This window comes from Ornithorhynchus anatinus, chromosome 4 (genome assembly GCF_004115215.2).
Source record: "Ornithorhynchus anatinus isolate Pmale09 chromosome 4, mOrnAna1.pri.v4, whole genome shotgun sequence".
In the NCBI taxonomy this organism is placed as follows: Eukaryota; Metazoa; Chordata; class Mammalia; order Monotremata; family Ornithorhynchidae; genus Ornithorhynchus; species Ornithorhynchus anatinus.
In genome coordinates, this window is record NC_041731.1 from 18,953,696 (window position 1) to 19,025,784 (window position 72,089).

The following is a 72,089-nucleotide window of genomic DNA, read 5'->3' on the forward strand; positions in this document are numbered from 1 at the left end:
TGTAGCTCTCTCCTGCTCTTGCTCAGGCGAGATAGGGTGCTGGGTTATTTGAGGAAGAGGCTTGTTGGAGATCTAAAATCACCCATACATGGGGCACGGCGATGGCCGAACCTACCTCCTTAGGATGGCTTGACCACAGAGAAAGAGGTAAAGCATCAAGAACAGGACTCCAATCTGAATGTACCTTCTCCTCAATAGGTAGCCCAGAGAAAAGTGATATTTCTTGGAAAGGGAAGTGGAGATCCATAAAAATCCCTTCTGGGGTGCACTGTAGCAAGCAACTGAGTTTCCCCAGCAGGTAGAGTCCTACTGAACTAAAGATGAAGGGGTTGTTGGGTTACCAGCTCTCCTAGCCCTATATTGATTCAGTAACACCGGCAGTTACAGGAACATTAGCTGCTCCAGGAGTTGTGAGAGTGCTCCCTGAAAATGGGCAACTGGGAGAGGCAACCGGCTCAGGTATCGAGTAAGAAGGGAAGCGTCTTTCTCACTATGTTGCATTGAACTGCTTGTCCCCAAGAAGTAAGTATTACTGGTATTTGGATGAAGATAGAAAGTCCCTCGTCCTGCCCCCCGTACCCTCATTCCTGCTGCTACTCTCCCAGGAAAATGTGAAGGGGATCTTTCTAGATTTTGTTGGGTTAAAGGGACATTTCTTCTTCCAATGACCCTCTTGGCCGCAGTAAAAACAAGGCCCTTTAGAGCCTTTTCCCTGAGGCAGGGGCAGAAGGCACACCTCATGAGGCCATGTGCTGGGTCTGTTCAGAGCCTGACTTTCTCCTCGCCAATGGGCCTGAACCTGTAGGGTCAACGACTTAGCTTCTTACTTTTCTTTCTTTTGTTCCTGGTTGGAGGACACAGTGTTAGGCTACTTCTACTAATTTCTCAAGGAATTCTGCCTGCCAGCATACGTAGTTTATTATCATAGATTAACTTTAGCTGGACTTGGAGATTCTGAGTTGGGCACACAGCCTTAGGGACTGGTACACCTGAATGCTGTTCAGAAATTTTGCCTAATCTTTCCATATGTGCCCCAGGACTTTCTTCTTTCCCTTGCTTACAGTTACTAAATTCTGACAAGTCAATTTTAGGCTGACGGGCCAAGATGATTGTACCTAACAGCTCTTCACGATTGCATTCAAGGTCTCTATGATCTGCCCTATGTCCTGTGGACCAGTTTGAACCCTCGAATAAATCTTTTCGAATGTCAGGAGAAATTATGAGTGGCCAGTGCCACTCTGAGTGGGAGTGAGTGATTTGGGGCCAGGTGGATGCATACTCTCCCCCTCATATATACATGTATAGGTGACCCAATCAATGACTGGGTCCACTATTAAGAGTTCACGAGGGACTTTACAAAAACCAAGGAATAGTGCTAGCCCAAGGACAAGAGGCCCTGCTGGATATCAACACCCCAGTAGTTCTGCAGTTTCTTCCAAGGGTCACTGTTATTCATAAGTTCATCTGACCTCAGGGTCCTCTTCTGATAGCTCGGGAACCTGCTTAAGGGGAGAGGCGTAGATCCAGGTCTGCTGTTCCTTACACTTTTCCACAGTTCCTGTACATAGCAGCACTGATAAGGTTCCTTCCACTGTGGCTCAAGGGCATTCTTCTATGAGAAGGACTTAACAGGTTCTTAACAAGGACATCCCTGGTTTGAGTCTGTGGATCTGGTTTGGGTCTGACTTTGGCAGTGCTTGTTGTCCCTGTGAATGTAAAGCTTTAAGGAAGTCATTTAACAACTTACAATAGTCCAATAAGACGTCATTGGTAAGCATTATATTCCATCTTTCCCAGTTCACAGGAGAGGCATATAGGCCTCCCCATCAGAACATCATGTGGGCTCAAACCTGTCTTTCCACTAACCATGTTTTGCAGACCTAACAGGGCCAAGAGAAGGCATTGTGGCCATTTCGATCCAGTTTCAGAGCATAATTTTACTCATCTGTTTTTCAGCGTCTCCTTGTACTGTTCTACCAGTCCTGCAGACTGTGGGTCATAAGGTCAATGGACATAAGTTTAACGCCTAGTTCTATACAGATATCTCCAGCTTTTAGTCCAGTAAAATGAGTCCCCTGGTCACTATTGATACCGGCAGGCTAGCCAAATTGGGGAATAGGTTCCACTGCTCGGGTGGCTGCAGCAACCGCACAGAGACATGGCAGGAAGGCTGCTGTCAGTGGGCCAAAGATGGCGCTATAATAACCAAGGGGTCGTGGAAATCTACCTCCATGATTCTGGGTAAGCCCAGCCCTTTATTCTGCACAAAACTGGGAGACTGGCCTAGAAAAATCAGGTGATCCTTAAACAGGGGCGACAGACAGGGCCTACCTCGAATCTGTAAAAGAGACTTCAGCCTTGGCCGCCAACGAAATCGGCTCCTGGGGGCCTGTAACGAGGGCCTGCAGTGGCCTGGTCCTTTCAGAATAGAATGGGATCCACTGGCAGGAGTAACCCATCATCTCAAGAAAAGAACGAGCTCATGCTGGGCTTGAAGGGTGAAGCACCTTGCAAACAGCTAAGATATGATCAGGGAGCCACCGAGTTAACGACTATGAGGTCCTGTAGATCTCTAAGTCAAAGAGGACCCTCATTTGAATTACATATGGTGACTCATGGACATATTGCCAGGATTCCATGTTTACCCGGTCTGAGGACCAGACACCCTCATGGGAGGGAGAGGACGGTGAAGGGATGGATGGGGGAAGTGGAGGAGGAGGAATAAGGAGGCAACAGAGGCAGAAAGATGGTGACTAGATCATGTTCCTCGTTCTCATCCTCATCATACTCAGGTTTGAGGGTTGACAGTACAGGCGAGCAGTTGGGGTGAGGCAACAGTCAGGTGGTAAAGAGACTATTAAACCCTTTTCTTCAGCTACTTTTAATTGTTCTTTAAATGTTGAATTTGAATCTAATTCAAATTCTCTAGGTCCAAGAGGATCCTCCTTCCAGAAACTGTTTCTCTGGATCATCCCATGTATACCAATGTCAAGCATCTAGATAATGGTATACATAAACTGAGCTAATGAGCCCTTATGGGGCGTCTCCTCAGAGCTTCCTGCCCTCATCACATACAAACACACAAAATTCATTCATTCATTCATTCAATAGTATTTATTGAGCGCTTACTAAATGCACTCACAAGATAAGATGAGGTTAAAAAGGGAAAGGGTTAGAGACCAGGGCTATCGAGGGATTTTAGCAGTTGATCATAGGGGCTAGCAGGGAGTTTTTCTCTGGGTAAGCCAGATGAAAGGTCCCCAGTGAGTCTTCTGACAGCTAACAGACAGGCTCTCGGCATCCTGACCACTACTATAGCTCCTGACATGGTGCAGTGATTAGTATTCAGATACCTGGGGCAAATTTCCACACTTAGACACTTTAGTGAAGTTGGGACAAGTGGCCCAGCATATTCCCCTTCTTCCACTCTCATGCTTGGCCAGAAATCTTTCACACTCACATATATAATGATGATGGTATGCTGAAGTGGGGTCGGGTTAGGAGTCCAGCATGTTCCTTAACTTCTCTAATTTACTCGGTTCTTGAGGGGCCGTCCCCCATATGGTTCTTGAAGGGTCCTCACTCAGATCAATTCTTGAGAGATCCATCCCCGTATTGGTTCTTATGGGGTCTGCCCCCAAGAATAAATATGGTTCTTATGGGGTCCTCCCCAAAGAAAATATTCAGTTCACCCTTTCCTTGTTTGGCTGGACTAAATGAGATCCACAGTGTCCAGAGAGATCCTTAGCCTGGGATCTGGTGGACCAGGGTGGTTCTCCACCAAGGAATTTTAAAAGGCTCCCTGACACAGGTGTGCACTGCACAGCAGGGAGTCCTCGGTCTAGGGCTGTGGGGCAGAGGAAGGGAGATGATGATGATGATGTTGGTATTTGTTAAGCGCTTACTATGTGCCAAGCACTGTTCTAAACGCTGGGGTAGACACAGGGGAATCAGGTTGTCCCACGTGGGGCTCACAGTCTTCATCCCCATTTTACAGATGAGGTAACTGAGGCACCGAGAAGTTAAGTGACTTGCCCAAAGTCACACAGCTGATAAGTGGCCGAGCTGGGATTCGAACCCATGATCTCTGACTCCAAAGCCCGTGCTCCTTCCGCCGAGCCACGCTGCTTCTGGAAGGAAGGAAGGAAGGAACGAAGGAAGGAAGGAAGGAAGGAAGGAAGGAAGGAAGGAAGGAAGGAAGGAAGGAAGGAAGGAAGGAAGGAAGGAAGGAAGGAAGGAGGAAGGAAGAGTGCAAATCCAAGGGCAAGGGCAATCAGTAGTATTTATTGAGCAGTTACTCTATGCAGAACACTGTATTAAGCTTTGGGAAAAGTCCAGTATAACAATATAGCAGACACATTCACTGGCCATGACAAGCTTACAGTCTACAGGGGGAGGCAGACATCAATATGAATAAATGAAGTAGAGACTTGGACATAAGTGCTGTGGGGCTGGGGGTGGGGGGTGGTGAATAAAGGGAGCATGTCAGGGTTTGCAGGAGGGAATGGGAGAAGATGATAAAGCTTTGTCAGAGAAGGTCTATTGGAGGAGATATGCCTTCAGTAAGTCTATGAAGGTGGAGAGAGCACTGATCTATTGGAAATAAAGAGGAAGGGAATTGCCAGACCAGAGGCAGAACGTGGGTAAGAGGTTCGGGCAAGATAGATAAGATCGAGGGGCAATTAGTAGGTTGGAATTAGAGGAGCATGGATTGCGGCCTGGGCTGTAGTAGGAGAGTAGGGAGGTGAGGTAGGAGGAAGGGCTTTAAAGCTGATGGTAAGGGGTTTCTGTCTGATGCGGAGGGGTACAGTCAACCACTGGAGGGTCTTGGGGAGTGGGGAGACATGGACTGAATGGTTTGTAGAGACATGATTCTGGCAGGAGAGTGAAGTCTGGACTGCAGTTGAGAGAGACAGGTGGCAGGAAGTTCAGCAAGGAGGTTGATGCAGAAGTCAAGGAAGGACAGGGTATGTGCTTGAATGGGAGTAGTTTGGATGGAGAGGAAAGTGCAGATTTTTAGTGATGGTGTGAAAGTTGACCTGACCGGATTTAGTGACAGATTGTATATATAGGTTTACTGAGAGAGATGAGTTGAGGATATTGCCAAGGTTATGGGCTCGTGAGACGGGAAGGATGGTGATGCTGTCTACAGTGACAGGAAAATCTGCTGGAGGACAGCGTTTGGAAGGGAAGATGAGGAATTCTGGTTTGGACATGTTCATTATGAGGAGTCAGCAGGAAATCCAGGTAGTGATGCCCTGAAGGCAGGAGGAAATGAGAGACAGCAGAAAGGGAGGAACATCAGGACTGGAGAGGGAGATTTGGGAATCATCCCTGTGGACAAAGGTATTGAAGCCATGAGAGTGAAAATGTTCTCCAAGGGAGTAGGTGAAGATGGAGGATAGACGGGGACCCAGAACTGAGCCTTAAGGGATCCCCCTTGTAAGTGGGTGGGAGGCAGAGAGGGAGCCTGTGAAAGAGACTAGGAATGATCAGACAGATAGGAGAAGAACCAGAAGAGCACATGAAACCAAGGTTCGATAGTATTACCAGGAGAAGGAGGCGATCCTCAGTGTCAAAAGGGGCTGAGAGGTCGAGGAGGATTTGGAAGGAGTAAAGGCCAATGGATTTGGCAAGGAGATCCTTGGTGACCAGGTGCAGCAGCGTGGCAGAGTGGAAAGAGCACGGGCTTGTGAGTCAGAGATCATGGGTTCGAATCCTGGCTCTGCCACTTGTCAGCTGTGTGACTGTGGGCGAGTCACTTCACTTCTCTGTGCCTCAGTTCCCTCATCTGTAAAATGGGGAGGAAGACTGTGAGCCCCACGTGGGACAACCTGATTCCCCTGTGTCTACCCAGCGCTTAGAACAGTGCTCGGCACAGAGTAAGCGCTTAACAAATACCAACATTATTATTATCTCCCTAAAATCTCCCCTGCTCATCTCCAGACCCTTGCATCTTTTGCCCCTTCATCCACTCTCCCACATTTCCCAGCAGGATCCCAAAACGAAATCTCCCGTCTCCTCTCAAAATCCACCCCCTCCACCGGTGCTTCCTCCCCATCCCTTCGCAGCTTGTCAAAACACTTGGCCCCTCCCTTCTTCCCTCCTTGACCACCATCTTCAGCTGTTTGCTTTCCAATGGTTTTTTCGACCCCAGTGCTTTCAAAGATGCCCAAGTCTCCTCATCCTAAAAAAGCCAGTCCTTTGACCCTATGGCTTCCTCTAGTTATCGCTGTATCTCCCTCCTACCATTCCTTTCCAAACTCCTTGAGCGAGTTGTCCACAACTGCTCTCTCAACGTCCTCTCCTCCAGTTCTCCCCGTGACCCCCTACTATCTGTCTTCCTCCCCCTTCACTCCACTGAACCTGCTCACTCTGAAGTCACCAACAATTTCCTCCTTGCCAAATCCAATAGCCTCTAGTCTATACTGAGTCTCCTTGATCTCTGCCTTCGACACTGTGGACCTCCCCCTTCTCCTGGAAACATCATGAAATCGATAATCCCCACACAGACTCTGGGCAGGAGATGCCCACAACCCCTCCCTTGGACACACTAGCCCGTGCCCGGTGGGCCCGATTGACTCTGGCCACATATCTGAGCCCAAGGTCAGATGATGTCCCGCCCACTCGTGGCAAATCCCTCCCCTTTCATAATATCTCCCCTCACACCCGCCTCCTTCCTCAACAATGGTGTCCATGGTGACGAAGCCCCCTCCCTCAGCCCCCCAGTTCCGCTGGGCCCTGTCAGTCTGAGAGAGCTGAACCAGAAACTGTGGCTACTAGGCTCTATCGATTTGATTCAGTGGAACCTATGAGAATTGACCTAGGGTTAATCACAGAGTCCGTGATTCACCCTGACCCTGCTGAGGAGCGTTTGTGGGCTTGGGTGCCTGGGTGTAACCTGGTGGGGGGAGTCTGGAAATGGAGACCACGTGGCTGGGGTGGGGTCCCCAGGCTGGCGTGTTGGTGGAGGGTCTTGCTCCACACTCTCCAAAGGCTGCCCAGTGTTCCCTGTGAAGGAACGACTGGTCAGGGGAGGATGTCAATGGAGCGTTTGCTGTGGGCAGAGCACTGTACTGCGCACTGGCAAGGCACTCCTGGGTGTGAATCAGGGCCGCTCTTCGTCCCTCAGGTCTCCCGGTTTAACAGTGTCATTTGCAGGGAGGGGCCCGGTTACACGCATCAGAAGCGACGAAACGACACAGTGTCGGCCCCGGAGGCGACCAATGCAACATGGGGAAGGAGTAAAGTGGCTGAGAGGGAGGGGCCACAACCTGTTCCCTTTGAAGGCAGGTTTTCCCACCGTTCGCTCGCTTTCTTTCCAGAGCCACCATGGTGGAGCGGGCCTGGCAGGTCTGCACCAGCCGAGATTCTACATTTGCCGATGGGGAAGGTGGTGAGTCCAAGTGCGAGAGGGATTGTACCCAGTGTGCTTCTAGGGCATCCATCTATCTTGGTGTTCAGTAAAGTGATTGACACACAGTAACCACAGAGAAGTGTGGTTGCCTGATGGATAGAAGGTAGGCCTGGGAGTCAGAAGAACATGAGTTCTCATCCTGGCTTTTCCACCTGTCTGCTGGATGACCTTGACAAAGTCAATTTACTTCTCTGTGCCTCAGTTTCCTCTTCTATAAAATGGGGATCAAGTCAGTGAGCTCTGTGTGACATATGGACTGTGTCTAACCTCATTGGCTTGTATCTGCCCGAGCTTTTAGTACAGTGCTTGGTACATATTAAGTACTTAACAAATACCATAAGAAAAACAAATCAAAACAGGAGGAAGGCAGGGAAAACCAAGTGAGGGAGGGGGCCCAGCTTGCCGATCCTCCCCTTTAACTGATCAACCAGTAAACACTTTACTGAGTATTTACTGTGTGCATACCATTGTACTACGCACTTCCATCCTGTCCCTCCAGGCGCCCTCAGCTGCCAGGCATCCTGGGGAGAGTCAGCCTGAGGGAGGGGGAGGCTCTGCCCAAAGGATGATGAAGGGAGAGTCAGTCAGGGGGCAAGTCAGGTGGGGGAGGGTCAGATATGGGGCTGCTCTATGGGAACAGTCATTCATTCTTTCAATCCTTCATTCATTCAATTGCATTTACTGAGCGCTTACTGTGTGCAGAACACTGTACTAAGCGCTTGGAAACTACAATTCGGCAAGATAGAGACAATCCCTACCCAGCAACAGACAGGGGAGAGTCAGCCAAGAGGAGAATCAATCGAGGGGAGAGCCCGCCACCTAAAACTCAACATGTCCAAAACTGAGCTCCTTATCTTCCCTCCCAAACCCTGTCCTCTCCCTGACTTCGCTATCACTGTGGATGGTACGACCATCTTTCCCGTCTCTCAATCCCGCAACCTCGGGGTCATCTTTGATTCGGCTCTGTCGTTCACCCCACACATCCGATCCGTCACCCAAACCTGCCAGTCTCACCTTTATAATACCGCCAAGATCCGCCCTTTCCTCTCCACCCAAACGGCCATCTTACCGTTACAGGCTCTCGTGTTATCCCGGCTGGATTAACAATGTTGGCATTTGTTAAGCGCTTACTATGTGCAGAGCACATTTCTAAGCGGTGGGGTAGATAAAGCGTAATCAGGTGGTCCCACGTGAGGCTCACATTCAATCCCGATTTTACAGATGAGGTAACTAAGGCACAGAGAAGTTAAGTGACTGGCCCCACAGTCACACAGCTGACAAGTGGCAGAGCTGGAAGTCGAACCCGTGACCTCTGACTCCGAAGCCCAGGCTCTTTCCACTGAGCCAAGCTGCTGGATTCTTGTGTCCACCTTCTCTCTGATCTCCTTTCCTCCCGTCTCTCCCGCTCCGGTCTATTCTTCATTCCGCTGCCTGGTTCATCTTCCTGCAGAAACGCTCTGGGCCTGTCACTCCCCTTCTTAAAAATCTCCAGTGATTGCCCATCAACTTCCGCACAAAACAAAAACTTCTCACTCTAGGCTACAAGGCTCTCCATCACCTTGCCCCCTCCTCTCTCTCTTTCTACTGCCCAGCCCGCACGCTCCACTTCACTGCCACCCACCTCCTCACCGTGTCCCCTTCTCGCCTATCCCGCCGTCGATCCCTGGGCCACCTCCTCCCGCGGCCCTGGAATGCCCTCCCTCCTCACCACTGCCAAACGAATTCTCTTCACCTCTTTAAATCCCTACTGAGAGCTCAGGTCCTTCAAGAGGCCTTCCCAGACTGAGCATCCCCTTTTCCCTCTTCTCCCTCTGCTGCCCCTCTACCCCCCCTTCACCTCACCTCATCTTAGCCCCCTTTCCCCGCCCTTTCCCTCTGCTCCTCTCCCTCTCCCTTCCCCTCCCTTCAGCACTGTGCTGCCATACCCAGCTGCTTTTGGGGGGCTCAAATGCTCATGGCTGCAAGGAGCAATTAGGGGTCATGGCTGCTGGGAGCTTTTAGGATTCTCAACTCTAGGGAGCATTTATTGTTTGAGTCAGCGGGGACCATTTCGGTTTGGAGCTGCAGGGAACATTTTGGGTTGACAGCTGTGTGGAGCATTTAGGGGTTCGGGATTATTAGACAGGCAACCGGTCAGTCCTCCTGAGACAGAGTGCTGGGGTGGGGGCAGAGGGGTGCAGGAGGACTCCACAGGTGGGGGCAATTGGAGCCAGGGTTATGAGACCAGCAGGTTCATGGTGGGCAGGGGTTGGTAACATGACCCCGGAGTGGGAGTCTGGGCCCCTCAATAGGAGTACCATCTGAGTCCAGGGAGATGTGGGCATGCCTTGCAAATGTTGAAGGACTGGAGTTATGCGGACCTGGCCACCAGACATTAAAGGAGTGGGGAGATGCAGATGTGACTGGTGCATGATGTAGGATGGGGGCGAATGGTCCATGATCAGCAGATGGTTTATATTGGGGACAATGCGGAAGTGGCCAGCAGAGCTTGATGGATAGTGGCCATGTGGACTTGAACAGCAGGCATTACAGGAAGGGGGGGTGGGCCATTCGTGGCCACAAACTTTAAAGGAATTGGGTGATGCAGTCTTGGCCTACAGAACTCCAAGGAAAGGGTCAATACAATTGTGGCTGGTGGACACGTAAGAAGGACAATGCTGTCGACGTGGCTGGCATACATTAAAGGGGGGAGGTGATGCAGAAGTGGCTGGAAGATGTGGAAAGAAGGGGAGATAGAAACGTAGCCAGCAGGCCTTAAAAGAGGGGGCAATGTACACGTGCCCAGCAGGTATTGAAGTACGGAGCTGATCCAGTCGTGGTCAGCAGAACCTAAAGGACAGGGGCAATCAAGTCATGGCCTCAGACGGTAAAGGAATGGCGTGATGCATATGTGGCTGACAAATGATAAAGGACTAGGGCAATTTGGGTGTTGCCGGCAGACGTTTAAGGACATGACCGGTGGATGCTGAAGAACAGGGGCTATCTGGGCATGACCAGCCAACATGAGAGGATAATAATAATAATGATAATAATAATGTTGGTATTTATTAAGCGCTTACTATGTGCCGAGCACTGTTCTAAGCACTTGGGTAGACACGGGGGAATCAGGTTGTCCCACGTGGGGCTCACGGTCTTAATCCCAATTTTACAGATGAGGTAACTGAGGCACAGAGAGGTTAAGTGACTTACTTGCCCACAGTCACACAGCTGACAAGTGGCAGAGTGAGATTCGAATTCATGGCCTCTGACTCCAAAGCCCGTGCTCTTTCCACTGAGCCACGCTGCTTCTATATGCATGCATACGATGCATGCATTGGATGCATGCGATGATTTTCTTGCCCTCTTCAAAGCCCTACTGAAAGCTCACCTCCTCCAAGAGGCCTTCCCAGACTGAGCTTCCCCTTTTCCCTCTGCTGCCCCACTACCCCCGCTTCACCTCCCCTCAGCTAAGCCCCCTTTCCCCCCCCTTTCCCTCTGCTCCACCCTCTCTCCCTTCCCCTCCCCTCAGCACTGTGCTGCCATTCCCAGCTTCTTTTGGGGGTCAAATGCTCGTGGCTGCCGGGAGCAATTAGGGTTCATGGATGCTGGGAGCTTTTAGGGTTCTCAACTCTAGGGAGCATTTAGGGTTTGAGTCAGCGGGAAACATTTATGTTTTGGAGCTGCAGGGAACATTTTGGGTTGACAGCTGTGTGGAGCATTTAGGGGTTCAGGATTATAAAACAGGCAACTGGTCAGTCCTCCTGAAACAGAGTGTTAGGGTGGGGGCAGAGGGGTGCAGGAAGACTCTCCAGGAAGGGGCAATTGGAGCCAGGTTTATGAGACCAGCAGGTTCGGGGTGGGCGGGGGTTGGTGACATGACCCTGGGGTGGGGGTCAGCCTGGGGCCATCAATGGGAGTACCATCTGAGTCCAGGGGAGATGTGGGCATGCCTTCAAATGTTGAAGGACTGCAGTGATGCGAACCTGGCCACCAGACATTAAAGGAGTGGGGAGATGCAGATGTGGCTGGTGCATGATGTAGGATGGGGGCGAATGGGGCATGGTCAGCAGATGGTTTATGTTGGGGACAATGCGCAAGTGGCCAGCAGAGCTTGATGGATAGTGGCCATGTGGACTTGACCAGCAGGCATTACAGGAAGGGGGGGTGGTCCATTCGTGGCCACAGACTTCAAAGGAATGGGGTGATGCAGTCTTGGCCCACAGAAGTCAAAGGAAAGGGCCAATACAAGTGTGGCTGGTGGACATGTAAGAATTACAACGCTGCTGACGTGGCTGGCATACATTAAAGGGGGGAGGTGATGCAGAAGTGGCTGGTAGATGTGGAAGGAAGGGGAGATAGAGACGTAGCCAGTAGGTCTTAAAAGAGGGGGCAATGCACACGTGCCCAGCAGGTATTGAAGTACGGAGCCGATTCAGTCATGGTCAGCAGAAATTAAAGGACAGGGGCAATCAGGTCATGGCCTCAGATGGTAAAGAAATGGCGTGATGCAGATGTGGCTGAGAAATGATGAACTGGGGCAATTTGGGTGTTGCCGGCAGATGTTTAAGGACACGACTGGGGGACGCTGAAGGACAGGGACTATCTGGCCATGACCAGCCAACTTGAGAGGATGCATGCGATGACAACATGGTCAGCAGATATTAAAGGACCGAAGTGATGTGGACATTTCTGACTGATATTAAAACCTGGGGAAGATGTGGATGTGCCTGCCTGATGTTCAGAACTGGGGGTGATGCGGACATTTCTTGCTTGTGTTAATGGTCGGAGCCAATGTAGACTTCGCTGGCTTTACGTTTGAGGATGAGGGCGATGTGGATTTGGCCAGGGGATATACATGAACAGCGGCAATGTGGACATCGCCAGCTGACATTAAGGGATGAGGATGAATCTAGAAGTGGCCATCTGACATTACCGGACTGGAGAGATCAGGGCTTGGCCAGCTGATGTAAAAGGAGTGCATCTATCTGGACGTGACCTGCTGGTGTTGGACAGCAGTGTTGTGGACGTGACTTGTGGGGGAGTGTTCCAGATAGGGTTAGGAGAAGCCAGATTCCCTGGGCTATGGTAGACCAGAGCTTCCAGTTGCGGTTGGGAGTTGGGGAAGGCAGGGGCCTGGGGTTCCAGCTGGGCATCGCTGGGGCCGCGAGAGGGGCAGGCGTCGTGTTCACTCCCCACCCTGGGGAGCGTGGAAGCCATATTGGAAGATGTCCAGGGGAGAGTGGTAGGAGAGAAATTTGAGGCAGCGAGTGTAGACGACTTGCTCCAGGAGTTTGGAAAGGAGGAGTGGGAGGGAGATGGGGCGATACCTGGAGGGCCTGTGGGATTAAGGGAGGGATTTTCTGGGTGGGAGAGACGTGGGCATGTTTGAAGGCAGTGGGGAAGAAACCATTGGAGAGTGAGTGGTGGAAAATGGTAGTTAAGGAGAGGAGAGAAGTGGTGAGAGTTTTTATAAATTGCTAAGGAAGAGGGTCCAATGTGCATGTGGAGTGGGTGGCAGTTGAGAGGAGGCAGGTCTCCTCTGAAGATACTGCTGGGAAGGACGGGAAAGTTGAAAAGGGGGCTGAGAGGAGAGTGGATGGAGGAGGGGAAGGGGTGATTTGGGGGAGCTCAGACCTGATAGTGTTACTTTTCTTAATGAAGTAGATGGCCAGGTCGTTGGGAGCGAGGGAAATGTGTGTGTATTGGGGGGAGGGGCGGCGGGGAGGGGCGGGCAGGGGGCCTGAGAAGCAGTTATATATTATATAATGTTAATAAGCAGGTGATGCCCAGAGTAGAAGTTGACTTGTCCACGGGTCAATCAAATCAAAAAGGCTAGTGGCAAGAACAGTCCAGAGGCCCTTGGCCCAAATTTCTGAGGCTGTGGAGGAGGTTCTGTGGATGGCTAATTTGGAGAAGGGTGGAGCTGTAATGGGGGACATGGGAGAGGAAACGCCTGGGAAGAGTAAGCAACCGAACAACATGTTTGGCCTGAGCAGGTACGAATGCAGGTAGTAGCTAATAGTAACACAGTGATAACGAGGGCACTGTTACCCGGGGAGGGGGGCGGGGGCAATCAGTGTCATCCAGTCGTAACACAGGGAAGGAAGGAGTGGGAGCTCCCCAAGGAAGATCACTTCTGGGCTGGGGAGAGGAATTAGGAACTCATTGCCCCATGCTCTGGGTAGGGGGCGGGGGGGCGGTTGGGGGAAACGGGCCTGGGAACACAGTGTTCCATGGGCCTGGTTGGCTACCTGGATACTTGGAGGGCTGGTTCTGGTGAACATGGCCGGGGGGGGGGGGTTAGTCCAGGGGAGTTGAATGGTCTGCAGAGAGATGGGGGCTAATTCTGGGAGATATACGAAGTACTGAGGGGCTTTGGGGCCAGTGATGGGGGGGGGGGTCCTCGGTGTCGGTGTCGTCAGGCGGGGGTGCAGCTGCCGGGAGGGGAGATGACCATGAGCCTGGAGGCAGGTCATTGGAGTCTGATAGCGGGCTTCTCGGGAAAAGAGACGTCGGCGCTTCCGTGGCGGCATCCGGAGGGGAAAGATCGTACTGGGAAAAGGGGGACCGGTTGTCCGAGGGCACGGCTCCTTGGGAAAAGAAGTCTCGGGGCTTCCACGCTAGCGTTCGGGGAGGAAATAAAAATAATAATAATGGTGGTATTTGTTAAACGCTTACTATGTGCAAAGCACTGTTCTAAGCGCTGGGGGATACAAGGTGATCAGGTTGTTCCAGGTGGGGCTCATAGTTTTATTCCCCATTTTACAGATGAGGGAAGTGAGGCACAGAGAAGTTAAGTGATTTGCTCAAAGTCACACAGCTGGCAAGCCGCGGAGCCGGAAGTAAAACCCATGACCTCAGACGCCCAAGGCCGGGCTCTTTCATCTGAGCCACGGAAACATCCTGCCAGATGGGATTATCCCCCTCCCGGCACCGTTATGATGTCGTCCCTATGTCCCTGCAGTTGCCCATGGTGACTACCATGTCGTCATCCCCAGGAGACATACTTTGCTCGTTTCCGTTTGCAGATTTCATATCTGCTGTCCTACCTTGGCTTTCTTTGATGACTTTTCCCAGTGTTTCAGATCTCCGTCCCAAGCATCGGGGAAGCTGAGTTGGCGAATCCGAAGGTCTAGAGAGGATGGAGAAGAGAGAGCAGAGAAGACCGTATCATCAAGCTGCTCCTAGACAAGCCGTTGGCTCACTTCAAGGCCGATGGACACTGACACAATAACACAAGTACTCGTTGCCTCCCCGGACTTGACACCCACTCAGGTGAGTGCCCAGCTTGGGATCCGGGGGTTCTATGTGGAGGGCAGAGACTGCCACCTTCAGGTAGCACTGGTCCAGACTGTCTATAGTCTGGGAAGGGGCAGAGCCCCGAAGATGGCCAAAGACACGCTCATCTGTATTCTTGTCCATTTCAGGCCGGCAGCTGGTATCATCTCCAATGCACCCAATACTGAAAGTGTCCCTGGAATGGCCAATGAGGAGAGACAGGAAACTTCACGGTAAGTATACGTGGCCCCACTCATTGCTGGTGGCCATCGGGGTTGGGAATCAAGAAACAAACTTCGCTGGTACGATTAAGGGTTGGGTTCTGACATGATATGGGTAACCCGAGCCCAATTCCTTCTCATTCTCTCTCGCTTTGACAATATCTCTCTATCAATCTTTCTCTCCTTCTCTCTCTCTTTCTCTCCACCCGCTCTGTGTTTCAGGGTGAATGGATCCCAGAAATATTCCTGCCAGAATCCTGCATGTCGTCTCTACAGGCCAGGACAGAGGATCATGCATTTACTCTGAGGATGACATGGGAGGATCACTGGGTGTTGAATGCTGCTGCAATCGTCTCTGTTTAGGGCACCGGCTTCCTCTTTTATTCTCTGAAATGGTGGTTGTTTGGTTCTTAACGGCAGAAATGTCTTTGAGTGGTGGAGTGTGGCAGAGAGGGAGGCTGGAAAGTCGAAAGGGGAGAGGGTTTTTTTCTGGTTTTCCAAATCAATGAACTCATCCTATCATTCATTCTATCACTCTGGGGATCCTGTGTGATGTTTCTAGGTAAATGAACACTTCTTCCTTGCCTATGCGAGAACTGTTACCACTTAATAAATCTCATCTGGGCGGGGGCCCGCCAGGTGTGGAGTGCAGCCCCTACTGGCCCAGTGGGAGAATCTCCTCTTCAGATTCCTGTATTGCCCCCACACACTCGTTTTGTTGAGTTCGCAGCATCTGACGGGCCGAACCGGTGAAAGAGATCATGTAAAACACAAGCCGGGATATTTGCCACCGATATTTGAGAAATGGTAGAAATGGGGGTAGGCTCAGATTTGTATCTAGTCCTCCAGGAAGGCCTTTAACTCGTGAATGTGAGAATCAGTCATGGCATATGAACTCACCTCCCCGCCTCTTCGTCCATTAATCATTTTTTTTCCATCGGTATTGAGGGCTAAATTCTCAGAGGTGAAATAATCCTCTTTCATCCCAGTCAGGAACATGACACCTTACCTGATCTAATTGGGCAGGCTATTCAGGGGCCAAATCCATTGATTTGGAGCCTTCAACCAATGGCGAAGTTCTAGTTACTCTGTCAAATGAGCGATAAGACTGCAAAGGGAGGGGGAGGGAAATTTTCAGTGCTTTGAAAGAAACCAACAAAACTGTCAAGAGAGGCAGGCTCAAAATTACCAGATCTACCATCGCTGCTTAAGAACCCTATTCTTAAGCGAACACTATCCTCTCATGGAACGTTTCACGGTAGACCATGTAAACATCATCTTTCCTGTCTCACAAGTTTGTAACCTTAGCTTTTCAGTGACCCCTATCTCTTATTCAACCCCCATATTCAATCTATTACTAAAGCCTCCCATTCAACCTTCACAACATTGTTAAAACCCGTGCTTTCCCGTCCATCCAAACTGCTACTCTGTCAATCCAAGCACTTTTCCTATCCGTCTTGGATTATTCTGTCAACCTCCTTGCGGAACTCCCTGCCATTTCTCTCTTCACATTCCAATCCATACTTCATTCTGCTGATTTTTCTCCTGAATGTTCAGTCCATATTTTAACTTTCCTGTTCTGTGACCTTGTACAAGGCTCTTTGGCATCTGTGCCTTAACTGCCGCACCTGTAAAATTATGGAAGAACTACCTCTTTTCTCTCTTCCACAGTCTGCGAGCCCCGATGTGAGAGACAGGCTGCCTCTGCTCTGACTGTACAGTCCCCATACCAGCGATTAGCTGAGTAGTCACTGAACCAAAACCACCGCGATAATGCGGGTAAGACGTAGCCCGGTCCAGGCACCGAACTAGCCAATCAGAACCTGTCGCGGGAAGTGGGAAGGTAGCGTGGAGGTTCGGGGCACAAAGGCTTGTTCTTAACGGGGTTCACCTCCGCCTACCGAACTACCACTCCCATCGTGCCCCGCCGCGGGGCCTGCGGCCATTGGGTCGAACAGAGAAGGCTTTGGATGCAGTTGCTCAGGCCGTTTTCCCATTCATCATGAGAGTAATTATGGTTTTTGTTAAGTACCACCTACCACATCCCATGAAGTGGCAAGTAGACATCATGGAGACCTCAAACTCTCTTAAAATCAGGCACCTCTAATCCCATTCCCTCCCAGGAGAGTTTACCACACAACTAACGGTTAAGGCACTGGTAGGCTCCACGTACTGTGTTTGGGCCACTTACTGGGGTGGGGATATAACACTTCCTTTCATTTACAGGATCCCACTCCGTGCTGTCCCATGGGAATCCCCTCGGCTCTCCCCAAGATGTTCCCAAAGGAGCAAACCCTCATTAGAGAAGCAGCATGGCGTGGTGGATACAGAGCATAACTGGGAGTCAGAAGGTCATGGGTTCTAATCCAGAAACGCCACTTGTGTGCTGTATGACTTTGGGCAAGTCACTTCACTTCTCTGTGCCTTAGTTACCTCATCTATAAAATGGGGATTAAGACTGAGCCCCATGTGGGACAGGGACTGTATCCAACCTAATACCCCAGCGCTTAAAACAATGTCTGGCACAGAGAAGGCACTTAACAAATACCATCTTTATTATTATTATTATTAGAACCTGCCCTATCTGTCGTGTTCCACTGAAGTGCGGCCAATGCACCACCACAGCCAATCAGGCCCTGTCGTGAGGGAAGGGATGGTGGCATGGCGGCTTCGGGCACAAAGACTTCTGGGGGCTGTAGTCTGACTCTCGCTCTTGAGGACGTTCACCTCCTCCTAGCTAACGGAACTAACATTCTGTCGTGCTCGACGAACAAACAAACAAAAACCCCAAGTGTCGCAAGAGAAGCAGTTTTGCTTTAAACATGTCTAGTTGGAGGGTTCGACATGTCTATTTGGCGGGGTTTAATGTAAATAGTACACATAGTGCCTGCACCAAGGAACTGAACAGTGTAGATGGGAGGAATGGGCAAAAAAATATATGCCCGGTAGGAAGACGTCTTAGAGGTTGACAAAGAACAATATTCCTGAAGTGTCACTTGAGCGTTGATGTAAGACTCCAGAGTTGCCACAACAGGACAGCTGCCTGATTCTTATGGCCACAGCCAGCTTTTCTGGATTCCTACAGCATCTCAGCCTTCCAATCAACCTCACACAACACCTCGAAAAGCAGTGAAGAGAGTGGGAAGGGCGCAGGGCTAGGAGATTGGATATATGGATTCAGCACTTTTGTGCTCTGTAACCTTGGGCAAGGCACTTTGGTATCTGCGTGCTTCTGCTGTCGCAACTGTAACCTGTAAAACTGGGAATAAACTACCTGTTCTCCACCGTCCACACTCTAGGAGCCTTGATGTAGGGCATAGGCCCCCTTTTCTCTGATCGTCGAGTCCCCCCACCAGCGATTGGCTAACGGTGATCGCTGAACCAACAGTACTGTGATAATGCGGGTAGGACATAGTCCAGCCCAGGCATCGACCCAGACAATCACTGTCACAGAGGGAGGGAGGATAGTATGATGGCTCGGGCCGGAAAGACTGCTTAGTCTTTGTATGACGCTGAGTATGATGCTTGCTCTTGAAAGCGTTCAACTCTGCCTATCCCGTCCTGCCCCGCGCTGAGGAAGGCAGTTTTTCAGGCCGTTATACCATTAACAATGATAACAATTATGGTATTCGTTAAATTCATGTTACCACTCCCCGCGAGGTGTCGCATAGCGAACACAGAAACCCCAAACACGCTCAAAATCTGGTATCTTGATTCCCATTCCCTCCCTGAAGAGTTTACCACATAACCAACAATCAATGCAATGAGCGGCTCCATATACATACATGGTTTAACAAGCCATTTTACCTTGAGATGGTGGGTGCTCATCTCAGGGCCTTAGTTACCTCATCTATAAAATGGGGATTAAGACTGTTAACCCCATGTGGGACAGGGACTGTGTCCACCCTGATTACCTGATACCCCAGCGCCTAGAACAATTGCTGACACAGACAAGGCAATTAACAAATACCATCTTTATGCTTATATCATATTATTATCATATATATGATATTATATTATTATTATTCTTAGATCCCGCCCTACCTGTCATGTTCCACTGAAGTGCAGCCAATGCACCGCCACAGCCAATCAGGCGCTGTCATGAGGAAAGGGATGGTGGCATGGCGGCTTTGGGCAAAAAGACTTCTGGGGGCTGTAGTCTGTAGTCTGGTGGGTACTCCAGGTTCTTCTTGGGCCATCATGTTTTTCCACCCCTCAAGAAACTTCATTACCTGTCCATCCACCTTTGCATCAAACCAAAACTTCTCACTTTGAAGCCCTCAATCCCCTTGCCCTCTCCTACCTCATCCCACCACTCTCCTACTACAACAAAGTCATCACAATTCTATCCTCTAAATGCCAACTTTCTCATTCTACCAGTCTTTTCTATCTTACCTTCAAACTCTCACCCACATCCAGCCTCTTACCTGGAACCCCCTGCCTTTCCATAACCAACAGACTAATACTCTCCCCACCTTCAAAGCTTTATTGAAGGCACATTTCCTCCAAAGGTCTTTCCCTGACTAAGCCCTCCTTTCCTCTTCCCCCCTTCTCTTCTGTGTCACCCTGACTTTCTTCCTTCCTTTATTCATGCCCATCCCAGCTCTGCAGCATTTATGTACACATCTGTAATTTATTTATTAGATTAATAACTGTCTCCCCCTCTAGACTATAAACTCATTGTGGGCAGGGATTGTGTCTGTTTATTGTTGTATCGTACTCTCCCCAGTGCTTATTGCAGTGCTCTTCACACAATGAGCACTTAATAAATATGTTTAAATGAATGAATGAATGAATGAATGAATGAATGAAAGAACCTACCCCAACCCCTCACTGTAACCTTAACCTTAGCCTTAATCCTAACTCTAATTTTAAGCCCCTAAACCTAACCCTAACCTTAGCTTTAAGCCTACCTCTAACCCTAAACCTTACCCTAACCCTAACCGTATGCCCAAATCTAACTCTAGCTATAGTTGTAACCCTAGCTCTAGGCCTAGTCCTTGCTCCACCCACAACCCTAGCTCTCACACTAACCTAGTCCTCAACCTAGACATAATCCTAACTGAAACACTAACCCCAGCCCAGCCCAGCCTTAACCCTAGCCCTAGTCCTAAGCCTAACCTAACAATAAACTAGGGCTACTTAATTCAATTAATAAAATATAGGGTTATAAAAATGTAATATATAATAGAGTTATAAAATAACACTAACCCTAGCCCTAACCTCAAATAAAACCCTAACCTTAACCCTAATTCCAACCCTAACAGTAACACCTGACCTAGACTTAGCCCCAGTCCTAACCCTACATATAACCCTAAGGTTAGACCAAACCCTAACTCTAGTTTATGCTAAATGTAACCTTAACCCTAACCCTAAATTTAACCCCAACCCTAGCCGTATCAACCTTAGCCATTATCCTAGATCTAACCCTAACCCTAACCTTAACTCTAACTGTAATTTTAACTCTTCCCCTAACCCTAACTCTAGTCCTAATGTTGTCCCTAAACCTAACCATATACCTTTTCCACAGGAGTCTCAGGCCTTAAACTAACCTTATCCATAACCCTAAAGCCAACCTCAACCCTAACTTTAGCCCTAAATTTAGGCCTAGCCCTAGTCCCAATCTCCGCCATGACCATAACCATAACCCTGACCTTAACTCTAACCCTAACCATAACCCTAAACCTAAACTTATCCATAGCCATATGACTGACCTTAACCCTAAACCTAAACCTAAATCAAATCTTAACCTAACCTCAACTTAACTCTAACTCTAAACCCTATCTCTAACAGTAAAACTAACACTAAGCCTAGCCCTAACCATAACCCGTAGCCTAAATATAAAGCTGACCCTAAATCTAAACCTTGCCCTAACCTGAGCCCAAATCCTAACCCTAGCCCTAACCCTGACCTTAGCCCTATCTCTAACTCTAACCTTAATCCTGAAACCTAACCTGAATCTTAATCTTAGGATTCCTTACCCTATCCTTTGCCCTTGCTGTAACCCCAGCACTCAAAGTAATCCTAATCTTAATCCTTGCCCTAAACCTTACCTAAGCCTTAACCCTAGGTTTAGCCCTAACCTGACCCTAAATGTAACCCTAACCTTAGCTATAATTTTAATCCTAGCCCTTACTGTAAGCCTAGCCTTAGGACTAGACATTGCAATAACCCTAACCATAGCCCTAGCCAAAACCTTAATCCTAACCCCTGAATCTAGGCCCTAGCTCTAGCCATAGTCCTAGACCTAAACCTAAGCCTAAAACTAATCCTTAGGCTAACTCTAACCATTAACCTAAACATCATTTATTCATAGTATTTATTGAGCACTTACTATGTGCAGAGCACTCTACTAAGCGCTTGGAATATACAATTCAGCAACAGATAGAGACAGTCCCTGCCCAGTGATGGGTTTGCAGTCTAATCGGGGGAGGTAGACGGATAAAAACAAGACAACATTAAAATCACAATAAATAAAATCCACCCAACCCTAACTTTAATTATAACCCTAATCCTAACCCTATCCCTAACCATTACACTAACTCTAGCCCTAACCCAAACCCTAACCTAGGATTAGCCCTGACTCTAATTCAAGCCTTAGCCATAACAATAACCCTAATCCTAAACCTAATGTAACCCTAATCCTAATCCTACACCTAGGCTTAGCCTTAGTCCTCACCCTAACTCTTTTCTTTACCTAAAAGTTAGCCTTATGCCTAACCCTAAACTTAGTGCTAGGACTGGCCCTAACCCTAAACCCGATCCTAACCCTAACCCTGTCTCTAAGCCTGTCTATGACCCTGACCAGAACCCTAGATCTAACCAGAGCCACAACCCTATCCTTAGGTCCAACTCTAGCTGTAGTCTTAGCCCTAGACCTAACTGGAACCCTGTACCAAATCCTATCCCTTACCCTAACCTAACCCTAATACTAACCCAGTCAGAAATGTAATCCTAAACCAAACTCCACCTTAACCATAATCCAAACTCTAACTCTAGCCTGAACCCTAGCACTACTGCTAATTCTAATTAAAAGCCTAACTCTGGGCCTTACCCTAATTGAGCCCAGGGACTAGCCCCAGCCCTAACCCTAACCCTACTCCCAAGCCTAGCCCTAGCCCTAGCCCTAACTCTAACCCTAACTATAGTCCTAACCCTAGCTTTAGCACTAAGCTTAGCTCCAGGCTGTTGTGAGCCCAGAACAAGCTGCCTTGTCGGTGACTGTTTGTCATCTGGCTAACAAGAAGAAGCATGCAGAGGAGTGAAAAGCCCACTCGAAAACAGCACAGAGGCACACAGGAGTCACACATAAGCTTTCAGAGAAGCAGCAGGCATTCAGAGTAAAGCACCCGGAGCAGAAACACGAAGAGAGAAGCAAGTATTAAAGCAGGAGGAGCAGCAGGAGAGCAGAGCTCTTGGAAGCAGAAAGAAGAAGCATCAACAGAACTGCAGACTGGTTTTGTACACTTGGTGGAGTGGAGTGAGTGAGTGTATGTATATGTGTCACTCCCTTGCCCATTGGTAAAATTAAGTAAAAACTTTCCACAGTAACCTTGGTGATCAGTGGTGTGGTTCGACTCTACTATGTTTCACGAAGGCTCCCCTGGTCCAGGAACTTTAACCTGAACCCCAATGATAACCCTTTCCCCTAACAATAACCTTAACCCTATCCCTAGCCCTAAACTTAACTCTATGTCTCACCCTAAACCTAACCCTACTGAGAATCCGAACATTAACTTTAGCTGTAGTTTGAGCCTTAAATCTCACCCTTACTTTAACCCTAATCCTAACCCTAACCGTAAACCTAAACCTAACCCAGCCCTGACCATAATTCTAACCCTATATCTAAACATAATCCTAACCATAGCCCCAGTCATGGCCATAGCTGAATCACTGATCCTACTCCTAGCCCTAGAGCTAAGCCTAATGCCATCCTTAACCTAACTCTAACCTAACTCTAAGCCCAATGCTAAATCTAGCCCTTTCCATCAGCCTAGCTTTAACACTAACACTACATTAGTCCTTGGCATATCTGTATCATTAACAATGACACTAAGCCAAAACCTAACTCTAACTGTAAACCTAGCCCTAATGGTAGCCCGAAATCTACACTTAAACCTAACCATAACCCTAAACCTAGTATTAGTATTAATCCTAACCCTAACACTAATCATACTCAAACTCAAAGCACAACCATAAAACTAGTATTAACCCTTACCCTAGTCATTCATTCAATCATATTTACTGAGATCTTACCGTGTGCAGAACACTGCACTAATTGCTTGGGAAGTACAATTTGGCAAAAGATAGAGACAATCCCTACCCATCAACGGGTTCACCGTCCAGAAGGGGGAGACAGACAACAAAACAAAACAAGTAGACAGGCATCGCAACCATCAAAATAGATAAATAGAACCACAGGTAAACACACATCATTAATGAAATAGAGCAATAAATATGCACAAATATAAACCTAACCCTAACTCCAAACTTATTGGGAATTGCAAATCTAGCCCTAGCAGTAGACTTAAACCTACCCTTAACTCATCCCTACTCCAACACTACCATTAGCCCTAAACCTAACCCTAAACCAAGCATTAACCCTAACCCTAGACTTAGCTGTAGCCTAAACTATAACCTTTACCCTAAACCTAATGTAACCCTGACCCTAACCCTGCACTAGGTATAGCTCAAACATAAACCCTAACACTAGCCCTAGTCCTAGACCTAACCCTAGGCATAATGCTGTACCTAACCCTAACCCTACTCTAGCCCTAGCCATTCCCCTAACCTTAACCCTAATCTTAATCCTAATTTATCTCTAACGCTAACCCTAACCTTCAACCCAACACTAACACTCCCTCTAGCCCTAGCTCTAGCCCTAATCCTAAACCTAAACCGAACCCTAGTGCTACCCCTAAACCTAACCTACCCCTAAACCTAACCTTAATCCTAACCCTAATCATAATCCTAAATCTAATTCCAACCCTACCCATAGTTCTAACACTACATAGGGCTAATGGGACTAACTCCAACCCTACCCATAGTTTTAACATACTTCTAATCATAAACCTGACTGTAGCCCAAACCCTTGCCAATCTCTTTATTCTCGTATCCACCCCAGTGCATAGTATAGTGCTTGGCACATAGCAAGTTTTTAACAAATACCATTATTAGTAGTGGTATTATGATCCCAACCCTAATCCTAATTTTAACCTTAACACTAACCCTTACTTAAACCCAGTGCTAACCTTAACTGTAACCCTAACAGTAACCCCAAATCCAACCCAAAATCTAGCCCTTGCTGTAAACCTAACTCTAAACCTAGTGACAACCCTAACCTTTGCCCAGTCCCAAACCCTAACCATAAAATTATAACTAGCACTAAAACTAACCCTAACCCTAGCCCCAATCCTAACGCTAGCCATAATCTCAAACCTATCGATAGCCCTAGTGATAACAGTAGCCCTAACCCTAACCCTAAGCCTAACCTTAACTCTTAAATTTAACCTTAACCCTAAACCTATCCTAATCCTAACTTTAAACTTACCCCAAAACCTAACACTAACCCTAACCTGTAACCTAACCCTAACCCTAATCTTAACTGTAGCCTTAACCCTAAATTTAGGTGTTGGTTTAGCTCTAATCCCAGTCATAATCCTAACCCTATCACGAACCCTAACCCTAAATCTTCACCCCAACCCTACCTTAGGCATACCTACCTAAACCTACAATTACCCTAAAGATAACCACAATGCTATCCTTTACCTCTACTGGAGCCCTACCCGTAACCCCAACCCTAAACCCTAACCTTAACCCTTACCTTAATTTTAACCTGACCTTAACCCTATCCTAATCCAAAGATCTAATCCTAACCCTGGCCTACGTCTAGCCCTAACTCAGATCATAACCCTATCCCTAAACCTAACACTAACCCCAAATCTAGCGCTAACCCTCGACCTCATCGTAAACCTAACCCTAACCTTATCCCTAACCCTAACCTAATTGTAACCCTAAGCCTAGCCTTAAGCCTACCACTAAATCTAATCCTAACCCTAACCGTAAAACTTGCATTAAACTCTGCCCTAGCCAAAAACCATTAGCCTAACCCTTAAAAAACCCTAACCTAATAGTTGAACTCCTGCTAACTCTAACCCAAACACTAATCCTATCGGGAACCCCAAACCTAACTTTAACCTTATCGCTAACTCTAACCCTACCTCTAACCATACTAGTGGCCCTAGTGCAAATCTTAACCCTAAACCTAAACCTACCACCAACCATAGCTATAACACTAACTCTAGCATTTACCCTAACCTGAAACATAGCCTTAACCCTGGCTAACCTTAACCCTAATCCTAACATTAACACTAATTCTGAATCTAACCCTAAGCTAGTCTGAACCTTAAACCTAGCCCTATGCCTACGCCTGCCCCTAACACTAGCCATAGTTCTGATGCTAATCTTACGACTTACTCTATTCTTAGCCCTAACCCTAGCCATAACTCTAACACTAACCCTTCTCCTAATGTAATGGCTATTTTTTCACACCAAGGGTCAGAAATGTGTGCGGAGATTTTCGGCAACGCGTTTTTTGGTAGGACTTCAGTCTCTGGCGCGAAATCTCTGAGGGTGTCTTGGTGAGCCGGGAGCAGCGAGGATCGGGTCCTAACACTAACCCCCTTCTCCTAATGTAATCCTAATTTTAACCTTAGGCCTAGCCCTAGTCTTAGCCCTAAATTTATTAATAGCCCTAGTCTGAACCTTAACTCTAGGCTTTATGCTACTACCAAACCTAATCCTGACCCCCTAACTCTACCCCTAACCATAGCTGCAGCCCAAACCCTTACCATAAACCTAACCTTACTCTAAATCTAGCCCTGACACTATCCTTAACCCTAAACCTAACCCTATTATTCTAACCCTAACCCTAGCCCTAGCAGTAGTCCCGGAGCTAGCCCTAACCTAAACAGTAACCATAAACCTAAATCTATCCATAGCTTTCCTCAAATATACCAGACAATTACTCTCCCTTGCCTCACTTCAAAGCCTTATTCAGTCACATCTCCTCTAAGAGGCTTTCCCAGGCTAAGCTTCACTTTCCATCATCTCCCACTCCTTCTGTGTCTTGACTTGCTCCTTAAGCTCTTCCACACCTCACAGCCCCCAACACTTACTTGTATATCTTTCATTTTATATATTTCTATTGATGTCTGTCTTCCCCCACTTTAGACTGTGAGGTCTCTGTAGGAAGGTTGTCACTGTTCATTGTTTTATATTGTACTATCCCAAGCTCTTTGTACATTGCTCTACACACAGGATGAGCTTAATAAATATGACTGAATGAATGAATGAACCCTAACCTTAAACCTAGCCCTAACCCTAAACTTAATCATAAACCTAACCTTAACCGTAACTTAACCATAACACTAACTCCAATTCCTAACCCTAACCTTAGCCCTAGACCTAACCCTAAATCAAACTCTTAACTTAAGCCTAACCCTAACCCTAAATCTGGCCCTAACCCTAACCCTTACCCGAACCCTAAATCTAACACTAGCACTTACCCTAGGTCTAACCTTAAACCTAACCATGACCCTAACTCTTCCACGAATCCTAAATCTCTCCTCCCACCCCGGGCTTTGGGCCATTCTGCTCCCCAACCGCCCTCTCCCTGGCCATTTTGGTAAGCCCTCACTCCCTCTTCCCCTGTGAGGTGATTGATTTCCCCCACCCCGGGCGACAATGTCCTTGTTATCACTGTGTTACCTTACCTTAGCCGCCACCTACGCCCCCAACCCACCCCGGACATCCTCAGGGGTCCTGCCTCCACCTCAGAGACATTTGGACATAAGCCCCAGGACTCTCCTTGCCGCTAGCCTTTTGACTTTGATTTTGATCAGGTCGATCCTTAGTCATGTCAACACCCGACCCTGGTCATCACCCGCTTCTGAATAATATTTTATTGTATCATGTTACTATACCACTGCTTTCGCATGTTAGCGTCAATTGTTCTCAGTGCTGCCACTTACCCCTCTGGCCTCACCATGTCCCTCCACCACCCCTCCTCCCATCTGCCTCTCCCAATCCTCTCTTTCACCTTCCCCCCTCCCGCTCAGCTCTTTCTCGCTCTCTCCTCTGCCTCCTCCCCCCTCCCCTGCACCACCCTACAACCCCACTTTACCAGCGCCACCCCTCTTCCTCCTATCCCTACGCTCCTCCCCACCAAACCCCCTCCTCCCACCCTCCCCCCTTCCCTCTTGCGCACGTACGCCCCAACCCAGTCCTCCTGTCCCACCGCCACCCCTCTTCCCCCTCTCCCCGTTTAGGGCCCCGCCACCTCGTTCCCATCCAAACCCTCCACTCCCCCCGCTTCCCCGCCCCCCTGAACCCACAGCTACTTTCAAGTGTGGCCTCTGGAATCCCCGCTCCATTACAGGTAAACTACCTTTCATCCTTGACCTTTTCCTTTCTCGTTCTCTCCTCCTCCTCGCCCTTACGGAAACCTGGCTCACTCCTGGAGACACGGTGTCCACCGCTGCTCGCTCCAGCGGAGGCCTCTCCTTCTCCCACTCCCCCAGACTGGGACGCCGGGCCCCTCGGAGAGGACCAGGACGAGAGTCACAAAGAAAAGAAGGCGGGGAAAACCAACTCCCTCCAGACTCGTGACCTGCTCGAGGCGCGGGCTTATCCCCCGGAGGCGTCCTATCGGCAGCGACGACGCTGACCATACGGGGAGCGGCCGCATGTACGAAGTGCTCTCTCTGGGACAAAATAATCGTAACGGTCGTCCTGTCCGTCGAGCGCTCACCCGTGCCCGGCAGCGTAGTAAAGAACGGGGCAGGTAAGGAATAATCGGGTCGGACCCGGCTCCCGTCCCGTATGGGGCTCGCGGTTTCGACCCCTGTTTGACAGACAGGGTCCCGGAGGAGTGAGGCGGCTCGCCCGGGGTCACGGCGGATGAGAGGCGGGCAGGGGCTTCTGAAGATGCCTGGGTTTCAGAGCGGGTCCACCCCCGTACTTCTCTGAGTGTCAAAAGGGCACATTAATCGGGGAGAGCCTCGCGGAGGAGGAATGATTTCGGCGAGCCTCTGAAACCCGCCGACCTCTCCGTCAGTTATTCGCTCGAATGTCACCGGAAACAAAATCCCATCCGGATTCTGGCTGCCTCGAGAGTTTCAGAGAAACAAACTGGCCTCCAATTAAGAGCCCGAGGTGGGATGGAGACTGTTTCCGACCTGATGGACATGAATCTGCCTCAGTGCTTGGCACACACACAGTAAGCGCTTAATGAGTTCAGTGAGTATTATTATTAGTCATTCGAAATAGGAGAAAGGCAGGAAATATTGGGTCCCTTTCCCGGCATGTCTCGCAGATACTTTCCGTCGCTGAAAGCGGGGCGACGGTCTGACGTGGAAGTCGGATCGAGAGTCGTGGGATGCCGATGAGGCCGATCACGATTGAAGATCGATGGCGAGAGTCTACGTGGGCCGTCCTGGCGGTCTAGACCCTGAGCTGTGGACTCTCTGACCCAAGTCAAGAAAGATTATGCGGAATTACGGAGAGAAGGATGTACTCCTTAGGAAGGCTTTTCGGCGTGACAGACGGGGGCGGAGAGGGAAGCCCTTTTATATGGGGATCGGCCAAGAGGCTGAGGACAGAGTCACGGTCAGTGCGGAGTAACCGGTGAGACCGGCTTGACATCGCGCCGACTTCTGTCTGCTGGAGAGCTCTGCCATCGGCGTGGAGAGCAACAGCGTGGCCTAATGGAAAGCACATGGGCCTGGGATTCGGAAGGACCTGGGTTCTAATTCCGGCTCCGCTACCCGTCAGCTGGGTGACTCTAGGCGAGTCGCTTAGAACGGTGCTCGGCACATAGTAAGCGCTTACCAGATACCAACATTATTATTATTAGTAGTAGTATTATTATTATTAACAAACTTCTCTGGGCCTCAGTTCCCTCCTTTGGAAAATGGGGCTGAAGGCTGTGAGCCCCATGGGGGACAGGGACTGTGTCCAACCTGATTAGCTTGCATCTCCCCCCAGTGATTAGAACAGTCTCTGGACCTAAGTGCCCCGCTGGGTGTGACCTTGGGCGAGTCACTTCCCCGTACCTCAGTTCCCCCATATGAAGAACGGAGATCCTGTACCTGTGCTCGGGGACCGTGTCCGACTCGATTAGCCGGTATCGACCCCGCCGCTCTACGTTCCTCTAGACTGTGAGCTCATTGTGGGCAAGGGATGCGTAGGTTTACTGTGACACTGCACTCCCTCTGTGGCAGGCTGGCACCTTCTGAGCCCGGCATCCTGCTCCCTCCCACCCGGAAGGCTGGCACCCTCCAGAGAGGACGGTCCGGGACCACCCATCCCACCCGGCGTCCCCCGAGCTCGGTGGACCGGTTTCTTCCACCCTGGCCGGCCTGCACCCTCTGAACACGGCGGGCCCGCTCCTCCCACTCAGGCTGGGACGCGGGGCCCCTTGGAAAGGACCGGGCTAAGAGTCACCCCATCGTTCGGCCTCGGGGTGAGACGTCTGTCAGAGTCGCCGCGACTGACCTAGAGACGAAGCTATATACGTATACGTGTATATGTAAGTGCGTGGGACCATACGGGTATGTACATATGTACGTATGGATGCATAAAAACATGCCTGAAACGGGCACCTCGCTAGGGTCAAGAGGCCACGATAGGGTGAAGCTTCTCTGTCCGGCCCCAATCGGTCGAGTCACGCGACGACCCCTGCCCTCCCTCAAACAAACACACACATTACACACACACACACACACAAACGCACACATACGCCCTTCCCTATTTTAGGCCTGCTCGGCACCGGGACAGAGTCGAGTGGAGGCCAAAATTCCCCCCTTGTGGCTGCGATCTCTCTCCTCTCTCCGAAGCGTCCGTGGTGGCCGGGTTCGCAGCTGCAAGCCGCCCCCTCGGTTGGCGCGGACAAATAAAACCGAAACGATGGCCGGTCAGGCTCCCGTCCTCCTTCCCTCGCGCCTGTGGTCGACTCGCCGCCCCACCAAAACGGCCGCCTCCTCCCCGATCTGTCCGACGGCCCAGACCCCGCTTTTCGAGGCCGAGCTGCGAACCCAGGGGAGCGAAGGATGGGAGGAATCCTCATTCCGGTCACCCTGAACCTTCCCGGGGAGAGCGAGGAGAGGAGAGGGAGGGGACTCCGCTTCCCAACGTCCTCGGGTAGAGCGCCCGCTCCCGCGGAGGGGTGGGACCCGGCGGCAGACCGGCGAATGGCGTTCGGACCTCCGGGGTTTCGAGGGCCAGAGCCCGAGACGTACCGGCCTCCGTGGGGACGGTTAGCAGCCGGTCATCTGCACTCTCTTGCCGGTCTCACCCCGTACCCGTCGACCCGCCCTGTCGAGTCAGACGGCAGGGAGAGCGGGAGTGGAGCCCGTGGCCCCGGAACAGAATGTGAGACCTGCCCCGGTGGGGTTCGTCACCGGTGACTGCGACCCCTGAGAGTGGCTATGGAAGAGGGAAGAAAGTGGGAGAAGTTCCGCCTTGTAGAGACCTCTCGGCCTATGGTAAAAATAACAGAAACTCAACGGCGACCAAAAAACACCCCGTCGTCTTCCCTAATAATAATAATAATGTTGGTATTTGTTAAGCGCTTACTATGTGCCGAGCACTGTTCTAAGCGCTGGGGTAGACACAGGGGAATCAGGTTGTCCCACGTGGGGCTCACAGTCTAAATCCCCATTTTACAGATGAGGTAACTGAGGCACCGAGAAGTTAAGTGACTTGCCCAAAGTCACACAGCTGACAAGTGGTAGAGCCGGGGTTCGAACCCATGACCTCTGACTCCAAAGCCCGTGCTCTTTCCAGTGAGCCACGCTGCTTCTCTAGTAATAACGACGATGACGACAGCATCTGTCAAGTGCCAGGCACCGTCCTCAGCGTGGGAGTAAAAAGGAGAGAATCGGGTCGAACACGGTCCACTTCCAACATGGGGCTCAGATGAGGGAACGGAGGCACAGAGAAGTGAAGTGACTTCCTCGAGGTCAAACGGCAGACAGGGAGTCCTGACCCTGTTATTATTACATGCGCATGCAGGTGGACACACAAGCATCTCGGCATCGGCCAGTCAATCCTATTTATTGAGTGCTTCCTGCAATTGCCAGTTCCCATCTTGGATAGCTTCATGTGTGGTCAGGATATTGTACACGGTGTTGGTGAATTGACTCAATAGGGATTTTTCTTCCCTTTCCCCCCCATAACGGCCTCTCTCTTGGACCCGGCAATTTTCCCCTGCTGCTCATTGTCAATTTTCTACACTGACGCCGTAACCTAGTGATGTTTAGAAAACAGATGATTTTCCTTTTAAAACTGCATCCAGATCTGACTCTCCTTGCCTCCCGTTTGCTCGCTTTTTCGGGCTGTCAGTCGACTTCTGCCCCAGCCTGAGTCGTGGGAAGGGGATGGGTCTGTTGGTTATTGTAGTGGCTTCTCCCGAGCGATCAGTACAGTGCTCTGCGCACAGAGAGTGCACGATAAATACAACCGAGTGAAGTCCCAGAACCTTTCCTCTCCACCCAAACGGCTACCTTACTGCTACAGGTTCTCGTTATATCCCGGCTAGACTACTGCGTCAGCCTTCTCTCTGATCTCCCTTCCTCCTCTCTCGCCCTGCTCCAGTCTATTCTTCACTCCGCTGCCCGGCTCATCTTCCTGCAGAAACGATCTGGGCATGCCACTCCCCTTCTTAAACAACTCCAGTGGTTGCCTATCAACCTCCGCTCCAAACAAAAACGCCTCACTCTAGGCTTCAAGGCTCTCCATCACCTTGCCCCTTCCTACCTCTCCTCCCTTCTCTCTTTCTACCACCCACCCCGCACGCTCCGCTCCTCTGGCGCCCACCTCCTCGCCGTCCCTCGGTCTCGCCTATCCCGCCGTCGACCCCTGGGCCACGTCCTCCCGCGGTCCTGGAACGCCCTCCCTCCTCACCTCCGCCAAACTGATTCTCTTCCCCTCTTCAAAACCCTACTTAAAACTCACCTCCTCCAAGAGACATTCCCAGACTGAGCTCCTCTTCTCCCTCTACTCCCTCTGCCACTCCCCCCTTTACCTCTCCGCAGCTAAACCCTCTTTTTCCCCTTTTCCCTCTGCTCCTCCACCTCTCCCTTCCCATCCCCACAGCACTGTACTCGTCCGCTCAACTGTATATATTTCCGTTACCCTATTTATTTTGTTAATGAATTGTACATCGCCTTGATTCTATTTAGTTGCCATTGTTTTTACGAGATGTTCTTCCCCTTGACTCTATTTATTGCCATTGTTCTTGTCTGTCCATCTCCCCCGATTAGACTGTAAGCCCGTCAAACGGCAGGGACTGTCTCTATCTGTTGCCGACTTGTTCATCCCAAGCATTTAGTACAGTGCTCTGCACATAGTAAGCGCTCAATAAATACTATTGAATGAATGAATGAATGAATTTCCCACACAGACCCCGAATTTCTGCTAGCCGGAGAGCTGGACGACACACCGCTGGACAATAGATCACTTCAGTTCCTGACTTCTGGGTTTACCGATCACAAAATCCATGAAAACCAAAAACCAAAAATACTACTTGTCGACTGTTTTAATCCCTGGAATGTTCTTCAGGAGAAGCAGCACGGCGGAGCGGATAGAGCCGAGGCCCGAGAGTCAGGAGGTCACGTGTGCCCCGCTGCCGGTCTGTTGTGTGGCCCAGGGCAAGTCGCTTTCACTTCCCCATTCTTCAGTTCCCCCATCTGAAGAACGGAGATCCCATACCTGTGCTCGGGGACCGCATCCCACTTGATTAGCCGATATCTACCTCACCGCTCTACGTTCCTCTAGCTCGTCATGGGCAAGAGATGCATCGGTTTCCTGTGACTCTGTACCCTCCCCGAGGCTCGACACGGTGCTCCGCACACAGTGAGCGCTCAAAGGATACGACCGACCAATTGACTGCAGTCCCTGCCGCAGAGTAAGAGCTTTTACCGATATTTCCATGACAAAAACAAAAACCAAAAAGCCCCACAGTCTCCGGCAGTGCCGTGACCAACCTGGGAGTGAAAACACACCCCCCGAAAACCGTCCCGTGCCCTCCCCGTCCCGTCTCTGGATCCCGGGGCCCTCCCGTGCCGTGCGGCGGGACCCGGGGGACGAGCGGAGGCCGCAAGGGGGAAGCAGATGAGTGGGGAGGGAATTAAGGGTCGGCCTTGCATTTGGAAGCGTCCCTGGGTTCGCTGCCGGGGTCGCCCCAGTCGTCGGCTTCGGGTGTCGTCTTGTAGTGCCGCCAGGCCGACTTATTAAACACTAGCAGCCTCTCAAACGATTCACTTGAAAGGGCCTGTGGGGAACCACAGAGAGAAACAGATATGAAAGGGAGGGCGGGGAGAATGAAAACAGGGAAAGGAAAGAGAGGAGAGATAAGAGAGAGAGAGAGACGAGAGAGGGAGAGGAGGGAGAGAAGAGGTAGAGAAAATGGGAGAGAAGAGAGAGGAGGAAGAGGAGAAGGAGGAGAGGAGAGGAAGAGAAAACAAGGGAGGGAAAGAAGGGAGAGGAGGCAGAGGGGAGAGGGAGAGAGGAGAGAAGGAAGAGAGAGAGAGAGAAGAGGGAGAGAAAATGGGACAGGAGGGAGAGGAGAGAGAGGAGAAAGAGGAGAGAGAAAGAGAGAAGAGGGAGAGAAAGGAGAGAGAGAAGAGAGGAGAGAAGATAGGAGAGGAGGGAGAGGAGAGAAAGAGAGGAGAGAGGAGAGAGGGAGAGAAGGGAGAGAGAGAAAGGAGAGAAGAGATAGAGAAAATGGGAGAGAAGGAGGAGGAGGAAGAAGACGGAGAGGTGAGAAAAAGAGAGCACGGAGAAAGATGAGAGGAGAGCGAGAGAGAGAAAGGAGAGAAGAGAGGAGAGGGAGAGAGAGAAGAGATAGAGAAAATAGGAGAGAAGGGAGAGGAGGGAGAGGAGAGAGAAAGAGGAGAGAGAGAAGAGGGAGAGAAAAGGAGGGAGAGAAGGGAGGGGAGAGGAACGAAAGAGGAGAGAAAGAGGAGAGAAAATGGGAGGGAGAGAAGGGAAGGGAGGGGAGAAGGGTGAGGAGGAAGACGAGGGAGAGGAAAGAAAGAGAGAAGAGAGGACAGAGAGAGAGAAGAGGAGAGAAAGATATGAGAGGAGAGAGAGAGAGGAGAGGGGAGGAGAGAAAGCGAGGAGAGAAAAGAGGACAGAGAGAGGGGAGAGGAGAGAAAGTGAGGAGAGAAAACAGGACAGAGAGAGAGTAGAGGAGAGAAAGAGAGGAGAGAAGAGAGAGAGAGGACAGGGAGAGCAAATAAAGAAGAGAGGAGAGAGAGTTTCAGAAGGAGGAAAGGAGACTGGCGTGGGCAGCCTCTGAAGAGAAAGTTGTCCCGCACACTCCCCTCTTCCTTCAATCGTCCGGGAGTCCCCGCTCTCTGGAGCCGTGCTCTATGCCGCCGGCCTTAGGGCCCCCCGTCGTCGTGCAGATTCACAACGCGATCGTTTCCTCGTGATAAAATACACTCCTTTCACCTCCCCAGACCAGACCCCTGGCCTGGCATTAGGGCCGGAGCTTTTTTAGCATACGGCTGACCCTCCTCTGACGTAGAACAAAGGGACCCCTCCTCTCTAACGGCTCCGGAACCCTCATCACGTCTATGGGAGGCCTATGGCCGGCGGACAGTCTGACCAGCGGCGCTTTATGACATCGCCCCTGAGCGGCCTCGCCCGAGCCTTCCTTCCGCGACACGCTACGTCTGACCGAGGGCCCTGGAGGTGCAAGTCTGGAGGAGAACGGTTTTGAGGAGAACGGTCTTACTGACCCGCGATACTCGACCGCCCCTGTGATGACGCTTTCTGACGGTATAAAACGTGAAAGCTTAAAACCGCGACGCAGAAGAGATCGGCAAAAAGCAGGTCCAGGAAAATTAAAATCTTGTCGGGTTGTGTGCGTGTGTTATCCATCTAGATATGTGTGTATTCATAATAATTATTATTAAGATTGTTGTACTTACTAAGCACTTACTGTTCTAAGTGCTGGGAGAGATACAAGTAAATCAGGCTGGGCCCGATCCCTGTCCCACATTGGCCTCCTACTCTTAATCTGCCTTTATTACACATGAGGAAACGGAGGCACGGAGAGGTGAACTGACTCGCTCCAGGTCATACGGCGGACAGGGAGTCCTTCTGACTCCCTGTCATTATTATGTGCTCACGCAGGTGGTCACACAAGCATCCCGGGGTCGGCCACTCAATCCTATTTATTGAGCGCTTCCCATGTGCGAAGCACTGTACTAGGCCCTTGGGAGAGTACATTAGACCAACAGAACAGACACATTCCCTGCCCACAGCCAGTTTAGAGTCTACTGTCTAGATGCGTACGCAGGTGCAGAGGTGTATAAGCCTGTACCCGAATATGCTCGTGTGTGTGTGTGTGTGTGTGTTCATAAATGTGCTCACGTGTAGTTGGGATGAGAGAGATGCTACATGGGGTGTGGGGGGGCCACGCCCCGCGTCACTCCTTCATCTAGCGAACGGACCGTCGGGACATCGAATTGATTCTCCTCAACAAGGCCGGATGTGTTTTCAGAGGGACTCCCTATCAGCTCCAGCGCCGCGGACACGGCGGACCGTTCCAAGATTGCGGAAAAACATCTTTACCGCCATCCAGCTTTCCTCTCATCGCCTCTTTCCAACCGAGCAAAACTCTCCCTCCAGGAATGCATGAACCTGGGCAACTGGGAACCAATCCGTACTAGGGCAACGGATCAGGATGACCACCTGGGCGCCAAAGGAAGGCTCACAGAGGAAACACGGAGAAAACTGAGATTATCCAAAGAGACGGCAGAACTGTGCCATGTCCACGTAATAAACCTGACACGATCCAGATTACTGTAACTGATCCAAAATGCAATTGCCAGATCCCATCTTCGATAGCTTCACTGTGTGGTCGGGATATTCTAACACGGTGTTGGTGAATCGACCCAATAGGGATTCTTCTTCCCTTCCACCCCGTCCCCGAAAGTCCTCCCTCTTGGACCTGGCAATTTTCCTGCTGCTGCTCAGTTGTCGATCTTCTACACTGACACCGTAGCCTAGTGATGTTTAGAAAACAGATGATTCTCCTTTTAAAACCGCATCCAAACCTGACTCTCTTTACCTCCCGTTGGCTCGCTTTTTCAGGCTTTCAGTTGAGTTCTGCCCCAACCTAAGTCGTGGGCAGGTGATAGGTCTGTTGGTTATTGTTCTGGATTCTCCCATGCGGTTAGTACAGTGCTCTGCGCACAGAGAGTCTACGATAAATACAACTGAGTGAAGCCTCAGAATTTCCCACACAGACCCTGAATTTCTGCTAGCCGGAGAGCTGGACGACACACCGCTGGACAACAGATCACTTCAGTTCCTGACCTCTGGGTTTACCGATCTCAAAATCCATGTAAACACGAAAACCCAAAACACTGCCTGCAGATTGTTTTAATCCCGGGACCGTTCTTCAGGAGAAGCAGCATGGCGGAGCGGAGAGAGCTGGGGCCCGGGAGTCAGGAGGTCCCGGGTGCTCCGCCGCCGGTCTGTCATGTGGCTCCGGGCAAGTCGCTTTCACTTCTCCGTGCCCCAGTTCCCTCATCTGGAAAACGGGGATCGAGACTCTGAGCCCCGTGTGGGACACACTGTCAGGGCTTTAAGAAATACCATTTGAATCAAATAATAGAGAGCGAGCCGCCCGATCTCAGGGATTCGAATGATCCCACGCTGCCAGAGGGAGCTTAATACAAAATCTGTCGACGGGTCGGCTGCGTCGCGGGAAGCCCCCACTTCCCCGGGAAGAATCCAAAGAATCCTGGGCCCCGCTTCACTCGGGAGGACCCGTCGCCGTCGTCCACCGACCCGGAGAGGACGGACCAACCGAGGCCCTTTCCGGGGCGGGACCAGAATCCAAGTTAGTACAATCAATCATCATAACCTGACTGGATTATTGCATCAGCATCCTTTCTGATCTCCCAATCTCCTGTCTCTCTCCACTTCAGTCTTTACTTCACTCTTCACGTTGTGGCCATGCCACCCTCCTCCTCAAAAATCTCCAGTGGTTGCCTATCAACTTTCTCATCAAGCAAAAACTCCTCACTATTGACTTCAAAGGTCTCCATCACCTTGCCCCCTCTTACCCCACCTCCTGTCTCTCCTTCTAGAGCCCAGCTCGCACACTTTGCTCCCCTGTCGTGCACCTCACGGTCCAACACAGACCCTTCTGAACTCAGAGAGAGATGCACAGCATAGCCATGGTTAATGAACTGTACAGAGATGGCAAGCTCTCCAGAAGAAACGAACAAGACAGCCTCAACTGCCAGTTACGGACAAAGCCCCAGAATCTTTTCCCTGTCTCCAGTACCACATCCCCCTCTGACAAAGGCAGCGGTGCCTCTGACCCCTCTCTTTTGGATCATCTATGGGACTGGGGTTGCTGGTCCCCGTCTTATGGATCTAGTTGATCCTCTCTGCCCCACCTCCCCGCCTCACATTCTCACAGCGGCTTCCTGGTTCAATATTCATTCATTAGGATTTATTGAGCCCATACTGTTGCAGACCACTGTACTAGACGCTTGGTTCTCTAGCTGATCCTCCTGCTCTTGCAGCCCTTCTTACTGGTACTTTTTTCCGGGTGCCTTTGCTGGTGGATAGATGCATAATTCGGCTCTGCCCAACTCTGCTTCATACCGGAGAGCTAGCTGCCCTATCTAGGGTGCAAACAAGAACCTCATAATGAGTCCACCATTCCCCTCTTTTTCCATATGGGCATAACCATGAGCGAGCCAGACAAGGAAAGGCAATTCAGCGTGGGGAGCAACATGAAGGTGGTTGGAGCTCACCCATACTTCTGAAGGACTTTGTTAACAGTTAAGTGTTAACCAGAATTTTACCTCCCTCAGAGGGGCCGCTTTCTGAAATGAAATGAAATAGTGGAGTGAGGACCAGGGAGCAGAGGAGAGAGACACCAAGTGGCGGCATCGGGAAATTGTGAGGACTGTAGAGCCGCAACTCGCGAATCGCCATCTGTGCGGCCTTGCACGCGAGGTCGTGAGAGGAGGAATGCATCACACATTTCACACCAGCAAGAGACACAGGTAGCAAGATGGTCTTTAAAAGGGATGCAACAAGGAGCCCATTTCGTTTAGGAGTTCCCGCAGCCAAAAAGAAATCTTGTTGTTACCAGAGGGAACCAAAATCATGCCCAACCCCAGAGGCATGCCGGGAGTCAGTATAGATTGTTGTGATTTACCCGGAGGCCAGAAAGCAGACACAAGTAAGAGCAAGTAACTCAGCCTATTGTGCTGAATAATGGGAAGGTAGGGCCTGGGATTCCAGAATAGCAGGCTCAGAGCAGACCATATAGCCTGATTTGAGCTGCCCTCAGTCACCCCGAAGGCAGAAGCCATCAATGAACAACAGGTCAGGGTTTTGCACAGGCTGGTGTTGTAAAACTATGTGCTATCTTATTAGGTGATAATAGCAGCCTTGCAGTCATTGTGCTTTCCCTGGTCCTCGAAGGTAATAATAATAATAATGTTGGTATTTGTTAAGCGCTTACTATGTGCAGAGCACTGTTCTAAGCGCTGGGGTAGACACAGGGGAATCAGGTTGTCCCACGTAGGGCTCACAGTCTTAATCCCCATTTTACAGATGAGGGAACTGAGGCACAGAGAAGTTAAGTGACTTGCCCACAGTCACACAGCTGACAAGTGGCAGAGCTGGGATTTGAACTCATGAGCCCTGTAGCAGGACTTAAAGTTACGCAGTGTGTGAGGAGTAGCCAGACCTGATCCAAAATAATTCCTCAAAGCCTGGAAGAATATCGAGGGGGATTTTGAATACCCCTAAAGGAGGTGAGTCCAGGTGGTCCCGATATGTAAATTATTTCAGGATGCTAAGTTCACATTAGGCAGACCAGAGCAGGGCTCGGTTGTTACATATGTTTCCTATCTGTGTGTATACCCACTTAGATATCTGCAGGAACCAAGGGAACAAGTAACCAGGGGTTGCCTTAGCTTGTGGCTCAGGGAAAATAGATGTCCACGTAGCATGTGGTGTTACTTATTAGAGTAGCAGCCTGGAAAGTATTGGCCTTCTAGAATCTGAGTACACAGTGTAAGACAATCCTTATGCTTATGAATGGCTGACAAGGTTCCTCACCTTAATTTTGATTTAGTTAACACTTTTAGCCATTTTGAGAGCTGGGGTTTTAGCCAAATCTAAAGTCCCTTTGTCAAATAAGGAGATGTCCCACTCCTTTGTCCTTTCCCCAAGAAATGTGTACAATCGGTGCACGGCAAACAGTTGAAACATTTCCTGATCGTTTTTATAGGAAAGCGTGATCCAGGCAGCAGAGTGAAGTTTGGACGGCAGAGGGGAGAGAGAGAAACATAGGAGGTCAGCAAGGAGGCTGAGGCAATAATCCAGGCAGGATAGAATCACCTTGCCCCCTCCTACCTCACCTCCCGTCTCTCCTTCTACAGCCCAGCCCGCACACTCTGCTCCTCTGTCGTGAACCTCATGATCCCCCATTCATGCCTATCTCGCCGTCGACCCCTGGCCCACGTCCTTCCACTGGCCTGGAATGCCCTCCTTCCTCCCATCAGCCAAACTAGCTCACTTCCTCCCTTCCTTCCTTCCTTCATTCATTCAATCGTATTTATTGAGCACTTACTGTCTTCAGAGCACTGTACTACGTGCTTGGAAAGTACAATTCGGCACTGAAAGGTCACCTCCTCCAGGAGGACTCCTCCGCCCCTCCCCATCGCCTCTACTCCCTCCCTCTGTTCTACCCCCTCCCCACCCCCACAACCCTTGCATCTATATATGTACGTATTCATTATTCTATTTATTTTATTAATGATGTGTACATAACTATAATTCTATGTATTTATTTTGATGCTATTAATGCCTGTCTCCTTGTTTTGTGTTGTTGCCTGTCTCCCCGCCTTCCAGACTGTGAGCCCGTTGTTGGGTAGGGATTGTCTCTATCTCTTGCTGAATTGTACATTTCAATGGTTTAGTACAGTGCTCTGCACACAGTAAGCGTTTACTAAATACGATTGAATGAGTAAATGAATAATACTGATGAAATTCTTCAGAGGAAGGCGGTCATCATAAGCTGATGATGATATACAAGTTAGATTTTACACCTCAGAAATCCGGAAAATTACAGGAGTCTTTGAGAGAAAACCAACCTATCCCTGCTCTTTTTGGCTCCTTTATTGTGCTTCTGTGTCTCTGCAGAATACCATTCACATTCAAAGCCTTACTGCTGTCACATCTCCTCCAATAGTCCTTCCCCGATTAATCCCTCTTTTCCCCTATTCCTTCTCCCTTCTGTGTCATCTAAGCATGCACATCTGGACCCTTTCAACGCTTGATAGTCAACCCACCCTCTGCTCCACAATACTTGCATCCATCAGTCGGACTCTTCTCTGTCATTCAATGCACATATTCAATCGATCACTAAATCTCGTCGGTTCGACCTTCACAACATCACTAAAATCTGCTCTTTCCTCTCCATCCAAGCTAAAATCACGTTAATCCAAGCATTTATCCACTCCCGCCTTGATTCCTCTATCACTCTCTGCTGACCTCCCAGCTTCACGTTTCTTCCCACGCCAGTCCATACTTCACTTTGCTCAACGCATCATTTTTTACAGAAGGGTTTGGGCCACGTTTTCTCATTCCTTCAAGACCCTCCAGTGGTTGTCCACCCACCTCCGCCTCAAACAGAAACTCCTTACCATCAGCTTCAAAGCACGCAATCACCTTACCCCCCTCGCCTCACCTCTTTGCTCTCATACTTCAACCCAGCGCAAACACTCAACTTCTCTAATGTTAACCTTCTCACTGTACCTCGATCTCGTCTATCCCACTGCCAAACTGTCGCCCACATCTTGCCTCTGGCCAGGAACACCATCTGTCTTCATATCTGACAGCCAATTACTCTCCCCTCCTTCAGTGCCTTATTGAAGGCATATCTCCTTCAAAAGGACTTCCCTGTCTAAGCCCTCCTTTCCTCTTCTCCCACTGCCTTCTTCATCATCTTGACTCCCTTCATTCATCCCCACCTCCCAGCCCCACAGCACCTATGTCCATATCTGTAATTTCTCAACTAGATGACAATCGCGTTGTGAGAGGGGTATGTGTCCGTTACATTGTTCTATTGTACTCTCCGAAACACTTAGTACAGTGCTCTGCACACAGTAAGTGCTCAGTAAATAACATTGACAGAATAATAGTAATAAGAGTAGTAGTAAGAGTAGTAGCAGTAGGAGTAGCATTAAGCGCTTACTATGTGCCAAACAGTGTTCTAAGCGTTGGACACTAGTAGCAGTAGCAGTAGTAAGAGTAGTAGTAGTAATACCAATATCAATAATAGTAGCAGTAGTAGCCATAGTAGTAGTGGTAGTATATATTTCTACATATTTATTATGCTATTTTATTAATGATGTGTATATACCTATAATTCTATTCATCTGTTTTTAATGTTACTGATGCCTGTCTACTTTTGTTTTGTTGTCTGCCCCTTCTAGATTGTGAGCGCGTTGTTGGGTGGGGATTGTCTCTATCTGTTGCCAAACTGTACTTTCCAAGCCCATAGTACAGTTCTCTGCGCACAGTAAACACTCAATAAATAAGAAAGGAAGAAAGGAAGAAAGGAAGAAAGGAAGAAAGGAAGAAAGGAAGAAAGGAAGAAAGGAAGAAAGAAAGAAAGAAAGAAAGAAAGAAAGAAAGAAAGAAAGAAAGAAGGAAGGAAGGAAGGAAGGAAGGAAGGAAGGAAGGAAGGAAGGAAGGAAGGAAGGAAGGAAGGAAGGAAGGAAGGAAGGAAAGAAAGAAAGAAAGAAAGAAAGAAAGAAAGAAAGAAAGAAAGAAAGAAAGAAAGAAAGAAAGAAAGAAAGAAAGAAAGAAAGAAAGATAGTGGATTCCTCCCAAATGTGAAGTACTCATGGGTAGGAGCTAGGTGCTTCACCACGGGTGTGTAACACATAAATGGATTCCTCCCACGTAGGAAGTGCTCGCGGGTGGCAGCTAGGGGCTTGGGTGCGTAAAGCATAAGTGGATTCCTCCGAGTGGGAAGTCCCCATTACACAGAAGGGGGTGTCAAGAGATCAGAGTTGTAGTCCAGACTCTGTCACTTGCCCACTCAGTGACATTGAATACGCTCCTTACCTCCCCCTCTCCCCCTTATGGCTCAGTCCGCCTGAGTCACCCGAGGTCTCTCTCCTCTTCAGTCGCTGCCCATCGGAGGTGGGCCGAAGACCCCGCGGGCAGCAGAGCCAGCAGACCCATCCCCGGCGGGACAGATGCTCCCCACCTCCCCTTCCCAGCCGGAAGCAACGATCGAGAAATAGGGGCCCGGACCTCCGGGGAGGGCCGATTGGGACAGGGAGAGTGGGGCGGGGCGACGGGGGAAGGGCCGGGCACGGGGAAGGAGGAAGGGCAAGACAGGGTGTCTGCTGGGGGCGGTGGGGCATAAGGGAAGGCCGAGCGGCCTCTGGTCCAGCTGGAGGCAGGGGGGAGAAAGCAGAGACACTGCCCGAGTCAGGTTGGAGAGGGGGGTGGCAGGAAGAGGGGACTCGGGAGCCCCCGACCCTCCTTCTCTGACCTTCTGGCTGCTACAGACTTGAACACCTGGTCTACATCATCACGACCCAGGAATTACAGGACATTCTCCGCATCGAGGAGGAGTAGGAGGAGGACCCCGAGAAGGAGGAGGAAGAGAAGGTGGAGAAGAAGGAGGAGGAGAAGAAGAAGGTGTTGGAGGAAAAAGTGGAGGAGGAAAGGAAGATGAAATGTGCAAAGGAGAGGACGGACAAGAGGCAGTGGAGGACGAGCACGAGGAGGAGGAGGTGGAGGAGAACGAGAAGGAAATGAAAATGAAATCGGAAAAGGAGAAAACGGAGGAGGAAGTGGAGGAGGGCGAGAAGGAGCGGGAAAAGAAGATGAAATTGGAATAGGAGAAGATGGAAGTGGAAGGGGATGTGGAGGAGTGGAAGGTAGAGGTGGAGGAGGAGTGGAAGTTGAAGGAGGAGGAGGAGGAGGAGATGAAATTGGAAAAGGAGAAGGAGGAAGTGGGGGAGGGTGAGAAACAGGAGAAAGAAGAGGATCAACACGGGGGTCCCAGGATGTTCCTTCGCCAGAGCCCAACGCAGGTGGAGATGTTCTGCGGGCTGGGGGCCCCGTTTCCAAAGCCCAGAAAAGTTTGTCCTGAGGCGGGAGAAGGTGCCAGACACAAGGGGAGGAGAGGGTTAGTGGGCTGGATGGCCCGGGCCCAGAAATGGGCTCGGAATTCCCTGAGGGGGAAGACCAAGGTACACCCCCAGGGCAGGGAGTGAGCACAACATAGGCCTCTCCCCTGGTTCTGGCGATGCCCAGCTGGAATCCCGCCCCCGCCCTTGCCCACCCACCATAGGAAATCCGGCCCTTCTCTCTGCCCAGGAATCTGGCCTGTGAATCTGGCAAAAATGCCTCTCTCATGTAACCTTCCTGAGTCAGGTCTGCATCTCTCCTGTCCTTTCAAATCAGCGGGCCCCTTTCAGATCCAGATCTCCTTCCAATATTGTACTAGACATCCGGTCTCCGTTTTATCTCTTTCCTGTGGGAGATGGATCATTTAAGTTTGGGAACCGATGTGTCAATTATGTTACCTTAGATGGACCACTCCTAAGAGCTGGGTTCTGACTGGAGGCTGGAGTACGGCAACCAAGGGGATTGGGTGGGATTTTGCGCTGGAAGAGTTGCGGTCGAGTGGAACGCAGAAATGCTCATAAATAAAGATACCAGGTTCAGACGGCTCGGGGCTGTTCATCACTCGTACCCTGCTGGGGTGAATGGGTGGGCAGCCACTTTCTGCCCTTTCCTGCTCTCTCGGCTCTTTCTCTCTAATCTGTTCATTTCTACACCAAGGTCACGGAACCCTCTCATTCAAAAATTGCGAGATCAGAGTCGTTTCTCGGATAAATTCTCTAACGGTGTTCCACAGCCATATCTGAATCACTCTCACTCTTTAACGGTTGCTGGCCATGTCCTCATCGCCCCGTGTTTCAACATCTACCAGCCACGTCCCACTGGCACCTTATGAGAACCCCTCCTGTGCCTCTCCCCCATCACACTCGCTCAGGGGGCTTGACCCGTTGCCTGCATCGTAAGCCTAAATGCTCCTAGCAGCTGCAAACCCTAATAATCGTGCATCAGGAAACCTGAAATGCTCTCTGCAGCCATGAACCCTAATTGCTTCCTGGAGCCACGAGCCCCTGAAGCCCCAAATGCAGCAATGGTGTGGGGTAGCTCGCTGCCTGCTCATCTGTCCTGGGGAAGATGGGATCAGGTCCCCGGCTCCCGACCAGCACTCCAGACCCTGGGCACCAGCTCCCCAGTCAGAACTCTGCTACCCTGACTCCACTTGCACCCTTCCCTGGGAGAGCCCGGTTCGCCAACTTCCAAATCCCAGGACCGGTCTCTATTTCCACTAGGCCCTGCTCTAAACACTGTTCAGAAACCTAAAAGCTCAGCCCTGGAAATGACAAGTTTCATAAAATGTTTTTAAATGGAGCGCTCATCTCCTCACAAAACCCAACATAAGTGAATGAATGAATGAATGAATGAATCCATGTTGTGAAAAAAACTGTATTGTACACATTCTAAAAACAAACATTTTAAATTTGAGGAAAAAAATAGCGAAAATACTTTTCTAATTATAATAGAGTGATTATTGTAACAGTCGCTAAGCACTTATTATGTGCCAAGCACTGTACTAGGTTCAGGGGTTAATAGAAGATTATCAGGTTCCACATGAGGCTCACAGTCTGTGTAGGATGGAGAACAGGGTTTGAATCACCATTCTGCAGATGGGGGAAGTAAGGTGCAGAGAAGTGAAGTGACTTGCCCAAGATGATACAGCAGAGAAGTGGTGGTGACAGGATTCAAATCCAGTTCCCGTGACTCCCAGGCCTGGGTCTATCTACTAGGCCACATTGCTTCCATCAGAAGCCAATCTAATGGAATCCTTCAAAGGGCAAAATTCACCACGTTCATGAATGCTCTACCTTGGGAAATAAAGACTATGGTGGGCAGTGAGGATAGTAATGAGAATAATGTAAATTATACTTTTTAAGCACTTACTATGTGCCAGGCAGTGTATTAAGTGCTGGGTTGGGTACAGTCAAATCGGACTGGACACAGTCCCTATCCTGCATGGGGTTCACAGGCTTAATCCCCATTTTAAAGATGAGGTAACTGAGGAACAGAGAAATGAAGTGACTTGCCCATGTCACACAGCAGCCAGGTGGAAGACTGTGAGCCTCAGACTTCCATCTCCCTCACCCCACTGAAACCGCCCTCTCAAACGTTACCAGTGACCTCCTTCTTGCCAAATCCAACGGCTCCTACTCCATCCAAATCCTCTTCGACCTCTCAGCTGCCTTTGACACTGCAGACCATCCCCTTCTCTTCAACACATTATCCAAACTTGGCTTCACCGACTCCATCCTCTCCTCTTCTCCTCATCTCTCTGGCCTTTCATTCTCAATTTCCTTTACAGGCTTCTCCTTCCCCTCCCAGCCCCTAACTGTAGGCTTCCTCAAGGGTCAGTTCTTGGCCACCTTCTGTTCTCCATCGCCACTCACTCCCTTGGTGAACTCATTTGGTCCCACGGCTACTACTATCATCTCTTTGTGGAAGATACCTAAATCTCTATTTCTTCTCTTGTTCTTTCTCCCTCCCTCCAGCCTCCCATCGTCTCCTACCTTTACAACATCTTCACCTGGATGTCCTCCCGACACCTAAAACTCAACAGGTCAGGTCCAAAACTGAGCTCCGATCTTCCCACCCCAAACCTGTCCTCTCCCTGACTTTCCCGTCTCTGCTCACTGTGCTTCGTTCTCCCCTAACCCGCCATCAGGCCCTGGCCCACATCCTACCTGTGGCTTGGCATGCCCTCCCTACTCAAATCTGCCAAAGAATCACCCATTCACCTTCAAAGCCCTACTGAAGGCTCACCTCTCCAGGAGGCCTTCCCAAACTACGCCCCCTTTCCTTCTGCTCCCACTCCCCTCCCCATCGTTCTGATTCACTCCCTTTGTCCTCTCCATGCCCCACAGCACTTGTGTATATATGTACATATTTATCATACTACTTATTTATATTAATGATGTGTATATATCTATAATTCCAATGTTTACATTGATGCTACTGATGTCTGTCTCCCCGCTTCTAAACTGTGAGCCCGTTGTGGGCAGGGATTGTATCTGCTGCTGAATTATACTTTCCAAGTGCTTAGGGTACAGTGCTCTGCACATAATGAGCACTCAATAAATACCATTAAATAAATATAGGAACTGATGATTTTCTGTCTACCTCAGAGCCTAGTATAGTCCTTGGCACGTGTCGAGTCCAAAAAAATTGAAGTCGCAGGAACACAGCATAAAGTTTTTTAATTGCAGTACGTTATGCAGATCTGTATGAGCGAGGATTGACATAGTTCGCTGCCGTAATAGCGGGCCCAAACTCATCTCCCTGAAAGGTAAAAGAGGTAGCTAGAGTCGGTGGTGCACGTGTTGCACGTGGTGTTCCTTCACTCCAACAACAGAATCCAGTTAAATGGGATTCCGATTTTTTTAACTGACAAGAGGATGTGGCTGAATATGACAATGAAGGAAGGGTGCGGCTGAATCTTGATTTAGGAAAACAGGGTAGATTAGTGCAAAATGGAGTCTGAAAACAAAAGTAAGGCAGGTTAAGACTAAGTTTCCACTTTCCCCTATTTGATGCCTTACTGGCATCACCATAGAATATTGTGTAGTCAATTTCCTTCCAGTTGTATCGGGATTGTGACCTTACTTAGGCAGCTTATCTCCTCATGACCTCGACCCCACCGGATTCCTACCTTCACATAATAATTGAAGCGACAGGTCTCTGGTTTCAACATGAGGCAGGCTTTAGGGATCTATCTGCAGGAGTCTTAGGATCTCTATCTCTGGCTGTCACTTTGTTCTTCTCTTTCTCGAGGACTTGCAGAAACTATCCCTTCCGGTCTACCCGCATTAGCAGGCTTCTGCACACCTTTACAGCAATACTTTAAAGTGCAAACAACAGAAAAAATAACGCAGGTCATCAGGATCATGAGGATTCCCAGACCTAGAGACTGGAGTATGGTCTTAGCCCTGTCCTTCACACTGGGGAACCAAGACGTGATAATAGACCACAGCTCTCCCCTATCTTGGGAGATTTCAAGTACTTCCCGTGGCCTCCGTAAGACAGAGAGAACTGTAAAACTGAGAGAAATGTAAGACTCTGAGTTATCAGGGATGTACATACAACACTGTGTATCAAGGACAACACAAGTTCTCACCTTGAGCAGCAAGCAGCATGTCTAAAACCATACAGTTCTACAGGGCAACCAGGAGGGTGGCCTGGCCTCCCTTGCTTAATAAGCTCAGGGCTTTACTTATATGGTTAAGATCTGCCTCTATTAACTTGGCTAAGGCACTTACGCCTTCTATGGCTCTACCTCATAATGTGGAAATAAAATTTGGATGCCATAGAGGCAATGCCACTCTGAGTGGGAGCGAGTGATTTGGGGCCAGGTGAATGCATACTCTCCCCTATATATATATATATATATATATATATATATATATATTTGTAGAGGTGACCCAATCAATGATTCGGTCCACTATTAAGAGTTCACGAGGGACTTTACAGAAACCAAGGAATAGTGCTAGAATAGTGACAAGAGGTTCTGCTGGATATCAACACCCCAGTAGTTCTGCAGTTTCTACCAAGAGTCACTGTTATTCATAAGTCCATCTGACCTCAGGGTCCTCTTCTGATAGCTCTGGAACCTGCTTAAGGAGAGAGGCATAAATCCAGGTCTGCTGTTCCTTACACTTTTCCACAGTTCCTGTAGATAGCAGCTCCTTCTACTGTGGCTCTAGGGCATTCTTCTCTGAGAAGGACTTAAGTTCTTAACAAGGACTTGCCTGGTTCGAGTCTGTGGCTCTGGTTTGGGTCTGACTTTGGCAGTGCTTGTTGTACCTGTGAATGTAAAGCTTTAAGGAAGTCATTTAAAAAATACAATAGTCCAATAAGGCATCTTTGGTAAGCATTATATTTCATCTTTCCCAGTTCACAGGAGAGGACATTAGAGAGGCATATAGGCCTCCCGTTCAGAACATCATGTGGGCTCAAACCTGTCTTAACACTAACCATGTTTTGCAGACCAAAGAGGGCCCAGAGAAGGCATTCTGGCCATTTCAATCCAGTTTCAGAGCATAATTTTACTCATCTATTTCTCAGCGTCTCCTTGTACTGTTCTACCAGTCCTGCAGACTGTGGCTTATAAGGTCAATGGACATAGGTTTTACGCCTAGTTCTATACAGATATTTCCAGCTATTTGGCCAGTAAAATGAGTCCCCTGGTCACTATTGATACCGGCAGGCTAGCCAAATTGGGGAATAAGTTCATTTAAAAACAACTTTGCTACTGTCATGCTGTCTGCCTTTCATCAGGGGAATGCCTCAACCCATCTTGAAACGGTATCTATCATCAGCAAAACAAACCCCAAATCAATCACCCTAGGCATATGAATAAAATCAACTTGAATGTTAAGAAAGGGGCTCCTAGGGGCTGGGTGTGCTGTGCAGGGAACCTTGGTGATTTTCCCTACATCACGTAGATGCCATATTAGGCACCTTGAGACATACAGGTTAGTTAGATGTGATATCCTGTGTGCAACCCAGAACCTCGTAATGGAGTCCACCACCCCATTTTTGTCCGTATGGGCATCACCATGATTGCCTTTAAAAGGGTTGCAGCAAGGGACTGTTTTGGCTAGGGGTTCCCAGAGCTGTGAGGAAACCTCATTGTGGCCAAGGGGAATCAAAATGATGCAAAAACCCAAAGGCATACAGTAGTCAGTATAGATTATTGGGCTCTGTCTGGAGGCCAGAATTCAGACAGAAGTGAGAGCACCTAACTCAGCCTGTTGTACAGAATAAGGGGAGGCAGGAACTGGGATTACAGAATAGCAGACTCAGAGCAGACTGCATAGTCTGATTGTGTTGCCTTCGATCATCCTGAAGGCAAGAGCCATCAGCGAAAAACAAGAGGTCAGGGTTTAGCAAGGGCTGGTCCTATAAATCTGGGCGTGGTCTTATTAAGGGATTAATGGCAGCCTCACCAACATGAGATTCCCGCTTCATTTTTGGTTGGAAACAGGGTGGAGGGGTTTAGAATAGAAAAACACGTGATGGTTAAATTGGGGGAGCTCAGGAGGAGAATCTTGTTGTTAATCTGCCTGGCTGTAGAAAAGAGCAAGGTGTGCAAACACAAGAGAAGTGTGGCTACGGCATAGGGGACAGCGACTTGGAGTGGATGTCCCAGTACTGGGTCCTCAGGGGCTTCCACTGCACGGGCGGCTGCAGCAACCGCACAGAGACATGGCAGGAAGGCTGCCGTCACTGGGCCAAAGATGGCTCTATAATAACCAAGGGGTCGTGGAAATCTATCTCCATGATTCTGGGTAAGCAGCGTGTTTTCTTTGGCACAAAACAGGGTGACTGGCCTAGAAAAATCAGGTGATCCTTAAACAGGGACGACAGAGAGGGCCACCTCGAATCTGTAAAAGAGAATTCAGCCTTGGCCGCCCACGTGATCGGCTCCTGGGGACCAGGAGCGAGGGACTGCAGTGCCTGGTCCTTTCAGAATAGGATGGGATCCACTGGCAGCAGTAACCCATCATCTCAAGAAAAGAACGAGCTTATGTTGGGCTTGAAAGGTGAAGCACCTTCAAAACAGCTAAGATATGATCAGGGAGCCACCGACCTAATGGCTATGAGGTCCTGTAGCTCTGCCCTGCTCATGCTCAGGCGAGATAGGGTGCTGGGTTATTTGAGGAAGGGGCTTGTTGGAGATCTAAAATTACCCATACAGGGGGCACGGCGATGGCCGAACCTACCTCCTTAGGATGGCTTGACCACAGAGAAAGAGGTCAAGCATCAAGAACAGGACTCCAATCTGAATGTACCTTCTCCTCAATAGGTAGCCCAGAGAAAAGTGATATTTCTTGGTAAGGGCAGTGGAGATCCATAAGAATCCCTTCCGGGGTGCACTGTAGCAAGCAACCAAGTTTCCCCAGCAGGTAGAGTCCTACTGAACTAAAGATGAAGGGGTGTTGGGTTACCAACTCTCCTAGCCCTATATTGATTTAGTAACACCAGCAGTTACAGGAACATTAACTGCTCCAGTTGTGATAGTGCTCCCTGAAAATGGGGCAACTGGGAGAGGCAACCGGCTCAGGTATCGAGTAAAATGGGAAGCATCTTTCTCACTATGTTGCATTGAACTGCTTGGCCCCAAGAAGTAAGTATTACTGGTATTTGGATGAAGATAGAAAGTCCCTCGCCCTGCTCCCCGTACCCTCATTCCTGCTGCTATTTTCCCAGGAAAATGTGAAGGGGATCTTCCTACCTTTTGTTGGGTTAAAGGGACATTTATTCTTCCAATGACCCTCTTGGCCGCAGTAAAAACAAGGCCCTTTAGAGCCTTTTCTCTGAGGCAGGGGCAGAAGGCACACCTCATGAGGCCATGTGCTGGGTCTGTTCAGAGCCTGACTTTCTCCTCGCCGATGGGCCTGAACCTGTAGGGTCAACGACTTAGCTTCTTACTCTTCTTTCTTTTGTTCCTGGTTGGAGGACACAGTGTTTGGCTACTTCTACTAATTTCTCAAGGAATTCTGCCTGCCAGTATATACATAGTTTATTATTATAGATTAACTTTAGCTGGACTTGGAGATTCTCAGTTAGGCCTTCCACAATGGTGGCCCCCAAGGCTTGTGGGCACACAGCTTTAGTAACTGGTACACCTGAATGCTGTTCAGAAATTTTGCCTAATCTTTCCATATATGCCCCAGGACTTTCTTCTTTCCCTTGCTTACAGTTACTAAATTCTGACAAGTCAATTTTAGGCTGACGGACCAAGATGATTGTACCTAACAGCTCTTCACGATCGCATTCAAGGTCTGTATGATCTGCCCTATGTCCTTTGGACCAGTTTGACCCCTCGAATAATTCTTTTCGAATGTCAGGAGAAATTATGAGCCGTAATAGCTGGTTCATATTGGCCCATTCAGGGTTGTAGCACTGAATTATAGGGCAAGTTCCTTCGTAAACCTTCCTGACCTTTCCTTTATGCCAGGCCATTCTTTACCAGGACTCTAAAATGACCAGGGGTCCAAAGGACATGGACTCACACTTGTTCTTTTTGTCCACTTGAGATCATTATTAGGGGAAAAGATGGAGCACCTTGCCCCCACGTGCCTACCTTCATTTGAATTACATATGGCGACTCACGGACATATTGCCAGGCTTCCATGTTTACCTGGTCTGAGGACCCAGAGACCCTCATGAGAGGGAGAGAACGGTGAAGGGATGGATGGGGGAAGTGGAGGAGGAGGAATAAGGAAGGTGCAGAGGCAGGAAGATGGTGACTAGAACAACTTCCTCGTTCTCATCCTCATCATACTCATGTTTGGGGGCTGACAGTACAGGCGAGCAGTTGGGGTGAGGCAACAGTCAGGTGGTAAAAAGACTATTAAACCCTGTTCTTCAGCTACTTTGAATTGTTCTTTAAGTTTTGAATTTGAATCTAAGTCAAATTCTCAAAGTCAAAGAGGATCCTCCTTCCAGAAACTGTTTCTCTGGATCGTCCCATGTATATCGATGTCAAGCACCTAGATAATGGTATACATAGACTGAGCTAATGAGCCCTTATGGGGCGTCTCCTCAGAGCTTCCCGCCCTCATCACACACAAACACACAAAATAGACTCACAAGATAAGATGTGGGCAAAAAAGGAAAGAGTTAGAGACCAGGGGTATCGAGGGATTTTAGCGGTTTATCACAGCTGCTTGCAGGGAGTTTTTCTCTGGGTAAGCCAGATGAAAGGTCCCCATTGAGTCTTCTGACAGCTAACAGACAGGGTCTCGGCATCCTGACCACTACTATAGCTACCGACATGGTGCAGTGATTAATATTCAGATACCTGGGGCAGATTCTCATACTTAGACACTTAAGTGAAGTCGGGACAAGTGGCCCAGCATATTCCCCTTCTTCCACTCTCATGCTTGGCCAGAAATCTTTCACACTCACATATATAATAATGATGGTATGCTGCAGTGGGATCGGGATAGGAGTCCAACATGTTCCTTAACTTCTCTAATTTACTCGGTTCTTGAGGGGTCTTCCCCCATATGGTTTTTGAAGGGTCCTCCCTCAGATCAGTTCTTGAAAGGTCCATCCCCGTATTGGTTCTTATGGGGTATACTCCCAAGAAAAAATATGGTTCTTAGGGGTCCTCCCCCAAGAAAATATTCAGTTCACCCTTTCCTTGTTGGGCTGGACTGAATGATATCCACAGTTTCCAGAGAGATCCTTAGCCTGGGATCTGGTGGACCGGGGTGGTTCTCCACCAAGGAATTTTAAAAGGCTCCCTGACCTAGGTATGCACTGCACAGCAGGGAGTCCTCGGTCTAGGGCTATGGGGCAGAGGGAGGAAGGAAGGAAGAGTGCAAATCCAAGGGCCAGGGCAATCGGTAGTAGTTATTGAGCTGTTACTCTATGCAGATCACTGTACTAAGCTTTGGGAAAAGTCCAGTATAACAATATAGCAGACACACTCACTGCCCATGACAAGCTTACAATCTAGAGGGGGAGGCAGACATCAGCATAAATAAGTGATTTAGAGACTTGGACATAATTGCTGTGGGGCTGGGGGTGGGGGTTGCTGAATAAAGGGAGCGTGTCAGGGCTTGTAGGAGGGAGTGGGAGCAGATGATATGAGAGCTTTGTCAGAGGTCTCTTGGAGGAGATATGCCTTCAGTAAGTGTATGAAGGTGGAGAGAGCACTGATCTATTGGAAATAAAGAGGAATGGAATTGCCAGACCAGAGGCAGAACGTGGGTAAGAGGTTCGGGCAAGATAGACCAGATCGACGGGCAATTAGTAGGTTGGCATTAGAGGAGCAAGGTTTGCGGCCTGGGCTGTAGTAGGAGAGTAGGGAGGTGAGGTAGGAGGAAGGGCTTTAAAGCTGATGGTAAGGGGTTTCTATCTGATGCGGAGAGGTACAGGCAACCACTGGAGGTCTTGAGGAGTGGGGAGACATGGACTGAATGGTTTGTAGAGACATGATTCTGGCAGGACAGTGAAGTCTGGACTGCAATGGAGAGAGACAGGAGGCAGGAAGTTCAGCAAGTAGGTTGATGCAGGAGTCAAGGCAGGAGAAGGTATGTGCTTGAATGGCAGAGTTTGGATGGAGAGGAAAGTGCAGATTTTTAGTGATGCTGTGAAGGTTGATCTGACAGGATTTAGTGACAGATTGTATATATAGGTTTACTGAGAGAGATGAGTTGAGGATATTGCCAAGGTTATGGGCTCGTGAGATGGGAACGATGGTGATGCTGTCTACGGTGACAGGAAAATCTGCTCGAGGACAGCGTTTGGAAGGGAAGATGAGGAATTCTGGTTTGGACATGTTCATCTTGAGGAGTCAGCAGGAAATCCAGGTAGTGATGCCCTGAAGGCAGGAGGAAATGCGAGACAGCAGAAAGGGAGGAACATCAGGACTGGAGAGGGAGATTTGGGAATCATCCCTGTGGACAAAGGAATTAAAGCCATGAGAGTGAAAATGTTCTCCAAGGGAGTAGGTGAAGATAGAGGATGGACGGGGACCTAGACTGACCCGTAAGGGGTCCCGTAAGGGGGTGGGAGGCAAAGAGGGAGCCCGAGAAAGAGACTAGGAATGAGCAGACAGATAAGAGAAGAGCCAGGAGAGCACATGAAACCAAGGTTCGATAGTGTTACCGGGAGAAGGAGGCGATCCTTAGTGTCTAAAGGGGCTGAGAGGTCGAGGAGGATTTGGAAGGAGTAAAGGCCAATGGATTTGGCAAGGAGATCCTTGGTGACTAGGTGTGATTTCCCTAAAATCTCCGCTGCTCATCTCTAGTCCTTTGCTTCTTTTACCCCTTCATCCACTCTCCCGAATTTCCCAGCAGGATCCCAAAACGAAATCTCCTGTCTTCTCTCAAAATCCACCCCCTCCACCTGTGCTTCCTCCCCATCCCTTTTGCAGCTTGTCAAAACACTTGGCCCCTCCCTTCTTCCCTCCTTGACCACCATCTTCAGTTGTTTGTTTTCCAAAGGTTTTTTCGACCCCAGTGCTTTCAAATATGCCCATGTCTCCCTATCCTACAAAAGCCACTCCTTTGACCCTATGGCTCCCTCCAGTTATCACTCTATCTCCCTCCTACCATTCCTTTCCAAACTCCTTGAGCAAGTTGTCCACAACTGCTGTCTCAACTTCCTCTCCTCCAGTTCTCCCCGTGACCCCCTGCTATCTGGCTTCCTCCCCCTTCACTCCACAGAACCTACTCTCTCTGAAGTCACCAACAATTTCCTCCTTGCCAAATCCAATAGCCTCTATTCTATACTCAGTCTCCTAGATCTCTGCCTTCGACACTGTGGACCTCCCCCTTCTCCTGGAAACATCATGAAATCGGTTGGAGAAGCAGCGTGGCTCAGTGGAAAGAGCATGGGCTTTGGAGTCAGGGCTCATGAGTTCGAATCCCAGCTCTGCCACTTGTCGGCTGTGTGACTGTGGGCAAGTCACTTAACTTCTCTGTGCCTCAGTTCCCTCATCTGTAAAATGGGGATTAAGACTGTGAGCCCCACGTGGGACAACCTGATTCCCCTATGTCTACCCCAGCGCTTAGAACAGTGCTCGGCACATAGTAAGCGCTTAACAAATACCAACATTATTAATCCCCACACAGACTCTGGGCCCACGACCCCTCCCTTGGACACACTAGCCCGTCCCCGGTGGGCCCGATTGACCCTGGCCACATGTCTGAGCCCAAGGTCAGGTGATGTCCCGCCCACTCGTGGCAAGTCCCTCCCCTTTCATAATATCTCCCCCCATTCTCGCCTCCTTCCTCAACAATGGTGTCTATGGTGACGAAGCTCCCTCTCTCAGCCTCCCAGCTCCGTTGAGCCCTGTCAGTCTGAGAGAGCTGAACCAGAAACTGTATGGCTACTAGGCTGGATAGATTTGGTTCAGTGGAACCTATCTGAATTGACTTAGCGTTAATCACAGAGTCCGTGATTCACCCTGACCCTGCTGAGGAGCGTCTGTGGGCTCGGGTGCTTGGGTGTAACCTGGGCGGGGAGTCTGGAAATGGGGACCAGGTGCCTTGGGCGGGGTCCTCACGCTGACGCGTTGGTGGAGGGTCTTGCTCCACACTCTCCAAAGCCAGCCCAGTGTTCCCTGTGAAGGAGCGACTGGGCAGGGGAGGGTATCAATTTAGGGCTTCCTGTGGGCAGAGCACTGTACTGCGCACTGGCAAGGCACTCCTGGGTGTGAATCAGGGCCGGTCTTCGTCCCTCGGGTCTCCCGGTTTATCAGTGTCATTTGCGTGGAGGGGCCCGGTTACACGCATCAGAAGCGACGAAACGACACAGTGTCGGTCCCGGAGGCGACTAATGCAACATGGGGAGGGAGTAAAGTGGCTGAGAGCGAGGGGCCACAGCCTATTCCCATTGATGGCAGGTTTTCCCACCGGTCGGTCGCTTTCTTTCCAGAGCCACCATGGTGGAGCGGGCCTGGCAGGTCGGCACCAGCAGAGATTCTACATTTGCCGATCGGGAAGGTGGTGAGTCCAAGTGCGAGAGGGATTTAACCCAATGTACTTATAGGGCATCCATCTACCTTGGTGTTCGGTAAAGTGATTGACACACAGTAACCACAGAGAAGTGTGGTTGCCTGATGGATAGAAGGCAGGCCTGGCAGTCAGAAGAACATGAGTTCTCATCCTGGCTCTTCCACCTGGCTGATGGATGGCCTTGACAAATCAATTTACTTCTCTGTGCCTCAGTTTCCTCTTGCTCCGTTTCCCCCAGTTGCTTTTGGGGGGTCAAATGCTCATAGCTGCTGGGAGGAATTAGGGTTCATGGCTGCTGGTAGCTTTTAGGATTCTCAACTCTAGGGAGCATTTATTGTTTGAGTCTGTGCGTAACATTTATGTTTTGGAGCTGCAGGGAACATTTTGGGTTGACAGCTGTGTGGAGCATTTAGAGGTTCAGAATTATAAGACACGCAACTGGTCAGTTCCCCTGAGACAGAGTGTTGGGGTCGGGGCAGAGGGGTGCAGGAAGACTCCCCAGGAGGGGGCAATTGGAGCCAGGGTTATGAGACCAGCAGGTTCAAGGTGGGCGAGGGTTGGTGACATGGCCTCGGGGTGGGAATCTGGGGCCCTCAATGGGAGTACCATCTGAGTCCAGGGGAGATGTGGGCATGCCTTGCAAATGTTGAAGGACTGGAGCGATGCGGACCTGGCCACCAGATATTAAAGGAGTGGGGAGATGCAGATGTGACTGGTGCATGATGTAGAATGGGGGCGAATGGGCCATGATCAGCAGATGGTTTATATTGGGGGCAATGTGGAAGTGGCCAGCTGAGCTTGATGGATAGTGGCCATGTGGACTTGACCAGCAGGCGTTACAGGAAGGGGGGTGGTGCTTTCCCAAGTGCTTAGTACAGTGCTCTGTACAAAGTAAGCATTTAATAAACACGATTGAATGAATGAATGAATGAATGAATGAATGAATGAATGCCAAGCACTGGGATTGATATAATAAATCAAATCAGACACAATCCCTGTTCCACATGGAGCTCACTAGGCTAATATTTAATCCCCAATATACAATTTAGGAAAATAAAGCACAGAGTAACTAACTTGCCCAAGGTTACACAGCAGACAGGTGGATTGGGGATTTGACTCCAGGTCCCCAGATTTCCAGTTCTGTGCTTTTTCTTCTAGGCCATGCTGCTTTCCATAACTACCATAATACCAACCACAATTTCTATAATGTGTTTGCTAACATTGGTGGAAATTTTTCAAAGATCATTGTTGTATAGAAAGCAATAGGTATCTACCATACTTGGGTTTGTCTGATCACTTTTCTAAGAGGATCATGAATATTGAATAAAGTTCAGGTCACAGGTAATCTGGATTATGATTGCATCACTGGTTATGTGACAATTCTAAATTCAATTTATTTATTTCCTTTTTTAAGGTGAAATGAAGATACTTGTCACCTACCTTAGTCAAAAGGATGGTGTGAGGACTAATGAGAATGAATAGAATGTAACCTGAACTAACTGGAAAAAATATACCCAGATTATGATTCTATTATTCATCAAGATATGTGTATATTTACCAGACTTTAAACTTTGCACACCCGGCTCCAAACCATGTAGTCTTTCCCTAAATATATTCTGAATTTCTCTGTAAAATAAATGGATTATGAAAATATGACCATTTTAAAATATTTTATATATGATTTACCCACCAACAGGAGAAACAACTACACCCTTGACACGATTCTGTAAAGAATGTCTAGATGATTTAAAAAGCTGACTACTTTATCAACTACTTGCTCGATCAAGGGGTGATTAACTCAGTCTGGTCAGATTTGCAATCTGGAATGGAGAACAAAATATTTTTTCATACAAACTCAGAGTACCACATACTAAATAATTAAGCTACTGTGCAAATCATTGATAACTTCCAGACTGTTGAGATATAGAAAAATGGGTAGCCAAGTGGAGTGCCAGAAGAGAAGAATAAATTCCAGTTTAACCTTCTGAAATTATAGATGCTTATCTACATAGTAAAAATCATCCAAACCACCTGAACTCCATTCATCATGTTTGAAAAAAACTAAAATTGAAGACCCTTTGGTACTTTAAAAATATTTCTTTATAAGTTACATCTGAGAAATACAGAGAGCTGCATTTGAAGTGTAAAGGAAAGTACTTAAATTACTACACAAAACTTCATTAATTCAGACAGAGGATTCTAATCTGAGTTAGTGAAAAAACCTACATTGCTCATATATTTTTAAATCGATAAGGTACCCGACCCTTAATTCCACAAGCTGTGTAGCTTCATTGCACTGCACATTCTCTTGAATTGAGTAGTTGTAGATACTTTCATTCATTTAAATTTATTGAGTGCTTACTGTGTGCAGAGCACTGTACTAAGTGCTTGGAAGAGTACAATATAACAATAAGCAGACACCTTCCATGCCCATAATGAGCTTACAGTCTAGAGGGGGAGATAGACATTAATATAAATGAATAAATTGCAGATATGTACATAAGTGATTTGGGGCTGGGAAGGGGTTGAATGAAGGGAGCAATTCACGGTGATGTAGAAGACAGTGGTAGAAGTGTTGGGGGGGGACCTTAGTCAAGGCAAGGTCTCTTGGAGGAGATGTGCCTTCAATAAGGCTTTGAATGTGGGGGGAGAAATTGTTTGTTGCATTTGAAGAGAGAGAGTATGTTCCAGGAAGAAGCAGGACATGGGTGAAGGGTCAACAACGAGATAGACAAGATATAGGTACATTGAGAAGGTTAACATTACAAGAGCCAAGTGTGCTGGCTGGGTTGTAGCAGGAAAGTAGTGAAGTGAGGTAGGAGGGGGCTAGGTGATTAAATGTTTTGAAGTCTATGGTGAGGAATTTTTGTTGATGTGAAGCCACTTGAGTTTCTTGAGGAGTGGGGAAACATGTCCTGAACATTTTGTAGAAATGTGATCCGGGCAGCAGAGTGAAGTGTGACTGGAGTGGGAAGAGACTGGAGGCAGAGAGGTCAGCAAGGAGGCTGATTCAGTAATCAAGGTAGAATAGGTAAAGTGATTTCATTTACATGGTTGCAGTTTGGATGGAGAGGAAAGGACAGATTTTAGCGATGTTGTGAAGGTAGAACCAACAGGATTCAATGATGGCTTGAATATGTGGATTGAATCAAAGAGAGGAGTCAGGGATAATGTCAAGGTTAAAGGCTTGTGAGACAGGAAGGATGGTGGTGCTGCCTACTGTGATGGGAAAGTGAGGGGGAGAACAGGGTTTGGGTGGGAAGATTAGGTGTTCTGTTTTTTGGACATGTTAAGCTTGAGGTGACATGTAGACATATGTTAATGGCAGGAGGAAATGTGAGACTGTAGAGAGGGAGAGAGATCAGGGCTGGTGATGTAGATTTGGGTATCACCCACATGAAGTGTTAGTTGAAGTCATGTGAGTGAATGAGCTCTCTGAGGGAGAAGGTGTAGACGGACAATAGAAGGGGACCCTGAATTGAACCTTAAGGAACAGCATAGTTGGAGGCAGAGGAGGAGCCCACAAAAGAGATCTAGCTTCTGCTAAAAATCTAGTTTCTGCCCCGTTTTACTCTAGGGAAATATCCTTCTTTAAGGTCAACAATGACTTCCTTCTTACCAAATCCAGTGGTCTGCATCCATTTTAATTCCATTCAACCATTCTGCTGCCTTTAAGACTTGTGGAACTCTCCCTTTGCCTGGAAACATCTTCTAACATTGGTTTCCTTGACACTGTCCTCTCCTCGTTGCCCTTCTATCGTTCTGACAGCTTCTTCTCAAGTTCTTTTGCTTGCTCTCCCTCTGCCTCCCACCCTCAACTGTACAAGTGCCTTAAAGTCCAGTGCTGGGCTCCTGTTCTCCATCTACACCCATTCCCTTGAAGAATTACTTCATCCCCAAGGCTTCAACTACCATCTCTATGTGGATAATTTTCAAATCTACATCTCCAACCGTGACTTCTCTCCTTTTCTCCTGCCTCAAGGACAACTCTACTTGGATGTCCTGCTGACACCTCATAGTCAATATATCCAAAAGAGAACCCCTCATCTTCCCCCACCCCATCGTCCTCCAGACTTTCCCATCACTGCAGATAGCATCACAATACTCCATGTTGCACAGGCTCTTAACCATGGCAATATCCTCGACTCATCTCTCTCAGTCTCTGTCTTTCAACCACACATTCAATCTCTGTCAGTACTACCTTCACAGAATTTCAAAAATCCACTCTTTCCTCTCTATCCAGACAGCTAGCATGCTGATCCAAGCTCTTAGCATTATACTCTATTATTTCTCACTGTAGGCAGGGAACATATGCCAACTCGGTTGTATTATACTTCCCCAAGGGCTTAATGCAGTGCTCTGCACAGGCACATGGTAAGCATTCAATAAATATCTTTGATTGATTGAAAGACCCTGTTCTTTCCTGGGCAGTGATTTGCCACTCAAAGTAAGTACCTATCTCCCTCCAAAAACGTGTTCCCCAGGCAGATAATGTCTGTCCAAATGACCCCTTGTTTGATGATGAGGGTAGTGGTGGCCATCCACCCAAGCTGTGTTGGTGTCACACTGCAGGCAGAGCCCAGGATCCTACATGGGAATATACTGTCATAGCTGGGGAGAGCAGGAGGAGCATCAAGTTCCAGTTTTCTTGGGATATGGTTGGGGAAGATCTGAAACATAAGGGAAGGAAGGAAGAGCTGGAGTCCTCCTCTTCCCACAGTGCAGTTTTCACCCCCTTCCCACCTTCTCCATCCCTCACTGTTTTCTCTTTGGAACACCATCTCATCAGTCTCTTCCAACCACTACAATTACTAATCACAGTCTTCAACCACACCCCAGTCTTGCCTCTGCCTCTCTGAATGACTTTGAAGTCTTTCTAGCCTTATCCTTATCTCCTTGTCTCCTACACTGATCCTCAGAGACTTCAACACTGTGGATGATCCTGAAAAACCCACAACTACCCACTTCCTTTGTCTCCTCAACTTCTCCGTACACATCATCTACACATCAACTGGAAATGCATTGGCTCTCATCCTCACTAGTCACTCTATCTCACTATCTCTGCACACTTCCCTTTGATCACAGTTTCCTAACTTTCCATATCAACCACATGTACCTTTTCTGCAAAAGTTTCATCTTTCTCTATAAAGGCCTCTGATCCCTACACCCTCTCCACTTACACAGGCCACCATTCCCCACTTGAATTCCCTTTGGAACTTCCCCTCACTTGCTTCAAAAATCCATGTCATCAAGTCTGCCCTCTCCATCAAACTCAATTCTCTCATCCCTTTGTCCCTCTATCAAAACAGTACCCTCAACCCCTAGCCTTGAATCATTTTGCCTTCTGGAAAAGATCCTTGAGGGCAGGAGTAATGTTTTCTTATTCTATTGTATTCTCCCAAATGCTTAATACCATTCTGTACACACAGCAGATCCTCAATAAATGTTCCTATTTGATTGATTGATTGATTGATTGATGGAGCATTGCCTAAATAAATTGTTCTTGGATTTGAACTCATAATACTCACTGAACTTTCTAGGATATTGAGTCAAACACCCTTAAAAATTTCAGCTTGCAATACTTTAATCTTCTAACTCAGATCTTTCCAAGAGTAAATTCTGATGGAAATTAGAATCCCTTAAGAGTGTGTTTGTTGTGTTAAAAGCTTTTCTGTGTCATAGTGAATGCTTGACTGATAATGCTTCATTATATTTTTATGGCTTATTCCTTTTCATTTCTTAGAGTAGTTTGGAAATGGTCACCAGGGGAATTAAATATCTATTTTATTCAACTGGAAATTATTCAGGATTCTAACTGCTTAAGAACAAGGCATTTTAGTTCAATTAGCCCTTTCTTTAGAAGCTTAATAACTGCCCTAGGAGAATCAATCATCCAATCAATCAGTAGTATTCATTGTGCACCTACTGTGTGCAAAGCCATGTACTAAAACAAGTGGGAAGCTACATTCTCACTGTAGAGAAAGACAGAGCATAAATCATTTTGAAGGGAAAGAAATGCTCAAATTATAGAATGTGTAAAATGATAGGCATAGGAGCGTAACCCAAGTTAGTGAGAGTAAAAGTGAGGCTGAAGGTTGAAAAGCCTAGAAACAAGATGAGAATGAAAAGGAGTTTTACTCATAATGAAGCATGGCAGCTACAGAACACATCAAGATGGGGATTACAAGGTGGGGCACTATAGTTGGGGTTGCAAAGGGTAAAGATGGGTTCAATTGAAATTAAATTGAATTCATTCTATTGTATTTATTGAGCACTTACTATGTGCAGAGCACGGTACTAACTCCTCGGGAGAGTACAATATGATAATAAACAGACACATTCCCTGTCCACAATGAACTTACAGTCTAGAGTAGTTGGGGAAACAGGTATTAATATAAATTTCAGACATGTACAAAAGTGTTTTGGGGCTGGGAAGGGCTGATGAAGAAAGGAAGCAAATCAGAGAGATGCAGAAGGGAGAGGGAGAAGAGGAAAGGAGAGCTTAGTCAGGGAAGACCTCTTGGAGGAGATGTGCCTTCAAAAAGACTTTTAAGGGGGAGAGAGTAATAATAATGTTGGTATTTGTTAAGTGCTTACTATCTGCAGAGAAATGTTCTAAGTGTTGGGGTAGATACAGGGTCATCAGGTTGTCCCACGTGAGGCTTACAGTTAATCCCCATTTTACAGATGTGGTAACTGAGGCACAGAGAAGTTAAGTGATTGCCCACAGTCACACAGCTGACAAGGGGCAGAATCGGTATTCAAACCCATAACCTCTGACTTCCAAGCCTGGGCTCTTTCCACTGAGCCACGCTTGAATGAGAGCCAATCACTATGTGACAGCATCCCTTGATACAGTAGTAACACTATGTTATAAAGCACCCATCGTGTATGAAGCACTGTAAGCTGGGCTGAGGAAAAAAATACACTTGCTGCTTGTCTGCTGTGTGATCGTGTGGCAATTACGCACGGTCCTTGACCCTCAAGGGGCTTCACGATCTAATGATGGGGGCGGCGCGGACTGTCGATAGACACATAAGACGAATCAATAGAAGAGTCCAAGCAGCACAGAAGATGAGGACAAGGCTAAGTCCATTAGAAGCGATGGAGAGCTGTGGCTAAAGAGCAGAGCTACAGGCTTGTCAAGGCTTGGGGTCCAACAGATCCGAGGGGAGTGGGGAGAGAGGGTAATTTAGGATTTGAGGAGGAAGGGTGTTCCAGGCCAGAGGTAGGACATGGGTGAGAGGTCAGTGGCAAGATAGATGAGACTGAGATACAGTGAGAAGATTAGCATTAGAGGAATGAAGTGTGCAGGTTGGGTTGTAGTAGGAGAGTAGTGAAGTGAAGTAAGAGCGGAGAAGGTGATTGAGGGCTTTAAAACCAATGGGGAGGTGTTTTTGTTTGTGGAAGTGGATGGGCAACCACTGCTGATTCTTAAGGAGTGGGGAAACATGTCCTGAACAATTCTGTAGAAAAATCCTCCAGGCAGCAGAGTAAAGTTTGACTGGAGTAGGGTGAGACAGGAGGCTGGGATGTCAGCAAGGAGGCTGATACAGTAATCAAGGTGGGGTAAGGATGAGTGATTGGATTAATATGGTAGCAGTTTGAATGGAGAGGAAAGGCCAGATTTTAGCGATATTGTGAAGGTGGAATTGACAGAATTTAATGATGGGTTGAATATGTGGGTTGAATGAGAAAGAGGAGCCAAGGAAAAGACTAGGTTTACTAGCTTGTGATATAGGAAGGATGATGGTGCCATCTACAGTGATGGGAAAGTCATGGGGAGGGCAGAGTTTGGGTGGGGAGATCCAGCATAGCATATTGACCAAACCCAGGCCTAGGAATCACTTTGCTGTGTCACCCTGGGCATGTCATTTCATTTCTCTGTGCCTCAGTTACCTCGTCTGTAAAATGGAGATGAAGACAGTGAGCCCTATGTGGGAAAGGGACTGTGTTCATCTGATTTGCTTGCATCCATCCCAGCACTTCCTACAGTTCCTGGCACATAGTCAACACTTAAATATCACAATTATTATGATTATTATTATTAAATTCAATTTTAGACATATTAAGCTTGAGGTGATGGGAGGACATCCAAGTAGAGATGTCTTGGAGGCAGGAGGAAAGGCGAGAACAGAGAGAGGGAGAGTCATCAGGGTTGAAGATGTAGATTTAGGTATCAACTGCATAGAAGTGGTAGTTGAAGCCATGTTAACAAATGAGTTGTACAAGTGAGTGGGTGTAGATGGAGAATTGAAGGGGACCCAGAACCGAATTTGAAGGCCCCACAGTTAGAGGGTGGAAGGCAGAGGAGGAACCTATGAAAGAGACTAATAGAGGACATTGCTGAGAGTGGAATGGTTTGAGATGGCAACATGACCAAAGAGCAGGGCTGTGGTCAGCAGAAGGTGGGGTAGAAGAAGGTATGCTGAGTTTTCAGAAATCCTGGAAACTAGTGACAGTGGTCTAGCAAGCTACTGTACACACAGTGAATCACTTGTTGAATAAGAAATAACAAGATAGGGCACCCAGCCTGCATCGGAAGACCAACCTGGGCATCCTCCATCTAGTCTGTGATCCCTGCCTCTAGACTATGCAGTCCATGTGGGCAGGGAATGGTTCTCTCAACTCTATTACACTGTACCTTCCCTAGTGCTTAGTACAATTATCTGTACACGGTAAACACTTAGCAAATACCAGTGATTGATTGAGTGATTGATTGACTCCGATGGAACTGATTTCATTTTGGAAGGGGAACCTGCACAAGAGAGGCCTCTGGAGACTCTTTTATCAAATACACTATCACTGAAATGAGGAATTTGCTCTTAAAAAGGTTCACTCACACAAACACTATCATCGAAAAGAGGAACCAAGACCTTTTGTATCACCAATGGCGGGACCTGCCATTGCAGAGGAACTAAGAAGAGGGGCTTAAGAGGCTTGCAAAGGAAAAATGTGATAGAGGGATTGCTTAACCAAAAGGTAGTTTCTTAGGATATAAAAGGTTCAAGGCTTCCCTGAAACTTTGTTTATTTACTGGATTATACAGGGATGAGGCACCTTGGCTACATGGGATTCTATAATGAAGAGGAACTGTTGGGAATCCTGATCCTAGTGTGTTATTCCTTCAGGAATTGCTACAAAATTTCCTGTTACTCTAGTGGGAGGGTCTCATTATCCCAGCAGGTCAGTGGTAAATGGTTAATTTTTCAAAGGAAGTTTGACATCTATCATCAAACTGGCCTATTGGATGGCAACTGACCTACTGTTATCTATCAAAGAACACACCTCCTCCAATACATAGGTACAATGTTATAATGAAAACTTCAGTAATCTACTTGATTCTGACCTTTAGGGCTGTTCCATCCCCTGAAGAGTTCCAGTCTGGAATGTGGGAGAGGAAATTTTCTATTGCTGAGCTCCAGAGGACCTGGGTTCTAATCCTAGTTCCACTTCTTGTCTACCCTATGACGTTGGCCAACTCACATTACCTCTCTTTGCCTCAGTTAATCCTACTCTCTCCCACCTAGACTATGAGCTCCATGTGGGACAGAGAGTGTGTCCAAACTGATTACCTTTTATCTACCCCAGCACTTAGAACAGTGCTTTGCAGATAGTAAGTGCTTAACCAATACCAGTATAATTATTATTAATTATTACTGATTGAGCACCTATTGGATGCAGAGCACTGTACTAAATTCTTGAGAGAAGACAAGAGATTTAGTAGTTATAATCCCTGTTCTCAAAAAGTTTTAATCTCAAACAAGGAGACAGACATCAAAATAAATTACAAATAGAAAAAATAGAATATTAAAAATATTTATGTGTTACTGTTTAGGTGGTATGAAAGTGCATAAGTGGCAGTAGGGGGGATATGCAGTGTGGGGGTTAAAAGCTAATCAGAGAAGCCCTCCTGTGAGATGTAACTTTTTTTTTTTGGTTTGGTCTTTTAATTGGGAAGGACCGTGGTCTTTGGGATGTGAAGGGGGAAAGAGCTACATGCAGCAGGAAGGGTGTGAACCAAAGGTCAGTGGCAGGAGAGATGAAAGAAATCTAATGAGAAATTAAATTGAGAGGAATAAAGCATGTGAACTGGGGTGTAGAGGAAGAAAAGATTGAATACAGAAGAAGACAGCTGATTGAGTGCCTCAGAACAGATGGTCAGGAGTTTCTCCTTGATATAAAGAGCAATGGGCAACCACTGGAGATTTTCAAGGAGTCGGGAGATGTATGCAGAATGACATTTTACCAAAATCATCTGGGTAGCAGAGTATGGACTGAGACAGAAGAGAATGGAGTCAGGGTGATCAGTGTGGTAGCTAATGTAAGGGTGAAACAGGGATAATGATAAGTGCTTGGCCAGTGTGTTGGCCATTTAAATGGAGGAAAGGGTGGATTCTAGAAATGTTGTTGTTAAAATGTCTAGAATTTTTCAGCTGACTGGATGTGGGGGTTGAAAAAGAGGGAGGAGTCAAGGATAATGCTGAGGTGGCAGATTTGAGGGCTGAAAATAGCAGCAGTGATAGAAAATTAAGGTGGAAAAAAGGATTGGATAGAAGAGTTCAATTTTAGATATACTGAGTTTAAGGAGCAGGTGGGCAAGAAGGAGAGCATTGGTGACCTTAGAGAGAGGTGGCTCAGTGGGGAGAAGGGGGCAGAAATTGGATTGTAGAGCATCAAGAAAGGAGTTGGAGGAAAGGAAGTAGAAGTAGTGAGATAAGGGAGAAGGGTTATAGCTGTATATTGCAGTGGGGGGCAGAGAGGTTTGGGGTCTTTTTTGGTGTCTTTTTAGGATAGGAGGATTCTGGGCAAGTTTTCAGAGAGAAAAGAAGGAGCTGTCAGAGAGTGAGTGCAGGAAGAAGAGTGAACATCTTCTAAATGGGAAGACATAGGGTTGGAGGCACCGGTGTAGGGGTAGATTTTGAAATCATGCAGTGGATCCCCTCTTGAGGAATAGGTTGGAAAGACAAGACAGTAGATACAGGGGGTAGGATGAAACTGGGAAAATACAGAGGAAGGAAGGGGGAGTTTTTTGGGCACTCAGGCTTGATGGTTCTGATTTGTCAACAAAATAGTTGGTAGGTCATGTGGGAGGTGGGGCCTTTGGGCATGTGTTGTCTTGTCTTATGGGTCGTCTCCAATCCATTAGCGATGCCATGGACACATCTCTCCCAGAATGCCCCACCTCCATGTGCAATCATCCTGGGACTGGATCCACAGAGTTTTCTTGGTAAAAACGTGGAAGTGGTTTACCACTGCCTCCTTCCACACAGTAAATTTGAGTATCAGCTCCTGATTCTCTCCCATACAACTGCTGCCCACCACAGGTGAGTTTGTAGCAGATTGCCTTCCACTCACTAGCCACTGCTCAAACTTGGAATGGAATGGATATGCCTCTGCTTGACTCTCCCTCCTGTAGTCAAGACTGGTAGAGTACTGGAAACTCTCCAAATGCGACCTTGTGAGGGGGTGGGCATGTCAGGAAGACATTAAAAGTCTGGGAGAGTTGGTGGGAGCAGTAGATATGACAGTCAATTCTGGTGAGCCCACAAGAAGCTGCCTTGTTAGTGACTGTTTGTAATCCCACGAACAAGAAGGAAGAAAATGGCAAAGACACTGATGGGCTCTACTTGAGGGCAGGTGATTCCTGGCCTGTGCAGGGGGGAGAGCATGGAGCGAGCCATGGCTTTCTCTCCCTGTTCTACCTTGGACCAATCACTGACTGTCACATAGGGTCACAGCTACCATGCCTAAGGCAGATAAAAGTGGTTGCTTTGTATCACAAGGAGGCACACAGAAAGCACACACCGAGGCATACAGCAAGCTGAAGCACATAGGCAGGGGCATGCTGATGCTCGCAGAGAAGAAGAGGAAGCACAGAGAAGCAAGCATAGAAGCAGCAGGAGAGTAGCATTCAGAAGTAGCAGAAGGCAGCATCACTTAGAAGCAGAAAGAAGAGACATTGGCAGAACTGGCTCCTTTGAGCACAGACTGGTATTGGACCCTTGGTGGAGTCAAGTGAATGAGAGTGTGTGTATGTGTCACTTCCTTGCATGCTGTTAAAACTAAGTAAAAAACTTCCACAGTAACATTGGTGATCAGAGGTGTGGTTTGAACTCTACTATGTGTCACTGAGCCTCTTACGATCCAGGAAAGGAGGGCTCATGACATCAGTGAGGAAGGAGAAGTAGTATTGTTGAGTGGAAGAAAAGGCAGAGTTATGTAAGGTGAAGGAGAATTTGAATAGTGCCTAATGCCTGGACTTCCTCAAAACTGGCCTCCACGGCATGAATGCAAGAATGGGAAAAGTATTATCTGAAGGCAACTTAGGATGGAGTTTAGAAGGTCAATGAATAGATGGGGTAGGGTAAGGGAATTAGTATCAGTAGGAAGAGGAACCTGGATTTGTGCATTTATTGAGGGGATGTTTTTCTTGAAGTCTAAATGGGGCATAATGACCTGGGGCAAGTGGAGGGGTTCAAGAGATTGGAGGCTCTGTGCTTGAAAAGGACAGTACACATGTTAGCTTGAGAGGAATGAAGAATGTGGACAGGAGTGTTGTTGGAGAAAACAGCATATAGGTAAGAGGGGGAGACTTGAGATTCCGATTGCAGAAAGGAGGAGGTAACCATTGAAAGAGGAGTGGGCAGATGTCTGCTGTACCATATTTTCAAAAGATGATTTGGGTAGCAGAGGGAAGTGTGGCCTGGAGATGGGAGAGATTGGAGGGCTGGAGACAGGGTGATCAATGCAGAGGCTGATATAGTAGTCTAGCTGGGTTATTACAAATACTTGGGCCAGGGTGGTGGCCAATAGTATGGAGTTGAAAGAGAGTATCTTGGAAATGTTGTGTAGGAAAAATTGACATGATTTATCGGCAAACTGAATTTGAGAGTTGGAAAAGACAGAGGGAGTCAAGAATAAGAGTAAGCTGTGTAAAGGGCATGTGGTTTGGGAGGTGACAGGTAAGAACAAATGATGAGATGCTGGAGTGGATAGGGACACCTTAAAGTCCTGCTTCTACAGGGGCTGCATCTTCCTAAGACATGCAAGTGATTAAAAACCACTTTACCAAATTAGCCAAGCATTATGATCTGTCAGGAAATCATGAAAGATATACATGCAACATGTAAGAATTTGCTTTTATCTACCCCAGCTATGTATAGTAAGTGCTTAACAAATACTACAGCTATTATTATTATTATTTATTAGTATCATATTGTATTGTATTACTATCATATCATATTAGTATCACACTGGCAGATAATCCAATTACCACTTCAGCATCCCACTCAAAAGCACCACAGTAGCCAAGGAAGTAGACCAGGACTAGACAAGGTAACGGCAGCAGTGGCAGTGGTTGCCCAGTAACTCTTGGTGGGTAGAGCTGGGCAGTATTGGCAGAGACAAAGTGGTGGGGAACATGGCGGTGGCAACAGGCTCATAATGCTTGGCTAATTTGGTAAAGTTGTTTGCAATTACTTGCATGTCTTAGGAAGTTGTAGCCCCTGTAGAAGCAGGACTTTAAGGTGTCCCTCTCCTCCCCAGCATCTCATCATTTGTTCTTTCCTGTGACCTCCCAAACCATATGACTTTACACAGCTTACCTTTCTCCTTGACTCCCTCTGTCTTTTGCCACTCTTAAATTCAGTTTTCTGATAAATCATGTCAATATTTCCTCCACAACATTTCCCTTTCAACTCCATACTAATGGCCAAGGTGAGGGATGGAGAGTAAAGGCTGAAGGAGGAAGGTACTAGTGAGCATGTGGAATTGGCCCTATGCAAGCAATACTTTAATGGGACTTCTTTGGAGCAGTAATGAAACACTGGCTGGGGTTGCGGGGTTGGGGATGGGGCTGCTGAACCCCAGCATGGCCTAATGAGCCTGAGACCCAGATCCAGGGGATGAATCCCGTAAGCATCTGTGATCATACCCCTAGTGGACTGAATACTTTCCATTCTTCTACTTTATTTCCCTAAGTGCTGAATATACACTATTGGTACCCAATAAATATTATTCATTCATTCAAAAATATTTATTGAGTGCTTACTGTGTGCCAAGCGCTGTATTAAGCTCTTGGGAGAGTACAATGCAACACCAAACAGACAAATCCCCTGCCCACAGCAAGTTCACAGTCTAGACCAGAAAGCAGATCTGGAGCTGCTAAAAGAGATATTTTCTCTTGAGAATCATGCATACCAGCAATAAAATAAGGTTCATTAAGTATAAGGTTACACACATCAAAAGGAGGAATCATCAGTTTATATCACCAGTTAGAGAATTTCCCCTGAAAAAGACTTCCCACATGTAATCTGTCCCTTTGAGGATGGGTGTGTGACTATGTATCTCGGTGTTCTGCCCATTTCCTTTTCAAGAAAGGGAAACATGGACTGAAGGGCATCCTGCGAAGAACCCAAACCTTTACACAAGCATCCAGAGAAGCCCCTGACAATGCCTACGTCATCTCACTTCTTTCCTTCTAAAACCCAGCCTGCATACTTCCACCCTCTAGTACTAACCTGCTCACTGTGCCTCGATCTCTCCTGTGTAACCACCAAACCCTGTCCCACATCCTGCCTCTGTCCTGGAACACCCTTCTTCCTGAAATCCAACAATTACTATCTCCCCCTTCGAATCCCTATTGAAGACACATCTCCAAGAGGCCTTCCCAGACTAAGCCCCACCTTTCCTCATTTCCCACTCCCTTCTGTGTTGCCCTGACTTTCTCCCTTCGCTTTTCTCTGCCCTGCCCACTCCGTTCCAGCCCCAGAGCATCTTTGTATATATTTGCGATTTTATTTATTTGTATTGATGTCTGTCTCCCCGCCTCTGAACTATGAGCTTGTTATGGGCAAGGAATGTCACTGTTTATTGTTGTATTGAACTTTCCCAAGTACTTGATATAGTGCTCTGCAAACAGTAAGCATTGAATAAATATGATTGAATGACTGAATGAATCCTTCCCCCACTGGAGGATAAAGCTGTAATATACTGCCCTTTTAATGCCTCCTCTTTGTATCTTTACAGCACTGAACTCGTGCTTGGAGCACCTTCTTGATGTGGCTTTACAGCATCAGCCCTATGAGGTTAACATCTCTTGGGGCTGATAGGCAGGGGGTGAGAAACTGTGAGAAACTATGTGGCAGTGACTGCAGATTGGAAAACAATTTTATCTTTAATTTGACAAGAAAATATTGGCCTTATTTTTCTACATTGGGACATTTATAAACCATATGCAAAATATCAATATAAGGAAATGAATTGCTCTAATGGAAGTGGAATGAATAATAAAATGACTAAATCAAAAAAATGCAAAATAAAATAAAATTTAATAGAGGTGTCCAGTTACCATAACATTTGAACCATCCACACTTTAAAATCGGAAGATTCCTTTTGACAGCTCATTCCAATCCTATTTGTTCTTTATGTCACAACTGAGAGTGAGTTTGGTAGTTTGGGGAAACATTTAATTAGCAGGGTAGGATGAAGTGTAACCTGAGCCAAAAAGATAGATTACCCAAAAAGAGACTCTTCAACCTGACCCACATCATGATTTTTGAAAAGTGAGAATCGTTAAGTATAATGTTAAGATAACATTCCTTCTAAGAGAGGGAAAGTTCTAGAGAAACAAAAAACCAAGACGGAGTCCGTAACAGCACCAGCATGAGAGATCCTCATTTGAATATAATTAAATAGTTGCAAGTAAGCAAGATGTTTGCTGTTTAATAAATCCAGTAGCTATCAAATTCTGTCAAGATAAACGAACATAGTCTAGTTAGACAGTGAATCCCTTGTCAGACAGTCTCTGTGTCTGAATTATTTGTTCTATATTCACCCCTCCCAGCATAGTGCTTTTCTCATAGTACTTACAATATAAATATTTTGAATGGATAAGTAATTATTCATCCCTTGATATGCTCAAGATGAGTCGTTAAGAATGCAAGTGAAGAGAATTGATGGCCAATCCATTACTACACTCCTTGCTGCCCAGATTTGAAAGTAGTGTCAAAAGATTAATCCAACTTTATTACTTTTAATAAAAAGTAGAATTTGGGAAAGCCACCCTTAGCTTCTGTGTCCTTCCTTTTGGCATTCATGGGAATGGGGTGAGGAAGAAAGGAAATGTGGGGTGAAACTCTCCTAGAATTCTGGAATGTTTTTATTACAAATCCCAGAATGTTCGTTGACAAAATTGAAACTACTCAGAGTGAGCACCACCAAATTACTCCTTTACATCCCCAGCTCACTCCCAGTTCCACAGTAAATCCCTTCCTCCTTCATCCTCCTCATCCATTTCTATAAAAAGACCTCTCCCACCTGATTAAAGTCTAGCCCCCTCCACCCACATCTTGGATCCCATCTTTTCTCACCTTATAAAAACACTTGTGTCCCCTCTTCTTATCTCCCTGATTACTTTCTTCAACTATTTATTTTCTGATAGCTCTTTTCCCTCTGCCTTTA

General features: G+C 48.0%; 2 long non-coding RNA genes and 1 other non-coding gene across 4 annotated transcripts; 2 read left to right on the forward strand and 1 right to left on the reverse strand.

Moving 5' to 3' along the window:
- Positions 1 to 7,070: 7,070 nt before the first annotated feature.
- On the forward strand, positions 7,071 to 57,292 carry LOC114811342. 2 transcript variants are annotated; one of them, XR_003759029.2, is made up of 3 exons: positions 54,985 to 55,152; positions 55,546 to 55,616; positions 57,040 to 57,292. It is a non-coding gene; the product is annotated as an uncharacterized LOC114811342 (long non-coding RNA). The 2 variants fall into 2 exon arrangements; XR_005659917.1 differs by lacking the exons at positions 54,985 to 55,152; positions 55,546 to 55,616 and adding an exon at positions 7,071 to 7,396.
- LOC103169154 lies at positions 14,248 to 15,443 on the forward strand. The gene is made up of 3 exons (XR_485639.4): positions 14,248 to 14,671; positions 14,824 to 14,907; positions 15,118 to 15,443. It is a non-coding gene; the product is annotated as an uncharacterized LOC103169154 (long non-coding RNA).
- A 9,664-nt stretch (positions 57,293 to 66,956) lies between the features above and the next one.
- Positions 66,957 to 67,094, reverse strand: LOC114811709. The gene has a single exon (XR_003759405.1). It is a non-coding gene; the product is annotated as a small nucleolar RNA SNORA7 (small nucleolar RNA).
- Positions 67,095 to 72,089: the final 4,995 nt, after the last annotated feature.